Source organism: Pan troglodytes, chromosome 11, assembly GCF_028858775.2.
Source record: "Pan troglodytes isolate AG18354 chromosome 11, NHGRI_mPanTro3-v2.0_pri, whole genome shotgun sequence".
Classification (NCBI taxonomy): Eukaryota; Metazoa; Chordata; class Mammalia; order Primates; family Hominidae; genus Pan; species Pan troglodytes.
Genome location: NC_072409.2, coordinates 3,370,084 through 3,441,948, shown reverse-complemented (window position 1 = coordinate 3,441,948; position 71,865 = coordinate 3,370,084).

The following is a 71,865-nucleotide window of genomic DNA, read 5'->3' as shown; positions in this document are numbered from 1 at the left end:
CCCCACCAACAGCTGCCATGCACAGGTGGGTGGTGGAGGCTCCAGCCCCGCTCAAGCCTGCAGGCACACTTTCTCATCGACGGACCCCAACACATCCCTGTGTGTGGGCAGGGCTGGCAGCCCACCTGCCCCGCAGCACCCCGCCGTTCTGCCTCCACCCTGTCTGCCTCGCTCAAGTGCATGATGGCCAGGTGGATGGATGACCCTCCCAACCTCACCTCCCAGGTTTCCCTGAGGGAACGCAGCCCCTACTGGATCCTACTGGACCTGGGTTCTGAGATGACCCTTCCACATGAAGAAAGAGAGTCCAGGGCTGGTGGGGGCATCGCAGCTTCCTGGGGCCCTGCAGGAGACGGAAGAAGCCAGGGTGCTCATCACACAGGCCTCCAGCTTTCTCCAGGGGCTGAACCTGGGGACCAGCCTGGGGTATGGGTTCCTTCCTCTCCCCATCCCCCAGCCCGCCAGCCCCTCCCGGATGGAGGTGGGAGTAAGATGCCCCCCCCCCCCGCCGGAGAGCCTTTTTCTGTAGCTGTGCAGGGGTGGGAGTAGGGGAGACAGGGCTTTGTCTAATAAGAGGAATCCGTCAAGTTTGCTAAACCACTTTCCCTCTGGAGCCATGCGGCTCCTCTCCAGGGACCTTGGCCTGGCCAGGCCTGCAAGCGGTGCCTCCTCCCAGCCCCACCCTGCCTTTTGTCTTTGTCTCTGACATCTGCGTTCCTTCTGAGTGTGCTTTGCTTCTTTCTGCTGCTCGCTGGCTAATAGGATTGAGCGGGAAGGCGCCAGGAGAGCCGGCAGCCTGGCCTGGGAGGGGCTCTCACTCTTCCTCTGCCAGAAGCCTTATCGAGCGCAGGGTGTTTGACTTCAGAAACACATCCCCACGGCTTTCCTTTCCGCCTTCCTTCTGGGACTGATTTGTTTACTTCTTTCAGAGGTTCGCCGTCCCTCTTTCTGCAGGGGTTTGCTGGATCACAGATCCCCAGTGCCCCGGACATAGTGTGTGAGGAATGTGGGTATGAGAGATACTAACATAGGCAAAGTCGGCTCATCTCATCCAACCTCACCACCCTGTGCATTGCAACCCCACAGTGCAATGTAAAGATGGGGAAACTGAGGCCCAGAGACTCAAGAGAAATGAAATGAGTGGAGATTGAGACTGAATTGGACCCGGATCCGGGCCCCACAGCTGGGCTTGTCCCGAGGCTGTGTGCTGCCCAAAGAGCTCCTCGGATGGAGAAGCGCTCCCTGCCCCTCCCTGCTCCATGCCTGGCTTAGACACAGGGCGGCCCTGCTCGTGCCTGAAATTCCACCCTTAGCCACCCTCCCCTGTTTGGCATTGCCCTCACACCCCCTCTTGAGGGACACAGAAACCCCATGTGTGGGTGTCCTCACTGCAGGTCTCCCTACCTGGCAGGCGGGGAATGTTTTGGGGCAGGTGGTGGGCAATGGGGGAGAAACAGTAGGCAGGGATTTCAGGAAGAAGAAAACGCCAGCAAGGTAAGCAGGTCAACGAAACCTCACCTGTGTCAGCTTGCACACCTTCTGTCACCAGAAAGCCTGACCTTAACCTTGCACTTGTAAGATCTGATCCTGGTCCTCAAAGAGCATGGAGACCCTCTTTATACAAATGGGAATACTGAAGTATGCAGTTCGAGAGGATTGACCCAGGCCATTTGGCTGGTTGAAGGTGGGTAAAGTCCTGGGTTCCTAATTTCTGCCAGGAGACCCTTGCTCCATTCTCTTCCCAGGGCAGAACCGCACTTGGTCCTGGGGAAAGCCACCTGGAGAGCGGAGGGCAGAGGGCAGAGGGCAGAGGGCAAAGGCAGAGGGCAGAGGGCGGCGCGGAGGGTGGGGAAGCACCCCTGTCACCTCTGCCCATGCAGCCTACCCCGTCCCCAATTCACGAGACAGTTAACTTGGTTCTTGCCCTGAGCCAGGCCCTGGCCCGGAGCCTGGGGCCACAGGTGCCCTCAAATGCACATGGGACTCAGGCTCATGAGCAGTGGCCTCATGGCAGGAGGGTGGTCACTGTGGGCTGGGGGAGGCTGTGAGGCTCCTCTGGCAGCTCCACCTGCGAAAGCCAAGTCGAAGAGTGAGTTGAGTGTGTGCTGGCCCATCTGCCCCTTTCCCTCTCCGCTCAGGGCCCAGAGCCTCCCAAACAGGCAGCTGTGACTCTGATGAAGCCACCTGGTGCTGGGGGTGTGGGGTGGGGTTGGGGACAGCAGGGGAAGCCCACTGCTTGGTCGTCCCAAATGTCACAGTCTGTGACCCATGAAGGATGGCTGGGCCACTCCTTGGGACAGGGTTACACCAGACACACACACAGACATATTCACACCAGACACACACACACAGACACATTCACACCAGACACACAGACACATTAACACCAAAAACACACAGGTACATTCACATCAGACACACACACACAGACACATTCACACCAGACACACACAAAGACCATTCACAGCAGACACACACACAAAGACACATTCAGACCAGACACACACACAGACACATTCACACCAAAAACAGACACATTCACACCACACACACACAAAGACACATTTACACCAGATACACACAGACCATTCACTTCAGACACACACACACACATTCACACCAGCCACACACAGACACATTCAAACCAGACACAGATACATTCACATCAGGCACACACACACAAAGACACATTCACACCAGACACACACAGACACATTCACACCAGACACAGACACAAACCATTCACACCAGACACATACACATTCACACCAGACACACACACAGACCATTCACACCAGACACAGACACATTCACACCAGACACACACAAAGACCATTCACACCAGACACACACACATTCACACCAGACACACACAGACCATTCACACCAGACATACACACAGACCATTCACACCACACACACACACATTCACACCAGACACACAGACACATTCACACCAGACACACACAAAGACACATTTACACCAGATACACACACACAGACCATTCACTTCAGACAGACAGAGACCATTCACACCACACACACATTCACACCAGACACAGACCATTCACACCAGACACACACACATTCACACCAGTAACACACACAGACACAATCACACCAGACACACACAAAGACACATTTACACCAGATACACACACAGACCATTCACTTCAGACAGACACAGATACATTCACACCAGACACACACACAAAGACACATTCACACAGACACAGGCAAAGACACACAGACACAGGCAAAGACACATTCACACCAGACACACACACAGACACAGGCACACCCTTGCACACAGCCACTGTACTCATGCATACCCGGGTACACCTGCTTGCACACTCACACTCGCTCACCCCCACACCCCCCCCGCTTTCTCGCCCACTTTCTCTCCTGGTCCTGCAGTGCTTGTTCCCACTAGGTCCCTGGGGGGCCAGGGAGAGCCAGCCAGGCCCGCCACCATTCTCTCCCCGCAGAGCGATGCCGCATGTCCAGAGCAGCGGGTGTGGGAGGCAGAGCCTGGAGCTCCCAGAGCCGGCGGCCCACGGCCTCGCCTCCAGCCAGGAGGGTGCGGAATTCTCCCCCACCCAGCAGAGGCTCTGGCCATCTGTCTCCAAGGATGCGGGGGAGCGGACAGGCTGTGCCGCTCTAGGGCTGCTCCGCCTGACAGACAGCAGTGTTGACCACCCATGTTTGCTCCACAGACTGTAGCTTCCACACCCCTCCCCACCGCAGCAGCCTGGGGAAGGAAGGCTGGAGGTCCCTGCATGACGGGTGAGAAGAGAGGACAGGAGCCCGGTGCTCTGAACACCGCCCCAGCCCAGCTGCACGTCAGGACCCCACACTGGCCTCTTACATTGAGAAGCCAAGCCCCACCCAAAACTCAGCTATCAAAGTCTCTGGGGACAGCACCAGCAGGGCAGAGGGCGTTGGTTCCCTTAGAATGTGCTAGAAGGCTCATCCCTGCAGGAGGTGCCCCTGCAGGCATCCTTGCCCCCACACTGCCCGGCGCCGCCCACCTGCTCACTTGCAGGTGACCCTAGTTTCTCAGTGGCTCGGCAGCCTCGCGGGCTGTTGTAACACTGACACCATGTCTGTGAGATCATTGGCTTGGAAGATTCAGCTCAGAATTGGATAGAAGGGCCCTGCCCTGCCAGGCACAGCTGCCGGCCCTTGTCACCTGCAGCTGCATGAGAAACTAAGGCTCAAACCAAATCTTCCTAGACAGAAAAGCAAGTCCCCCTCCACTACCCCTTCGTCTGGGCTCTCGGTCAGCAGGGTCAGGGTGGCCGGGACAGTCACTCTCATTTCCAGAGGAGGCGAGAGGCAGATGAAGGCCATGGACAGCAAGCCACGGGGCCACAGCACAACCTCAGGTCGTTGCTGACACACCTGCGCCTCCCACAGCCCTCCCCAGGAAAGCCGCGGCAGAGCTCACCCCACTCCCAGGGTGCTCACCTGGGACCTCCTCACCTCTGCACCTGCCCTGGGTATCCTCAGCCGTGACCCTGGCCTGGCAGTGCCGGCGGACAGGTTGCAACCAGCCCAGCTCCCCAGGGGTGAGAGGGGCCCATCACCGGCCACCCACAGGCATCCCTGGGTCTGCTTTTTGGAGCAGCGTCCGGGGTTCCCTTCATATCCTTTATATCTATGTGAACCTGACCGGCACACTCACTCCAGGCCCAGGTGTTCTGTAAACACTGAACACCATGCTGTTAACCAAGGTTACGTTAAAAAGTGACTATGTGGCCAGGAAATAGATTTTGTATAGTTATGTGCTGTTAGGATAGATACGGGTTTTCGTCTGCGGCTCCTGGCTTATAACTCCCATAGCACTTGTTCCCATTTGCGTTAGAATGTTGGGGGTGTTGAGCCTCATGGGCAGCCTCTGCCTTCTCCTGCCCTCCTTTCACCTGCCCCAAGGCGGCACCCTAACTTTCTCCTGCCTTTCAGATTGTGGGTCTTAAGACCCTCCCATGAGAGGGTCCCATCCTATGCCATGGGGGAAGGAATGCTGACATCATGAAGCTTCCATAAAATCCCAAGAGGACTCGGTTCAGTGAGGTTCCTGGAGGGTGGCGCGCCCAGCAAGGATGTGGGAGCTCTGCGTCCCTTCCTCCCACCTCGGCCTACGCATCTCTTCATCTGTGTCCTTTGCAATATTCTTTTTCATTAATCTGTAAATGTGTTTGCCTGAGCTCTGCGAGCTGCTCCAGCAAATTAATAGAATTGGAAAGAGGGGGTCATGGGAATGCCAACCTGAAGGCGGCCAGTCAGAAGTTCCAGGGGCCCAGACTTGCGGCTGGTGTGTGTAGGGGCAGCCTTGAGGGGGGAGCGTCACAGAAGTCTTCTCCTGTGTTGATGATTATTGAGGTGTGAGAGTAGAGGAGAAACACAGTTCAGGTGAGAGGTTTCCCTGCACAAGTTACCAACCATATGACCTGGCACAACTTTCCCGACCTGTGCCCCTTCCTCGCCTACTGGGGGGTAATGAGATCAATGCCGTAGCCTGAGCAAGAGCCCAGAATGGGGCTGGGTGGGTGGGTAAACCTCGAGAAACCTGAGCTTGTATGTAAGGCATATGACAGGCCGAACAGTGTGCCATGTCCGTGGTGCCATGCCCCAGCGCGGCTTTGAGCGCAGTGACTCTCTTAGATTTCTGATTGTAAAGGCCCTGTGTGCTGGGTAAAGAGTTTGGAGAAATGCAGAAAATTTAAAGAACATGAAGAACTGCCCAGAAATAACAACTGTGAACGTTTCAGAGGCCTCTCGTCCTTTCCTGTGTACATTGTGGCACAGCTACACCGTGCCCTGCCTGGGGTCCCAGAACATGAGAGCATCCACTGCCACCTTGACTCATGCCTGTCCTCAGCTGGGCTCCCGCGCCAACCACAACCCCACTCCTCCCTGATGACAGCCAGTCTGTCAGGATATTCCTCCTCCGCTCAGGGCAGCGCCACTGCCAAGTCCCCAGCATGCATTCACTTGGGTACTCCCTACCTTGAGTCAACCATTAGGCCCATCATGCTGATGCAGAGCAGGGAGCCCTAAAGTGGGGCTGGGCCCACAAGGGTTCTTTGCTTCACCCAGGAGACACTTCAAGGGCAAGCGCCTGGTGGGATGGGGCTTTATTGACGAGGCAGTGTTGCAGCTCCGTGACTGCCCCTGCAGAGCAGGACTACCCCACAGGCAGTGTGCTGAGAGGAGCAGCTCAGAGCAGTTGTGCACTTACATCTATATCTACTTTTAATTACAAGCAGATTAAGGGGTGGTTTATGCAGAAATTTCTAGATCCTGGGGTTATTGCCATGGAAAGAGGAGGTAACGCCCAGGTGTTAACATGGCAGCGGTCAACTCACACTGGTGGGCGTGTCTTACGGAAAGGTGCTTCTACCCCATCCCTGTTGTAGCTGGTCCTCAATTGGGTCCAGGGTCTGAGCCCCGCCTCTGGAGTAGAGTGCCACCTCTCCACTGCAATGTGGGTGGGGACAGATTCCCTGGGGCACCTAGCTGAAAGTCACATCCTGCCGGAAGAGCTAAGACCACACCTGTCTGTCTGATTGCTGAAGCTGGGCTCTCATCCCTTGGATCTCTGGCTCCCTTCTTGTCCTAGAGGCAAAGGGGAAGAGCTAACTATTTCGTGACCTTTAGGCCATACTTGTAGAGGGATGTGCAGGCGGGAGGAACTGAGGCCAGGTTCCGACTCTGGCTGGAGGCCTACCCAGGCCCCTGAGGTTTCTCCAGGGTCAACCCCATGGCCCACTGGCAGCTGAGTCACACAGAGTGATTGCTGGTCGTGCCCTTGATTGAGAACGATGCGCTCAGAGCGTCCTCCACTCATAAATAGCAGGAAGCAAAGCACATTACGAGAGCATATGGTACCTCTAGGCCATTTCTGCCTCTGGCCCCATCACTGCCACAGTGGCTGAAACTCATCTTCTGTTCTGACAGGTTTCCCTAGAAACCCATCAATTTATAGTGTCTGTAGCTGGCCTTTTGGAGGCCCCAGACCAAACTGTGTTAGAAAACAACAGCAACAACAAAACTCCTGTTTCTCCAAATGGCCCTGGAAGATGCACCTGCTGAGCCCTCAAGATGCTGTGTGTGGGGCATCCGCCTCCCTGGGTGCATGGAGCTGGCTGATGGCCGGGGTGTAAGGGTGCATACTGGGCAAGGACGGGCTGAGGCAGGTGGCAAGGTCTGCATCACCTCCACCCATCTGTGGTCCCTGGTCATGAAGGATACACCCATCCATCCACCTTTCTGAAACTGTTGTCAACGCACTCTGAATTCAGGAATGCTCTCCTCTCTCTTCCTTCTCCCCTTGGCAGACTCAGGGCGGAAATGGTAGCTGACGTTTTCCCCAAGAGCGAGGACAAGGAATGACCAAAAGATCATCATCCCAGGGGCTTTGGGAATGTGGGCCCTGCTGCATTTCCTTCGCAGAAGGGTTTCTTTCCTTCAGTTTCCATCAGCTTTCAGGGAGGACAAAGGTCCCTTTTGCTAACTGATCTCTGTCTCACCCTCTGCAAACCCATCCTATAGGCTGCAGTCATGGCCCCACTTGGGAGTCCACCTCCTTTCTCTCACTCCTGACTTCCCAAAACTCTGGCTGGTTGTGTGCTCCAGGGAACTTTCTAGGGTGATGGCAATATGCCATAATTTGGAGGTTTTAGGGTGGTAGTTACGTGGGTGCCTACAATTGTTAAAATTTACTAAATTAAGATCTGTGCATCGTATTGTGTTAAATTGTATCTCAAACAGAAAAGGACGAGAGCGCACCTTGTGGAGGGCAAATCTGTGCCGCACCCCCCAGCCCCGCCGGTGCTCTGGGGCTGGCCTCCGTTCATGCCCTGCAAGTCCTCGCCTGCAGACACAGCTTGCTTTGCTCAGCACGCTTATGCGTGTGTGCCACGGGTCAGTTGAGATCTGGACCATGGGTAGGTACAGAATCTTTCTTGGTTATTGTGATGGTTTTAACAGCTTTGTTGAGCTATAATCTGCCTACTATCGAATTTCCCCATTTAAAATACACAACTCAATGCTTTTTAGTAACTGTCTCCACGAGCTGTGCAACCATCAGCACAGTCTAATGTGAGAACATTTTCATTGTCCCTTCCCAAAGAAGGCCTGTATTAATTAGCAGTCATTCCCCAATCCCACACCTCCCCTAGGTCTTACCTGACCCCAGGCCAGCACCAATCTCCTGTCTGTCTCTACGAATTTGCTGATTCTGGACATTTTGTATAAATGGAATCAGACAACGGATGCTCTTAGTGACTGGCTTCTCCACTTGGCAGAATGTGTTCAAGCCTCTTCCATGTTGCAGCACACAATTGTACTTCATCCTTTTTTGTTGCTGCATAATACTCCATGGTTGCTGAATACTATTCCATGGTATTACTTGTCAGTTGGTAGACATTTGGGTTGTTTCTACTTTTTGGCTGTTAAGATCTAATGCTGCTATGAAATTCATGTACAAGTTTTTATGTGAACATGTTTCCAGTTTTTGTGAGCATATACCTAGGGGTGCAATTGCTGGGTCATATGGTAACTGAATAATTAATCTTTTGATGAACTGCCAGGCTGTTTTCAAATCAACTGCATGATTTTACATCCCACCAGCAGCATATGAAAGTTCCAATTTCTCTACATCCTTGTCAACACTTGTTATTATCTGTCTTCATGACTACAGCCATGCTAATGGATGTGAAGTGGTATCTTACTGTGATTTTGATTTGCATTTCCCTGATGGCTAATGCAGCTGAGCATCTTTTCATGTGCTTATTGGCCAGTTGTGTATCTTCTTTGGAGAAATGTCTATTCGAGTCTTTTGCCCCTTTTTAAAAAATTGAGTTCTCAGTCTTTTAATTATTGCATAGTGAGTTCCTTATTATTATTATTATTATTATTATTATTATTTTATTTTTATGAGATGGAGTCTCACTCTGTCACCAGGCTGGAGTGCAACGGCTTGATCTTGGCTCACTGCAACCTCCACCTCCCAGGTTCAAGCAATTCTCCTGCCTCAGCCTCCCAAGTATCTGGGACTGCAGGTGCACACCACCATGCCCAGCTAATTTTTGTATTTTTAGTAGAGACAGGGTTTCACCATGTTGGCCAGAATGGTCTCAATCTTGTCAAGATCAGGATCAGGTGATCCTCCTGCCTCGGCCTCCCAAAGTGCTGGGATTACAGGCGTGAGCCACTGTGCCCAGCTGTGAGTTCTTTATTCTAGATACAAGTCACTTATCAGATGGATGATATATAACGATTTTCTCCCATTTTGTCAGTTGTCTTTTTAATTCATTGTGTCTTGAAGCACAAAAGCTTTTAATTTTAATGAAGTCTAATTCATCTGTCTTTTCTTTTGTTCCTTGAGCTTTTGATTTCATATCTAAGAAGCTGTTGAGTAACACAAGGTCACAAAGATTTATGCCTGTTTTTTTCTAAGAGCTTTTATAGTTTTAGCTCTTACATTTAAATCTTTGATCCATTTTTTTTTTTTTTTTTTTTTTGAGACAGAGTCTTACTCTGTCACCCAGGCTGGAGTGCAGTGGCATGATCTTGGTTCACTGCAACCTTCACCTCCCTGGTTCAAAAGATTCTCCTGCCTCAGACTCCCAAGTAGCTGGGACTACAGGCACATGCCACCATGCCCAGATAAGTTTTGAATTTTTACTAGAGACAGAGTTTTGGCATGTTGGCCAGGCTGATATTGAATTCCTGACCTTAGGTGATCTGCTCCCCTTGGCCTCCCAAAGTGCTGGGATTACAGGCATGAGCCACTGTGCCTGGCCTAATCTTTGATTCATTTGAATTACTTTTTTATATATGGATAATTTTTGAATATGCATGTGGATATTCTGTTATTCCAATGCCATTTGTTGAAAAGGCTATTTTTCCCTATTGAATAGTCTTGGCACCCTTATCAAAAATCAATAGGCCATAGATGTGAGGGTTTATTTCTGGACTCTCAGTTCTATTCCATTGATCCATATGTCTATTCTTATGCCAATAAACACTATCTTTATTGTTACCTTGTAGTGGGTTTTGAAATCAGGAAGTCTGAGTCCTTCAACTTTGTTCTATTCAAGAATATTTTGGCTGCTCTGGATCTCTTGAGTTTCTGTACGAATTTTATGATCAGCTTCTTTATTTCTACCAAAAAAGTCAGGCAGAATTTTGATAGGGATTACACCAAATCTGTAGGTAAATGTGGGGGCGTACCACCATCTTAACAACAGCAAGTCATCCCCTTCAAGAATGTGGGATATCTTTGTGTTTATCTAAGTCTTTACACATTTCTGTTAACAATCTTTTGTAGCTTTCAGTGTGCAAGCCTTGGGCTTCTTTTGTTAAATTTATCCCTAGGTATTTTATTCTTTTTAATGCAATTATAAGTGGAAATTTCTTTAAATTTCATTTTTGGCTTTTTCATCACAAGTGTGTAGAAATAAAATTGATTTTTGTATATTAATCTTGTATCCTGCCACATTGCCAAACTTGTTTATTTGTTCTAAGAGTATTTTTCATGGATTTCTTAGGAAGATCATTTCATTTGCAAATTGAGATTGTTTTTCCTTTCCTATCTGGATATCTTTTCTTTTTCCTGACTAGGTTTTGCTAGAACCCTATTGTTGAATAGAAGTAGGGAGAAGGGACATCCTCGTCATGTTTCTGATCAGAGGTAGAAAGCTTTTTCAGTCCTTCTGAATTAAGTATGAAGTTAGCTGTGGGCATCACGAGCACTCTGAGTATTTTTAGACGGTACCAAAGCAAAGCCCTCCTCCGTTCTCAGCAGACCCGTGAACAGCCATGAACCCCAGTGTCCTTTGCTTTCTCTTGTTCCTTCATGCTCGCCTTCCACCCTCCTCTGTGCTGACCCCTCCAGGCTGCAAATAAAACCCACCAGCTGCTTCCTATGCTACTGTCAATGCATCAGCTAAAGTTGGAATCTCGGCACCAAACCCGAGCCCTTTGTGCCTAAGGCCCCGTGGCACAATAACCTCCAACACAGTCGTTAGGGTGAGACCTTAGGAGTGAACAACCCCTGTGCAAATGCCCAAAAATGTATTCAGATGTCACCTATGTTTGTACTTGTAGCTGTCACAAATTGTTTAGAAGTGTGCCATTGGGTGGACGGCTGGATGGATGAAGATAGGGGATGATTTCTGATTTAACAACCGTGAAGTGTCAGGAGAGAGAAACACAGTCTGCGAGTAGCACTGACTCTGGCAGAGATTTTATAACAATTCATGCAAAGATTATTTATTCAATAAATATTTATTGAGCTCCTATTATGCACTTGGCACTGGGGAAAAACAATGAAGAAGACATAGAAGTCCTGTCCTCTGGCACCTAAGCCTGGTGGGTTCAGGGAGATGCATTTGGTGGCCCTGCCAGGGCCTGGGCTTGAGGAGGCCAAGCCATCTCTCCTAGTCATCTGAGCCAGAACTTGGCAAACTTCTCCCCAGCTGAGTGAGTGTGTCCAGAAGACTTGCATTACCAGGGACCCCACCATGCAGCCATGGCTTAGAATGCCCTGGAGTCTGAGTTCAGGTCCCGCAGTTCAGAGCAGAGGGAAGGCAGCTGGCAGAGTAAGGAAGTAAGGAGAATCCACGCTCACCCTTGTCTCCCACTATGTGACCTTGGGCCTGGGGCTGGCGTGGCAGGTGCTACAGCCAGACAATAGAGGCTCCAAACCCAAGTTTCTGTCACTGTGGGAGCCACCATGTCAGAGGAAGGTGATGATTAATGCACAAATATGTATTTTCTCCATCAGTCTGGTCTTTAACCAGTCTCTAGATTCAAAATACCCTATCCAGGACAGGGTTTTCAGATGGAGCATCAATAATGCAGGTGCACACACAAATTATGAATGAGTTTGATCCTGGAGCAGTGATAAGTGAGACTTTCTTGGAAGGCAGGGCTCAGCTGACAGCTGTGGGCCCTGCAGTGACTCCTATCTACACTCCAGAGGGCTCCAGAAACCTCTAGCTCTGCGCCCCCTCCTCTGATGCAGTCCACATTGCAGAGTGGCAGGCTCTCCTGTCCCTCTGGCTCAGCTTGTCCCAGCGTGGCCAGTTAGCCAGGGGCCACCGGGTGCTTCTGTGCCATGGTAGCATCTCTCCTCCCCTTGGCCTTTGCTGTGGAAGGAGCTACCTGGAGGAGATTGTGGCCTGGGCCAGGGACATCTGTGCCATCACCCTGGCAGGAGGTGAGGAGGCAGTAAAAGGGCAGCCCACACTGGCAAGAGAGGGGCTGCCCACTTCGGGGGCATCACACCTACAGGAGGCATGTCCTCCAGCACGCGGTCTTCATGCTGCCCCAACTCGGACCTCCTTTTAAACTGTACTGCACTGGGAAGTCCTTCACCACGGTGGGGCTCACCCTCACCACTGGTCCATGGCAAGGTGGAATAATACTTCCTGAGCTTCTTTTCCCCTCCAACAACTTCAGAGAATGAACAAGAAAGAGTCTAGAAGATGCAGCTGGAGGTGCCATTTTTCCTGGCATGGTGTTAAAAATTTTAAATGGGGCTGCAGTAACCTTTCCATCTGTGTGTGTCTCTAGCTGTGTGTTTATCTGTTCACGTGTGTTGTGTGTATGTGTGTGTCTCTGTGCACGTGTGTCTCTGGGTTTCTAGGTATGTATGTCCATGTGTATTCATGTGTGTGCATGTGTTTCTGTGTATTTGTGTGCATATGTATGTGTCGATGTGTGTGTGTATGTGTGTGTCTATGTCCCTGTGTGTGTCTGTGTCTATTTCTGTGTATGTGTCTGTGTGTGTATCTGTGTCTATATCTCTTTGCGTGTGTGTATCTCTCTGTATGTGTCTGTGTATATCTGTGTGTGTATCTCTGTGTGTATTTCGGTGTCTGTGTGCATGTGTGTCTGTGTGTGTTTCTGTGTGTGTCTGCATGTGTATCTCTGTATGTGTATTTCCGCGTGTCTATGTGTGTATCTCTGTGTGTATTTGTGTGTATTTCTGTGTGTCTGTGTGTATGTGTGTCTTTCTGGGTGTGTCTGTGTCATGTTTGTGTGCATTTGTGTCTGTGTGTATTTCTGTGTGTGTTTGTGTCTGTGTGAATGTGTGTCGGTGTGCATTTGTGTCTGTGTGCATTTGTGTCTGTGTGCATTTGTGTCTGTGTGTATTTCTGTGTGTCTGTGTGCATTTATGTCTGTGTGTATTACTGTGTGTGTTTGTGTGCATTTGTGTCTGTATTTCTGTGTGTGTTTGTGTCTGTGTCATGTGTGTCTGTGTGCATTTGTGTCTGTGTGTATTTCTGTGTGTGTCTGTGTGTGTTTGTGCATGTGCACACATGGGTGCTCCAGCCACCGAGCCCAGCCCTCGGGGCACGGAACCCTCTGGGCACAGGGGCTTGGTCTCTGCTTCCGAAACGGCACCGCCAATGTCTGTGAGTTTCGTGGGTGTCCCTGTGTGATCCCCTCACTGGAAAGTCTGGTTGGCTACATACATTGCTGCTATTCTCCTGGCAACTGCTGCAAACCACAAAGAGCTTCTTTCTTATCCTTTGGGAGCAGGGGAACAAGGCTTCACTATAAGGGGATTAGGTTTGTATTAGGCTTTGATCAGAGAGGCAGAACCACCGGGAAATGTGGCTGAGGGATTTATTGTAGGATTTGCCCATATTTGATAAGTCAAAGAAGGCTCTTGCTTCTGTGCCTGGTGTGGCAGCCTAGGGTCAGAAGAGCAGGCGGTGGGGCAGGAGAGCTGCATGTCAGGTTGGGCAGCAGGAGCGCCCTGGAAACTGCCTGGTCGGATGTCCTCGGCAAGGCAGTCTCCTTGTTGCTGTCCCCAGCTTTAATTCTGGGATCCCACAGGAAAAGATGGGGCCCTTCATCAGGTGCTAAATGTCACACCTGTCCTGGGAGTTAAAGAACTCATGGAAGACTATGGCAGGAACAGGGCTGCTGTGGGTCCCCTGCTGCACACTGGCAAGGTGCCTGCCCACAGGTGACGGCATGCAGGGCTGCAACAGCTCCAACCTTCTGGGCACAAAAAGAACATGGCCACTGCTTCCCACCTTCCCAATTCTGCACCATGCCTCTTGGGGCCAAACTGACCAGGGGCTATGTAGGAAAGGGCATTCTGGGCAGTACGGTTCTGCTTGGGTGGGCTGATGCAACAGAAACCCACCACGGTCTGCCCCTTGTCAACCTGGCACCATATATGACTCACTTAGACACACTTAATGCCTGAATAAAGACAACAGCAAAATCCTTTCTTATGCCTAGCATGAAGCATGATCCTTTGAACAACTGAAAACACACTCTGCCCAGAAGAGGATACAAAACCCCTTCCTCCACCCCTGGGTGACATCTCTTCCTCCTACAGCTAAGTCTCACACCCTTTCTGATATCCTGTGGCCTAAACGCCAAGTATATTTGTTATCTATTGCTCTATAAAAAATCACCCCAAAATCCAGAGGCCTAAAACAATAAATGTGCATGATCTCACCTCTTCTGTGGACAAGAGTCTGGGCATCACTAAACTGGCTGCCTGTGGCTCACAGTTCCTCGCTAGGCCTCAGTGAAGCTTCCAGCCAAGGCAGTGATCTCATCTGAAGGCTGGACTGGGATGGTATCATCTTCCACGCTTGCGTGCATGGCTGTTGGTTTGTGTCAGCAGCTTCCTGCCATGCAGGCCACTCTGTGGGGCTACTCATGATGTGGCAGCCTGCTTCTTTCAGAAAAAGAGCTGCAAAAGAGAGAGAAAGCAAGATACTACATGCAAGATGGAAGTCATGGTCTTTTTGTGACTTAACCTCTAATCTTGGAAGTGATAACCCTTTACTTTTGTTGTATTCTGTCCATTCTTTGGATTGAGGTACTAGGTCCAGCCCACATTCCAGGGGAGGGGATTACACAGGGCCATAGATACAGAGAGGAGTCATGGGCCCATCTTAGAGGCCGCCCAGCCTGCTGAGACAGAAGGTCACTACTATCAATGCAACGTATGTTGGATGCAGAGAAATGGAAGAGGAAGGAGAAGTGTGGTACACATCTACTGACAGATTCATAGCTAAATACGGAATAAGAACTTGTGACTCTTACACCTCATGTCTCTACCTGGTCATGCGGCCATAGCTGTCCTATAACTACCCTCCCTCATGACTGTCCATAGTCCCTGTGCCCTAGCAAGGCCCTCGGAGGGTCGTGCTTCCTTGTTTGGTGGGGTGACCCAAATCTTCATTCCCAAAGCATCTGAACGTCTGAAACCTGCTACCATTTTGGGTCATTGTTGACCATTTCAATGTGGTTCATAATCATCCTGGAGAGAAGGCAGGTGCCTCGGGGCCCAGGTAGTGGGACTTCAGGAGCCTGTGTGCTGCCCTGGGGCCTCTGGGTAGAGTGTGGCCTGGCCTCAGGTGCCCTGGGGGGTCTTGGAGTTGGGTCAGTAGAGGGTCTGAGTCACAGCCACCCTGTCCTTCTGGCCCCTCCTCCCAAGACCATCTCTGGAAGGTTTTCCCCTGGTGGGTGTCAGATGGGACATCCCTGAGGAAGACCTGGCTCCAGGTGGAGGCGCCCCACGCCACCTTGGCTGCGGCGGCTGCCAGTCCTGGCCACAGCCCCAACCCCTATGAGGCACCAGCATCCTCTTTGGTATCCACAGAGGTGGCAGGAATCTGTCCATCCACACCTTCATCCACTCATTAAGCAAATGCGCACTGGGGCTGACTTCTCAAACTGTGAGTAAGCCACGTGGGGCTCTGCCGTGGTGTGGCTGCCACCCCAGGGGACAGGACAACCCACCCTTGAACACATACTATGTGGGTCCATTTCAAATTGCAACCAAGGCCCTGGACAAAACAAAGCGAGGTGGCCCAGAGCATCACTGCCAGGAGGGGCCTCCTTCGATGGGGGCAGCAAGGTGCTCTCCAAGGACCCATGGATGGGCCTGAAGCGAGAGGACTCAGGAATAAGCAAGCCACGGACACACCCCTCAGGCAGGAGGAGGACGGCATGAAGGCTGGAGGTACAGGGCTCTGTGCTCAGCTGGATGGGGCTGAGGGAGGAGACCCATTCAGATGCTGGGGACTGCTGGGTCAAAGGCCAGTCAGCTCCTCTTGCTCTCAGCCAGGCCAACCCTTGAGGGTCTCAGACTTCACTGTTCACCACTCCGCTACACACAGGTAGCCTGTGAAAGTCACTTCTCTAGATCCCCAGGGACGTACATCCCACAACGCTAGCTTGGGCGGGGCCTGAGTGCCACCTGGGTGGCCAGAGGTGGGCGAATTTAAGGCAGATGGCAAAGCCATTCCCACCCCAGGGCCACTGGTCGGCACGGCTGGGCACAGCCCACCACCTGCCAGACCTTTCAGAGGGAATGCATCTCCCTCCAAGCCAGGTCCCAGCTGGGATCTCCCAGCTGAAGAGGTTTCCTTGGGCAGAAGCGAGAAGCGAATTGGAAGAAAGAGGCCCTGACCCTCCAGGAGGCTCCATTCTGCCTGTGGCCCTGAAAAAGAGAGCAGGAAGGAGCAACTCTCACTTCTTCACAGCGACTTTGAGAAGTGGAAGACAGGGGCCGCTCCCCGCCTGCAAACAAGAAGCCGATGGAAACCAACACCTTCCCCTCCAGCCTCATCTCCTCGCTCTTCAGAGTTTGCAGGGAGATGCATCACGAAGGCCCATGAAGCTGTAAGGATTAGTATTCCAACCCGGGCAGCAGGGTTTTAATTAGTCATTAGGCCCTTTCTGCAGAGCCGTGCTGAACAGGCAAGGGCAGGGTGACCTTTCTCCGCCCAGCACCGTGGCAGCCTGTCTGCTTTGCAGGTGCACTTGGGACTCTGTCAAAACCGCTAAGAGGAGAGGACTGAGGCTGGGCCGGGAAGGAGGCCCTAGCCTCTCTGTTCCTGGGCATGGCCCCCACCACGGGGGCACTGCAGACCTTTGCTCCCATCTGGCTCTAGCTCACAGCTTGCACCCCTCATCCACAAGGGACACAGACAGTTGCTCACGTGATGGGTCTCCTAGCGAGCCCGCGGGCAACGCCAAGAACAAGCCACCCAGGAGTTGAAGCACTTCCCTGGTGTGTGTGATGGGAGAGGGGAGGGAGCCGGCCTCCTGCAGCCAGTCCCCGCCGGATTCCAGGAAGGTGAGCGAACCCCTGCGGAAGGTCGGCCCTCAGCCAGGCATCCGGGACCCCCCTGCCGAGCTGCCCCTTCTTGGCCAAATGTCACCACATACCATAAAATCACAGAGAACCTTCCAGCTTGCCTGCCTTAGGAGCCAACCCTCCCAACCTCCTGGTTTCTCGAGGACAGTGAGGCCAAGAGCAGCTGCAACCAGGGGCGTGCAGAGGCCGGTGGCTGAGCTGGGGCCAGGACCCTGGACTATGGCTGTCTATTTACAACCCAAAATAAAACGCTAATTGCCACCAGCACCTGCTGACAAAGATTTCAAATCAGTGTCCTCACGAGGACTTCTCCTGGGGCTTCCTGCCAAGCTCATGATGTGCTTCTATCCAGTGGGTCAGCAGGCCCCGGTGTCTGAGGGCACAGCATTTCTTTCTGCCACTGCTCCCGATTATCTGCCCCAGTCTGGCCCCTCGGCTCCTGCCCCGCCCACAGTGCCCCCAGGCCTCCCTCCCGTGGGCTGTTCGGTTCCTGTCTCCCCCCTTCTCTCCACCTTGGCAGCCGTCCATGGCCACAGGCTTGCACCCGGGTCTTGCACTGAGCGTCAACTCAGGTGCGAGGCTTTCCTTCCCAGCTTCGCTGCAAACACTGCAGGCAGGCCTTGGGGTCATCTGGCTCAGCTCACCACAGGGACCCCACTAGCTCTTATCCGCTGTATGGGGGTCCCGTAGCCATGGGCTGGGCACTTCATAGGAAATGGACGTCTGTGACCTCCAAGGGGTTACAGACACACCCTCCGAGGGGAGGTGACAGAATGGCTGGAAGTTGCCACCACGATCACAGCCCGGAGCCACTGTGGGGACCTTGGTACGTGTGCCCCGTTCGTGTTGTCACCAGTGCAGGTGCCCTGCACCTCCGCCTCTCAGGAGCAGCCACCCAGCTACAGTCTGAGCAATTGCACATCTGGCTCACTGCAGCTCCTTGTATGACAGCAAGGACAATGTAACACGTTTCATGCCTTCTTGTCTGTGCTGTTAGTTCCTGATGCCAAGCCCTTCCCGGGAGGCTGAGGATCAGGCGGGCTCTCAGGCCAGCAGCAGCAAGGTAGGAAGTCCTCCTGCCCCAGATGCCTCCAGCCTGCAGACTTCATAATAAATGGGAGGTTGGCTTTCCCAGCCAAAGCCATAAACTTTAATTGGGCTTTTTAAAGACCACAAAAGCAAATATATGCCCTTAAAGAAACTCTTTGGTAACTTGCTCAGAACATAAAGGTGACTATTAGCATGTGCTGATTTGAAATACCAAGAAGAAAATATCTCCCACATCAACATATGCTTGTGTAAGGCATGTCCTGTTTTGCATAGCTCTCACGGTTCCCCACCCTAACACTAGGGCCCGCCTGTCCTAGAGGGCAGCATGCTTGAAATCAGAAGACTGCGTTTGGCCTGGCTCCACATGCCCCTTAACATCGTTCTTTTTTGTTTTCTTTGAGACACGGCCTGTCGCCCAGGCTGGAGGGCAGTGGTGTAATCTTGGCTCACCACAACCTCCACCTCTCAGCAACCTCCGCCCCCCAGCAACCTCCACCTCCCGGCAAACTCCACCTCCTGGGTTCAAGCCATTCTTGTGTCTCAGCCTCCCAAGTAGCTGGGATTATAGGCATGCGCCACCACACCCGGCTAGTTTTTGCATTTTTAGTAGAGAGAGGGTTTTGCCATGTTGGCCAGGCTGTTCTCGGACCCCTGACCTCAAGTGAGCCACCCACCTCGGCCTCCCAAAGTGCTGGGATTACAGCCATGAGTCACCGCGCCCGGCCGCTCCTTAACATTGTTGAGGCCCCCTTTCCTCCTCTGCGTAATTAGTAAGATCTCTTCCACCTGCGTCATGGGCTGACTGAGGGAACAACCCAGACAGGGATGATCATGACGGTGCTGTTGGCTAACTGTGGGGCTCGGCACTGTGCTCATCACTTTATGCATCTGAGATGGAAATGGTCTCAGCCACAGGCACAGATGGGGAACCCAAGGCGAAGAGAGGTTAAGTAACTTACCCTTGGTCATGCAGACAGTGGCTGAGCCCGAATTCAGCTCCAGTGTCTTTAACTCCAGGTGTGACGGCAGCGGCTCCAGCACGCGGGGCCCCGGGAGCCAGGCACTGCTCACAGCGCGGGTCGCTCACGTGTTCTTTGGAGGCAAATACATGCGGCGTTCACACACACGGACCTTGCAGTTGCTTGCGCCTTTTTTTCTCTCTAACTCATCACAGGGCATGACTTCTCTCCAAGCTGCCTGAAATAAAATGAATAACTTTTTATGTGAAGTTCTTCATGCTGAAGAGAACTTGTTCCAAATGGGGAATAATTGGCCTTCCAGGGCTCCATACCGGCAATGAAGTGAAAGATGCTGACGTTTCAGAGGTGTGGAAATAAAAGGACTAAAAATGGGATTCGGAGCAGCTAATGAGGGCAGATCCGCAGAGTTTGAGAGACAAAATGGGGATCGCAGGTGGAAGCTGGCACCGCGGCCAGGGGCAGCCCACGCAGCAGCGAGTGGGGCCGAGGTCGTGGGCGGGTGTCCGGGCCCTCATCACAGGAACTTGCTGGAACCCCCAGAGGCCCCAGCCTCTGCTGGCTTTGAGGCCTCAGACCTCCCTAGTCCAGCCACAAGCTACCAAGCCCCCTATACGAGTCTGCTCAGCGGCTGTATGAAGCATGTTATGTTTGACGAAGGATTAAACACCAGAAATGTATTGTCCCCGGTTCTGGAGGCTGGAAGTCTGAGATCAAGGGGCTGGCAGGGCTGGTTCCTTCTGAGACCCCTCTCCCTGGCCTGTGGGTGCCATCTGCTCTCTCTGTGGGTGTCCATGTCTTTACCACCCCTTCTCCTAAGGACACCAGTCCTATTGGATTAAGGTCCACCCTAATGGCCCCATTTTAACTTAGTTACCTCTGTGAAAATCCTACCTCCAAATACGATCACAGACTCCAAGCTGCTGGGGTGAGGACTTCAACATGTGAATGTGGGGCGAGGGGCAGCTTGGTTCAGCTCCTAACATGCATGTCAGCCACGCTCTCACTCACTCATCCTTGTTTTGATTCGTTCACACGGTGCATGTCTCCGGTGCCTACTGTGTGCTAAGCTGGGCCAAGACAGAAGCTGCCTGCCAGGAGCCCAGTGCCCAGTGGAGGAGGAGGGATGGAGCAACAGGGCAGTAGGACGGGGTGTGGCTGTGCCCCAGATGGGGAGGAGTTAGCCCTGGCCCCACGTGCAGTGCAGCCTCAGGGTGCCCGCCGCTCCGGGACTACAGAGTAGCTCCGTGGATATTCATGTCTTCAGAACTGAGAGCTGAGATGACCCAGTTGGCCCATATCAGGCAGTTTCCGGTCCAGGAAAGAAGGGGGTGGCATCAAGACCTGAGCTCTGGGGAGCACATTTTGGGGTCCACATTCTTGCTTTGCTTGTGGAATGCCTGCAGGAGCTGGAGGCCAGGCCACAGAGCCCTTGGGAGGAGAAACGGCCACGTGTGGAGGGCAGTCTGATGGCAGGTATCCACGCTGAAGATACATGTGTCCTTTGAACCAGCTCCCAGTTCCCTGGGAGAATGTCTCAGATCCCTAGGCAAGGACACAAAGATCTGGTGTGTTTACTGCTGTAAGAGACAGCCCCAAACCTCGGCAGTTTCTCCCAACATAGAAACCCACAGAGCGATGCTGTGATCCAGGTCCTGCCTGCTCCATGGTACCACCCTTCTCTGGTTCAGCAGACAGAGAGGGAGAGAGCGTGAGGACCACACATGAGGGGTTTTATGGCTGACCAGAAGCAGAACACAGCACTTCCTCTCACGTCCCATTGATCAGACTCCAGGACACACAGGACCGCCTGGGAAACGTGTGCACTGGGGGAAGAGAGCGTGGTTGGAACACCAGCCATCTCTCATGCAATATTTATCTAAATTCTAAAATAATTGAGCACTGAATCCAACTGGAATGCCCTGTAGGTGAGGGGTTAAAGACATTTAATGGTGGCACCAGGCATTTGTCCATTATTCACTTACTCAAGAAACATTTATTAGGGCATCATGTTATTTGAAATATAATGCCTAAAATATCAAAACTAATGACACATATCCACATTTCCAGATGCAAGACCGTCTCCTTGACATGTTTAAATGAAAAGATCAGGATTCAACATGGATTATATACTATCATCCAATTTATAAAAATTAAATATTTATATCTGCAGGCATAAGCCAGCATAGAGAAATATGGAAAGATTTTCACAGAAATTCTAAGATATGGCTACCATTTCTTTGGTAATCCTCACTTCAAGAGGTGGAGTTCAACTCATTTCCCCTTGAACGTGGGCTGGACCTGGTGTCCGGATGGGTTACAGTGTGGCCTCAGAGTTGGTCAAGCCTGGCATTGCAGCCCCTTCCTGCTTTCTCTCATTGGTCACTGGATCTTGGGGAAGCCAGTTGTTACATTGTAGAGACCCAGGAACAGCCCTATTGGAGCCTCTTCCTGCTTTCTCTCATGTGTCACTGGCTCTTGGGGAAGCCAGTTGTTACATTGCAGAGACCCAGGAACAGCCCTACCAGAGGCCCACATGGTGTGGGCTGAAGCCCTCTGCCCATGGCCAAATGCACCACCTTGGAAGCAGCTCCTCCCACCCCAGTTGAGCCTTCTGATGAACACAGCCCTGGCCAACAACTTGATTGTAACTTCATGAGAGACCCTGGGGCAGAAGCACCCCAATTCCTGACTCACAGACCCTGAGATAAGAGATGTTTCTTGTTGAAACCTCTATGTTTTGAGTTAATTTGCTGCATGGTAGCAGATGACAAACACACCATCTTTGTGAGGTGATGGGCGGTGACGCTGGCCAGCCGCAGCCATCTCCTATCCTTGCCCTCTGTGTCCACTCAGAGCAGAATCTGAGAAACCCCTGGATCTGGTGCTACCAGGCCTGCCTCCCCGTCGTGCCCAGCCCTTCAGCCATCCCTTTGCAAGGACACGTGCCTTGGTGAGTCATTGTAACTATTGCCTCTCCAAGGCCCAAACCCACAGGGACAGGCATCTCCAGCATAGGGCACGGCAGATCCCTCAGCAAATTCTTGGCAAATGCACCAAGAAGGAAGGCCTGCAGGCTTCTCTTTACTGTGCAGCCTTCCAGGATGAACACACATGGCTTTTAAAACTGGGGAAATAAAGTTTCTAAAGTAATCGAGCTGATCCAAGGACTCTCACTGATAACTCGAAAGCCTCCACAATGAGCAGGAAGATGCATGGTGACCAGTTCCTGACGCTGCCTCTAGGGAGGTAGCTGAGATGCCAGGGTGGAGCCACCCTTGCCTTTCTCGCCTCCTAACTGTCTGGACGCAGGGTTGTTTGCCTGGAATCAAAGAGGGTAGAAATGGGTTTGTTGCTTGGTAAGAAGACCAAGTGCCAATGCACCAAGGGTGAGATGGCAAGCTTAACAGAGCCAGGTGGGTGTGTCCTCCCCTTCGCTGGACCTCCTGCCTGCTGATATCAAGGTCTTCCTGAAAAGGCCACTAGGGAGTTGGTCCTGATGCGCCTGTGGGCCAAGCAGGCACCTAATAGCCTGAGGCCGCTACCTATTTAAGAACCAGTTTTCCAAGCCCCCATTTCTCCCATGACAAAGAGAACTCACGGGTGATTCCTGCAGGCCCTGTGTGCCAGGGTGGCCGGCACGGTCCAGTCTGTGACCTTGTTCTGGGGGATGGAGAGAGGAGGAGGAGGGGGATCCCAGCTACCTGGAGCCTGCAGCTCACCCATGCCTGCCCTGCATTTAGCAGCCACAGCCCTGGCAGGGGACAATGGCCTTGCCGGGCTTGGTGGGCAGTGGGACCAGAGGTCTGGGCTGGTTGCTACCCTCTGGTGGCCCTGGGCCCTCCATTCTTGAATGTTCGGGCCAGTTCCCTCCTCTGTGCTTCAAGGCTGCTGGTGGACTCTGGGCTCTGCAGATGCCACATGCAGTTCTGGTCTCGGGAACAGCTTTGCAGCTGGGCTTACCTGATGTGGAAGCAATAAATGGGTCCCCCAGTGCCTCCCAGCCCAGACTGGGGCAAGAGGGGTTGCCCAAGGGGTTTGCAACTCACGCTGAGAGCAGCCATCCTGAGAAAAGCCTCTAGCTATGCTGCCCAATTACGCAGCCTCCTTGGGGGCACTGGGCCATCCACATCCCTCAAGTCCCTCAACGGTGACCCAGGGACAAGCCCCATGCCCCCTCAGAGACGCTGCATGGATGAAAGGAGGGAGAATGTCCCACAGCAGCGCCCCGCACGGGATCGCCGGGCAGGGGTGCCTTCGCAGGCCGCTGTAGACATGCAGTTTCACATTCATGCTTCACAATTGATCTGTGGGCTTCGTGTGTCCTCAGCTTTAGGAGACACGTCCGGGTGCCCCTCAGCAGTGCCTGTGCCACTTGCCCCCCAAGGGGCGGTCGACCTTCCTGTGCGCCCTCAGCTCGTCCTGGTGGAGAGAATAAGGCTCCCCGAGGTGACCCCCTATCTGCGCTATTACTGCTCCCTTCTCAGACCATGAGAAGGAACCCTGAGAAAGAACTTCTTCAGTTTAGAGGGAGTGTGTCTGCGTCTGCGGTAGGCAGTAGCAGCAGGCAGTGGCCTGGGCGTGGGCAGCTGCTGTCAGCTCAGAGCAGGAAACGGGCAGCCGAGGAGACCGGGCCCCTCGGGCATCTGTGGCTCCGTCCGGCCGCGTGGACGTGGGGCTCGCTCACTGCAGCCCCAGAGCGCAGCCTCAGCAGAACCAGCCTGCTCACAGCAGTCTCCTGTCTGATTAATCAGGGGGAGGAAGGGCTGCCCATAAGCAGACTCATTTTATTCTAATGCTGCTTTCTCAAGATTTTAATTTTCCATAGTGCTACATTCTAGTCCCCTTTCCTTAAAAAAAAAAAAAAAAGAAGAAGAAGAAGAGATATAATTGGGACAATCCTCTATCATATACATGCTATCTTATTCCACCTCAAGGTCTGCTTCCAAAAAGCAATTGTGTGCTACTTAATGGACAAGCACTCAGTGACTATGGGGGTAGAACAGAGTTCAGATTTCAAGATTTCAGCAGGATGTGGGCGGCCTGACTGTTCCCGTGGCAGGAGGGACCATCCTCCATCCCAGCTCCGGAGCAGCTGCCTGGCCTTGCGCAGAGCCCCGGGGGCCCTGTCCTGAAGCTGCTTCCCTGGAATTAATTGCTGCAAATTCCGCCCACCCAATGGCGCGAAAGTGGGCTGAGCACCTATTCTCTTTCACTTGTCAATTGCAGCAAATCCAACACAGGCTTCATGTAATGAAAGGAAATGAAGACGAGTCCAGGTGGGCTGCGGCCAGTGATGCCTCCAGGGAACCAGAGGGAACTCTGGTCCCTTGGGTGCAGTTTAAATGCTGCCACCCTAGGGACAACCAGGGCCTGGAATGTGTCTGGCCAGGACAGTGCAGCATTTCCTGACCCTGTCTAGGAAGGTGGAGGGACCGGAGCATTTCAGCAGCCCCTCTCTACGCCAGGCAGGGGACTGGGTGTCCAACGTCCAGGTCTCAGTGTCTCACTGACATCTCCCAGCATGGCTCAGAGAGGTGCAGTGAGCTGCTCAAGGTCACACAGCTGAGGAGCAGCAGAGGGGAAGTCCACCCTCTGTGTGAGTCTCCCGACCCGAGCTCACCCCACCACATCGCAAGGTTGCCAAGGCAGCTCCAGCACCAGAAGGCAAGTTGCTCGGTTCCAAAAACAGTCCCTGGGGCCGGCAGCATAGACTTTAGGTATATCCGGAGCCAGGACAAAGACATTTCCTGAGGGCAGCCCTAGGGCCTCATCTCTGCAAGATCCAATCATCTGCAGGGGCCAGAAAGTTCTATCGAGGGAAAAGGCTCAGGTCCCATCTCCTTTGCTGACAGTCTGTGACCTCAGCTTGCCTGGCCAGACCCTGTTTCTGCACATGGAAGAGGAGATGGGGGACTGCAGCTGGGGTGCGAAATGTGGACCTGGAAATGCTTGGTAAGCCACAGCGGCTGACAAATACTACCCGGACGGAGCACAGAGAAGCCCCAGCATCACTCTTCTGGGCGTATACATGGCCGTGTCGCTGCCACAGCTCAGCTCTCGACAAGGATGGAGAGGAACAAGCCATTCATCACCTCCTGGGGTGGAATCTTATTAACTTAGGGCCGATGTCACCCCAGGGAGACAAAGCTGCACCAGGGCAGGGGAGGCTGGAAGGGCCAGGCCAGGGGCTTGGGTCTCATCCCCGGGTTTCACAGCTGGAAAAGCCAGATGGAGACTGAGAGGCAGCCTCTGAGGCTAAAACCTGGGCTGGGAACAGAAAGGGGTACATGAAAGACACCATGTGGCCTAGGACTCAACTTCAGCGGTGATTCCGAGGGAAGCATATCAGCAGTGAGTGTGGGAGTGGATAAGGCACAGGTGGCGCTTGCTCGTCACAACGACTGCTTGGCCCACCTGAAGGCCGCCTCCTCCAGGAAGCCTGCCCGGAGTCCTGCTTCCCAGCTCCTGACCCCAGCTGCCTGCAGATAAACACCTCAACAGGACCCCAGTTGCGGATTACTTCCCGCAGGCATTTCAGTGGCCCAGGTCCACGGTCCCTGACAGCCCTGATAGGAAAACTCTGTTCTCTCTGCTGTGTCAGCACTGTGCACTGGGGAGCCTCCAGCCTCCTCCTCTGCCCCTGCATCCCGGGCCCCCCATTGCCAGCCTTCTTGAACCCTGCTCCCCTCTCCCATAGGACCCAAACCCCGCCTGTGATCTCTACTTTCCAGGACCCCAAGGTCTCCTGCCTGCTTTTCACGACTCCAACTGAAGGACCTTGCCCTGGAGTGAGGGCAGCCAGGCTGGTGCCATGTGGCCTGAGGTGGGGGCTGGTGCTGACTGCCCTCCTCATAGGATGTTTTCCTGTGATCACCCTCAGAGTCCAGAGAGGGGCTTGTGCCCTCCTTGCTCACAGGCACCTGTGGCTTCTCCTGGGAGGCCAGGTCTCCTTGCCTGGCTGTTCCCTGTTCGCTTTCCTCCTCTCCTTTTCTTTCCTCACTTGACTGGGAGCTTGGTGAGGAGGTGAGCTGTGTCTTCTCTCTTTCCCCAGGTTTACTCATTCATAGCATGTGGCTTAGGGCACATGAACTATGAATGCATGCATGAATGAATGAATGCGCGAATGAATGTATGAATGAATGAATCATAAGTGAATGAAGGCACAAATGAGTGCATGAATAAATGAATGAATGCATGAATAAATGAGTGCACGAATGAATGAATACATGAATGAATGCATGAATGAATGCATAAGTGAATGAATGCACAAATGAGTGCATGAATAAATGAATACATGAATGAATGCATGAATACATGAATGCACAAGTGAATGCATGAATGAATGAATACACGAATGAATGCATGAATGAATAGAATACACGAATGAATGCATGAATAAATGAATGAATGCATGAATAAATAAATGAATGAATGAATGCATGCACACCTGGATGCCTCCCTCAGACTCCGAAGGTCTGTGGTGCCCATTCAATTCTAGTAGGACCAGACGGGTATCACAGTTCCTGGTAAGGCTGTCTAATATCTTAAGCCTCCATCAATCTGCTTTTAATAATGAAATGACATTAAACCACACACAGTATCTATCTTATTAAATTGAAATTAAGTTTCTCATGGAGACATTAACGTTGACTGAGTTCTTGGCAGCTGTGTATGGGCCCAAGAGCAGGTGGTTAGGCTGATGCCTGGCAACTCTGCCCCCCAAGCTGACCTTATTTGTAGCCTGGGAACTGCCTGCCCTTTCCCAGTCTCTCGTCACCTCCAGGTGGGAGAGAAGGGCTGGCTGGCTGCCTTTCTCGTGCAGCATTCATATTGATTCAGAGGAGCAAGGGTGGAATCATTTATCATTCAATTAACAGTGTCAGCAGAGCCATTATTTAAATGGCCAGCCACATGTGTAATCAATCTTTAATGAAACAATAATTGTACTTCCTAGTCAATGAGTGCCCTGCCTCCCCCAAAACGTTCTCAGTATGAGTAATAAATAGCAATGGGTCCATGGCAAGGGCCAAGAGTTGGTGGGTTGATCCTTTCCAAGACAGCTGGGACGGTAATACCAATGGCACTGAGGAAAGAGGGGCCAGTAACCCACAATGGGGGTGAGAGTCCAAGCAGAAGTCCCTCAGCCCCACCCACCCCAGCGTCATCAGACGGGCCCTGGTTCGGGGGGCCTGGCTACAGTGGCAAGGGCAGGGGACACTTAGGACTGAACATCAGGGGACGTGGGGTTCTAATTCCAGCTGGGTCTCCATCTCCTGTAGGACCTCCGCTGATTCCCCTCGATCTCTGTGCCTCCTTTTCTGCATCTGAAGGGCAGGGTGGGCAAGAATAGAAGAGGCCCCCAAGGGCTGCTTGGGGGCAGATATTTGGAGTATGTGGGCCACGCAGGAAAGAGGAAAGAATACAGGAACTTGCCCAGTTGCAGGTGTAGGTGAGACATCTTCACTCCCTGGCAGCTTCCCTGCAGCCCAGCAGCCCATACTCAAAAGTCATCTCCTGCAGTTTGCCGCAGTAGAATGTTCTTTCCCCATGCAAAGGTTCCAGGCCCTCATGAGCAATAAAGCTCAGGTCCGGAGGGACTGGGAATGGGCAGAGCTTGGGGGCAGAGCCTGGACTCTCCAGAGCCTGTCTTACGCTGCCTGGTAGAGAGTGCTGTCCTGGGACAACTTCCTCCCTTGGTCTGTGTGCCAAGTCCTCCTCCTGGTCACATCAGGGGCCTGAACGAGAAACAGGCGCTGCCGATTGATTGTCACATTGGTCTTCGGGGTCTCTGAAAAGCTCAGTTTGCTCATTTCTTCCTGCTGAGATGTAGTGTGGGGAGGTATGGAAGACAGGACTCAGCAGCAGCACTTTCCACAGAACAGGTAGAGTCCCTGTGCCTGCATCTTGTCCTCTTCAGAGTGGAGAAACCGAGTCACTCCACTCAACCCTGCCACTCCTCAGTGTCCTCCCTAGAATCTCCCACAGCCCCTAAGAAGGCATCGTGCTGACCCGTTCACTCACCTAAGAAGGCACAGGGTGCTGACCTCTCCATCTGCCCAAGCAGGCACGTCGCTGACCCCTCCACTCACCTAAGAAGGTGCAGGGTGCTGACCTCTCCACCTGCCTAAAAAGGCACAGGGCGCTGACCTCTCCACCTGCCTAGGCAGGTGCATCACTTACCCCTCCACTCACCCAAGAAGGCGCAGAGCGCTGACCTCTCCATCTGCCTAAGCAGGTGCATCGCTGGCCCCTCCACCTGCTTAAGAAGGCGTGGGGCACTGACCTCTCTATTCAGCTATGAGCTCTGGGAGTCATCATTGGATTCACAGTGCCCAGGACATGAACAACTGAAATTAAATAGCTAATTGTGAGATTCACTTCATGCCTCTCTCACCTCTTAGGGCAGAGATCCTGTCTGTCTTTATTCACAGCTCTAGGCATATTAACCTTTGCAGAAAATAACACATAAATATTTGTTGAATAAATGTTTCTGGTAAAACTTTCTCTTGACTGAAGTAAATTTTTAAAAAGTAATGTAACTTTCAGCTAAGATAGAGTAATGGGAACCAGAATATTCTCTCTCGTGAGACAAGAAAGAAGAAAAGAAGAAAGGAAAGAAGGAAGTGAAGGGAAAGGAAGGGAGGGAAAAAGCTGGACAAAATATATCAACCAATGGTTTGGACAAAATATATCAGACAACAAAAGCCACCCACCCTGAAGGATGTGAAACGAGAGGAAGCCCTGCGTGGGTGCTGTGACTGCTCGACCTTACTGCCTGGAGAAAGTTTTCAGGTAGCAGCGCAGGAACGGGGAACCCATAGGTCTCCCAAAGTGGAGAAAACACTTAGGAGCTCAGGAAGACCACAGAGGGTGGAGCCCACAGGGGAGGGCACTGGAGGGGAGACGGCTGCACAGAGAACTCTAGAAATCAGCATGTGTGTGTGAAAAAAAACCACCTGAGGCCAGGGAAGAATCACCAAAGGAATTACAGGGAAGGATCCCGGGGGCTTATGCAGGATTAGGAACAGTGCCAGCTTCCACCAGCCAGAGTGCAAAGCACCCGACATCACCGGGCATCAAGTGCACACGCAGGGGACTGTGGTGGTGTAAGGAGAGTTAGCCCTAGACTCAATTCTGCTGTTTTCACTTGAGGAAGCCTAAAAGCAAGATCCAAGAGGACAAATTGTTTCCATGTAACTTAACTGTGTTTCAGAATAAACTCAAGGGTATTACGTGTGTGTATGCATGTGCGTGTGTGTGTGTGCATGTGTGTGTATCCAGCATCCAATAAGGTAAAACTCAGAATGCCCAGCATCTAGCCAAAACTTATCAGGGGTGCAAAAAGCAAGAAAATACAATCCATACTAAGGAGAAAAATCAGTCACTTGAAAGCGACCCAGAAATGACACGCATAATGAAATTAGTAGGTAAGGACATTAAGTGGTTAGTATAATTTAATTTCATACATTCAAGACTCACAGGAAATAATAAACATATCAGGTAGAGACATAGAAGAACCAAAATTTAAAAGAGAACCAAATCAAAATTCTACACATGGAAACTATAATATGTAAGATATATACTGTATAGGATTAATGGCAGAATTCACATTGAAGAATAAAGATGAGTGCAATTTAAAACATAGCAATAAAAACTGTACAACATAAAATCCAGAGAAAGAAAAACTTAAAAAAATAGCAGCCTCAGTGGGTCCTGGGACAAGGTCAAACAGCCTAATATACATGTAATTGGAGCCTACAAAGGAGAGAAAAGGAAGGTCAGAAGAAACATTTGACGAAATAAAATACAAACATTTTCTAAATGTGATAAAAACCATGAATCTGCAGATCCAAGAATCTCAATGAACCCTAAGCGTGAAAAACCATAAAACAACAATACCAAGGCACAAACAAATGCTTTAAACTGATAATAAAGACAAAACCTTAACAGTAGCCAGAGAAAAAAGATGTATTACATACAGAAGAACAAAGAGTGGTGGTGAACCTTTCGTCTGAATCGAGGCCAGTGAAAAGAAAGTAGAGGAACAGCCTCAGAGTCTGAAAGAAAAGCAAGGTTGTCAAACTGGAATTCTTTACCAGCAAAAATATCTTCAGAAAATGAACACAGAGCATCTCCCAAGAGCAACCATACTGTAGACCATGAAACCAGTATCAATAAGCTTAAAAGGATTCAAGGAATATAAACTATGTTCTCTGACCGTGATGGATTTAAATTAGAAATTGACCACAGAAAGCTATCTGGAAATCTCCAAATATTTGGAAATGAAATAGAACACTTCCTAATACACCAAAGATCAAAGAAGAAACCAAAAAGCAAATTAGAGAGTATTTTGAACTGAATAAAAATGAAAATACAACAAATCAAAATTAAGGAAATAGAGAACTGAAGAATAATAAATAAAATCATTAAAAGCCAAAGTTTCTTTTTAAAGATCAATAAAATCTCTAGGCAGATTGACCAGGAAAAAGATAGAAAAGAAATGAGTTAACCAAATTAGGACTGACAGAGGTGACATTTATAAAAATTTCCCAGATAGTAAAAGGATAACAGTAAGATACTGTAAATAACTTGTTGTCAATAAATTCAACAACTTAAATGCAATGGACATATGGTTTGAAAAACATGAACTACCAAACACCAAAGCCCACTTAAGAATAAATAGATATCATGAATTTTTCAAATTTGTTAAAGAAATTTAATTTGTAGTTAAAGCCCACCCACAAGGAAATGTACAATCTCATATAGCTTCACCACTGACTTCCACCAAATGAGAAAGAAAAATATCAATTTAAAATAATCTCTTCTAAAATCTTGAAAAGAAGGGACTGCTCAAGTCATTCCATGAGGTCAGAATTGATCTGAAAGCAAAATTAGACAAAGAGATTATGAGACAATAAACCTAAAGACCAATATTCCTTATGAGCATAAATGCAAACATTCTTAACAAAATTTTGGCAAATAAAAGCTAGTAATTCCTAAAAAGAGATAATACCTCATGACTACGTGTTTATCTCAGAAACGTAACATTGACCTGACATTCAAAAAGTAATGTAACTTATATTAAGAAACCCAAACCAAAAAACATATGATTCTCTCAAGATTTGCTGAAAAGGTGTTTCACAAAATCTAATTGCATTCCTGATAAAAACTCTCAGAAAACTAGGAGTAGAAGGGAGCTTGCTTGCATAATAAAAGGTAACTGTAAAGAATCCACAGGCGGTACCATATTTAGGTAACTAGGAGTAGAAGGGAACTTGCTTGCATAATAAGAGGTGTCTATAAAAAACCCACAGGTGGTACCATATTTACTGGACAACCAAATGCTCTCCCCTAAGGTAAAAAACAAATAAGGACACTGGCCCACCCAACTCCTACTCAGCATTATATTGGGGATTAGCCTTTCAATAAGTCGAGAAAAGTAAATAAAAGGCATCCTGCATGTAAAGAAGGAAGGAAGTTGTCTGAAATCACAGAAGACATGATCATCTACATAGAAAATAGCCTGAACTCTAAAACAACAACAGCGACAACCCCTAGAACTGATAGTGGGTTTAACAAGGATGCAGGGTACAAGATTAATATACAAAAGTCAACTTTTATATATTAGTAACAAACATTTGGAAATTGAAATTGAAAATGCAAAACTACACTTTAAGAGGCCGAGGCGGGTGGATCACTTGAGACCAGGAGTTGGAGACCAGCCTGGCCAACATGGTGAAACCCTGTCTCTACTATAAGACACAAATTAGCCGGGCGTGGTGGCACACACCTGTAATCCCAGCTACTCAGGGGGCTGAGGCATGAGAATCGCTTGAACCTGGGAGGTGGAGGTTGCAGTGAGCCAAGATTGCACTACTGCACTCCAGTCTGGGTGACACAGCGAAACTCTGTCTCAAAAAAAAAGAAAATGCAAAACTATTTACAATAACATCAAAAGACATAAGATACTTAGAGGTAAGTTGGACAAAAGTTTTCCAAGACCTGTACGTTGAAACTACAAAATACCGCAGAGAAAAATTTAAAAGAACAAAGTATAGTGACAGCCGCATTCAGAGATTGGAAGCCTCAATATTGTTAAGATGTGAGTTCTTCCCAACTTGAGCTATAGATTCTATACACTGCCAATCAAAACCCCGGCAAGTTTTTTCAGATAATAACAAACTGATTCTAAAATTTATGTGGCTTTTGGGGCATTTCAGGGTTTCAGAAAATGAATAAAAAGAAAAGTAAAATGTACATGGAAATTCAAAGTATCTGGAACAGCTAAAGCAACTTTGAAAATGAAGAACAAATAGAGGACTTGTTCAAGTCTGATGATAAAGCTGCAGTAATCAGAAGGCACCATGTCGTGGAAAAGGTGGAAGAGACACGTGTTGATGGAACAGACTGTAAAGGCCAGAGGTAGACCCACATGTATGTGGTTAGCTGATTTTCCCTTCCCTCCCTCCCTTCCTTCCTTCCTCCCTTCTTTCCTTCCTCTTTCTTTCTCTCTTTCTCTGTCTCTCTCCCACTCCCTCCCCCTCCCCTTCCCCTCCCCATCCCTTCCCCCCTCTCCCTTCCCCCTCCCCCATTTTCACAAATGGTGCTAGAACCATTGCATGTGGATATCCACAGGCAATAAATGAACTTCTGCATAGACTGCACCATATGCAAAAACTAACTTAGAATGAATCATAGGCTTAAGTGTAAAACCTAAAACCAAAAACCATAAAACATCTAATAACAACAACGAAAAATAACAGGAGAAAAATATTTGTGATCTTGGGTTAGGCAACAATTTCTTAGTTACAATACTAAAAGCATGAAAGAGAAACATAGGGTAAATTAGACTTCATTAGGAACTTATGTTCTTCAAAAGACATCACTAAGAGAACAAAATTACCACAGACTACAAGAAAATATTTGCAATCCTGTATTTGAAAAAGAACTTATATCCAGATAGTAAGTCAATGAACAACCCAATTAAGTAAGTGGGGAAAAGACTTGAATGGATATCTCACCAAAGAAGACATATATATATATATGACTCTCTCTCTATATATATACATATGGCACATAAACACATAAAAATGCTCAATATCCGGCCAGGCACAGTGGCTCACACCTGTCATCCCAGCACTTTGGGATGCTGAGGCAGGAGGATCACTTGAGCCCAGGAGTTTGAGACCAGCCTGGGCAACATGGTGAAACCCCGTCTCTATCAAAAATACAAAAATTAACCAGGCATGGTGGCTCATGCCTGTAATCCCAGCACTTTGGCAGGCTGAGGCCAGGCAACATGGTGAAACTTGAGCCCAGACGACATGGTGAAACTTAGGCCTGGTGGTGAGCACCTACAGTCCCAGCTACCTGGGTGGCTGAGATGGGAGGATCACTTGAGCCCGAGGCTGCAGTAAGCCATAATTGTGCCACTGCACTCCAGCCTAGGTGACAGAGTGAGACTGACTCCAAAAGAAAAATGCTCAATATCATTAGTCATTAGGGAAATATAAATTAAAACCACAATGAGACATTGTGTGGGGACGAAGTGCCAAGGACTCAAGGAAACTGTCAGGAATGGGGGCCGTGTGCATCACCATGATCGTGGTGATGGTCATGAGTACACACACATGTCAAAGCTGATCAAGTTCTACACTTTAGGTGTGTGCTGTTTACTCTATGTCAGTTTTACCTCAATAAGGCTGATAAAAAATAATAAACGCCTATTAAATAGCTGAATTTCATAGGCCTATTTAAATGGCTTATTACAAGGCCTGGGCACACCCAGTGTGATGCGGAAGACCCAGGGATGTAAAATGGGACAAGACTTTGAAAACCATTTGGAAGGTTCCAGATAAACACTCACCCACCATATGACAAGGCTACTTCCCTCGTATGTATTTATGCAAGATATGAAAGTGTGCATCTGTCCAAAGGCTTACACATGAATGCTCACAGCAGCTTCATCTGTAATAGTCAGAACCTGGGAAAAACCCAGCTGGCATCAATGAGTGAATAAACAAGCATGCCATGGATACTCGCACCGTGGGGCCCTGCCCGTCAACATGAAGGATGAGCTGTGGATGTCCCAGACAACCATAATGATTGCGCTATTGAAAATGCAAACGGGGCCACATGCACGGTGGCTCACACCTGTGATCCTAGCACTTGTAGTCCCAGTTACTTGGGAGGCTGAGCAGAGAGGATCACTTGAGCCTAGGAGTTCGAGGCTGCAATGAGCTATGATTGTGCCACTGCACTCCAGCCTGGGTAACAGAGTGAGGGAAGGAAGAAAGAAAGGAAGACAGGGAGGGACGGAAGAAAGAAATGAAGAAAGGGAGGGAAGGAAGGAAGGAGAGAAGGAGGGAGGAAGGGAGGAAAGGAGGGAGGGAGGGGAGGAAGGAGAGAAGAAGACAGGGAGGGAGGAAAGGAGGGAGGGAGGGGAGGAAGGAGAGGAGAAGACAGGGAGGGAGGATAGAGGGAGGGAGGCAGGGAGGGGAAGGAAGGAGGGAAGAAAGAAGGGAGGGAGGAGAGGAAAGAGAGAAGGAGGAAGGAAAGAAAGAGGGAGGGGAGGAAGGAGAGAGGGAGGGAGGAGGGGGGAGGGAAGGAAGGAAGGGAAGGAGGGAGGCAGGAAAGTAGGGAGGGAGGGAAGGGAGGAAGCCGACTAATCCATAGTGACCTAAAGTAGGGTCGTTAGTTGCCTGAATGGGAGGGAGGAGGGAAAGGGGAGGGAAGAAGTTCCAAGGTCACAAGGAAACTCTCAGGAGTGGGGTCTGCGTGTCTCACCATGATCGTGGTGATAGTATCACAAGTACACAGAAGTGTCAAAGCTGATCAAATTGTACACTTTACATATGCACTGTTTACTCTATATCAGTTATACCTCCATAAGGCTGATAAAAAAAAATACACAAAGTTTCCACAGCAGAGATGTGTGGCGGGCAATTGCTAATGTGGTTTTCTCTGTGGAAACAGGAAGGGCCTGGCATGACCAGCCCCCAATCTTCCATTCGAAAAGAATCTGTCCGGCCTCCTCCAGGCCCCGATCTGTTTGCCGGGTCCCTGGGAATGGCCTCAATTTTTAGAGGACTTCAGGTTGTCCTTGTGCTTTGGAAGGGGACTCTCCAAGCCTGTGGGGCAGGAGTTCTTCAGGGCTTCTGAGCCAGGGGGCCCCTTGGCATCTGCTGTTGCCTATGGAACCCTTTTCAGGATGTTTGCAAATGACATATCATAGGGTTTTAAAATTCTTAACAAAATAGTCAGGATTTCAAAATAAACGACTTGCTTTAAAATACTGTTATCAGATATTTTCTTCAGGTGTGACACAATGGCCTGATCCTGGGCCAGTCCCTTTACCTGGCCCTGTGGCAGGAAGGAGGCTGCATCACGTGTGGCCGGTGGGCTTAATAACTCCGTAATTCCCAAGCCGTGGTGAATATAAAGGATATTTGAAGTTAGCAGCAATGGCTACCTCGAGAGATCAAAGATCTGTGGTTTTCCCTGTGCACAAAGTCACAGGTACTGTGGTCGTCTATAAGCATTATCGAGAGAAATGACGGATGATCAGAAATTTATTTTTAAAAACTGCAACATGTTTTCCATCTAAATTCACAGACCCAAGGGTAAAACCCCTGTTAGAGGCGCCAGGCTGTAGACTCCATGCCCAGGCCAGTCCGCCTGGAGATGTGGGGCGGTGTCTGGAAAGCTGCAGGTATCGGCATCTGGAAATGACCCTGTATCTGAGGGGTGAAGTCAGCCCAGCGCAAGGCCTTGCACCTGGGGAGAGAGCCAGACAAAACCTTCCACCTTCCAGTGAAGAATAAAAACAGCCCAGCTGTGTGATCCAGGGCATTTGCCGACTCCATAATTAACGAGGTGGGGGAGGCACCTTCTCAGCCTCTGCCGGAGGTGACATGGTGGGAGCTGGGTGGCCGGGGGGCAGGTGGGGGTGCCGGCGCAGAGGAGCTGAGGTTGAGCCTAGAATCTCAGCGACTTAGGAGATCCCAGGAGCCAGCCCTGGGAGAAAGGGGCCTTCCCAGGCCAGGGCCTCTCCTGGCACTTGCTGCCAGCAGGAGTGCCAGCTGACACTCTCCTGTGTGCACAGCAACTCAGCAAGGTGTACCCAGCCCTTAAAAACGCTCATCCTCTCAGCCAGCGAGTCCTCCTTCACAGCGACTATCCAAAGCAAGTAACCATGTGTAGGAGAACCTGTCTGCATTGCTCACTTGGGAAAAACAGCAAGACAGATTGTATTCAAGCCACTGGAGTCAGTGAAGGACTTTAGAACCAAGCTCAGTTCAGACGCAGTGAAGACAGCTGTGGATGCCCAGCCCACGAGCAGAGTGAGGGTCTGGGCTGGAAACCACTCACCTGGTTAGACACCAAGGGCAGGAGTTCCTGTTAAAGGCAGGCCAAGGATTTAGACATTGATGGTCAGGGGCGAGGAATCTGATCCGATGCAAAGGATGGGAGGGTTCTCAGTATAACAAGACTCAGCCAGCCATGGACACGAAGGCCAAGGTCAAGGCCTAGTTGAGAAGGGGCTCAGCCCCGGCTCGCAGTGGGTCACGGAGGGAATCTGTGCCAGTCAGTTGCCTGCCCACAAAGGCTCACCACACACCATGCTGGTCCCTCCGTGGGAGGATGGTTATACAGGGAGAATGATGATTATACAGGGAGGAGGGCCAGTGAGAGAATAATGGTTATGCAGGGAGGTGGGATGGCGAGAGGATGATGGTTATACAGGGAGGAGGGACAGTGAGAGGGTTATGATGGCTACACTGGGAGGAGGGATGGCTACACTGGGATGATGGTTATACAGGGAGGAGGGATGGCGAGATAATGATCATTCCACGGGGAGGACGGACAGTGAGAGGATGGTGGTTATACAAGGAGGGCAGTAGGAGCTGCGTTTTCTTTTAAATTATCTAAATGTTTAAATTTATCTTTTTTAAAAAAATTAAGAGAAATTATTTAAATGACAGGCAGCTGCTCAAAGATTCCACCGAAGTGGAAGGGTGCCCCCATCTTTACGGCAGAAGAAGGAATCCTGCACATCAGGGCTGGGTGGGCTGTGGCTGGAGAGTCAGGCTGGCTAGGCCAGGAGAGGCTCAGGATAGCCGTCCGCAGCCAGCACCCTCGTGCTGGTGCCTGGGACTGTGCGTCCTCACAAACAGCTGAATCCTGCCTTGTTCCTTTCCCAGGGCTGTTGTAGCAAAAGACCATGAATGAGGGGGCTTCAACCCCCAGGAATTCCTTCCCTTGCTGCCCAGAGGCCGGGAGCTCAACATCCAGGTCAGTGGGGCGTCACCCCAGTCTCTGCTGCCATCTTCCGCGTGTGTCTCCGGAACCCCCTTCCCCTCCTAAGGCCACCCCCCCTCAGTACAACCTCATCTCAACCTGACTACACCTGAAAGACCCTGCTTGCAAATGAGGTCTCATTTGCAGGTATTGGGAACTAGGACTTCCCTATATCTTTCTGGGGGACAGAGTTCAACCCCACGACACCCACTAAATGCCTGTATTGCTCCTGTAGCCCCTGGAAAAGAGCCATGAACAAAACACACCCTGTTTGTCCTTGGGCAGCTTATGTTCTACGGAGGACACACAGTAAACACAGAGATGATCATTTGCTGAGAGGGACAGGCCAGGGTGAAGGGGCGAAGAGAGGGCCGCACTTTGGACGTGCGGTGGAGAGATCCTGACGCTGGAACAGAGCCCTGCTGGAGTGGGGAAGGACAGCCACGCGAAGGCCCGAGGGGCAGTTTTCTCTGCGTGCACAGGAATAGCAGGCGCAAAGGACCGTGAGCACAGGGGGCGGGGGTGGGGACTGCACTTCACCCGGAGGAACTTGACCCATAGCTTTATGCAAGTCCAAGTGTGGCCTGAGGTCAGTTACCGCCACCTGCCGGCGGCTACCCACAGAGCCCGCAGGATCTGACCCGATTATCTGCCACTCGGCCCTTCCTGTCCCTCCCTAAATAAGGCACTCAGGTGGGCTGAATAACGGCTCCAAGTATGTCCACACCCTAAACCCAGAGCCTGTGAGTATGTTCCCTGGCATGGCAAAAGGGACCCTGCAGGTGGGATTAGGTGAAGAGCCCTGGGATGCGGGCTTATGCTGGATTATCTGGGTGGCCCCATGAGCCACAAGGGTCCTTATGAGAGGGAGGCAGGAGGGTCCAAGTCAGAAAGGATATGACCACAGAAGCAGAGGTCAACGCGAGAGTCGAAGATGCCACTGTCAACCTAAGCAACAGAGACAGCTCCTCCAGTGATGCTGAGTGTATCCAGGAGTGCATGGGGGGGGTTCCTGTCCTGGCTACGAGGGCTGTGGGGACCACAGGCATGTGCAAGGAGGTTGAGGCAAGGGGAAGCTTTTAAAGGCAAAGGGAGGCATGCACATAAGTTGTTTTGAAGCAAAGAGAACCCTGGTCACAGAGTCTTGTTGTGAGAGTTGACGTCAGTTCATGCCTGGAGATGGAGACAGCGTGTCAGGTTAGGGTTCTTGTGCATCCGACCAGCTGTCCCTGTGACTCATATAGCAAGTGGCAGTTTGGAAAGTCCTTCGGAAAAGTTCTTGCTACAGGCATATGTAGATAAGAGCCCTTCAGAGAGCCTTTATGATAGTTCTTACCGCCGGCAGGTGTGCGGGGCAGGGAGGGCCCTTCTTAGCCTCTTGACTTTTTTTTTTTGTTAGGGTTTGACACAAGTGACTCTATTTTGATTCTGACAACTTTCACATGATGTTCCCAGCTTTGAAGGTAGAGGAAGGGGCTACGAGCCAAGGAAAGCAGGAGGCCTCTAGAAGCAGGAGAGGCAGGAAGGGGTTCTCCCCTGAAGCTTCCAGGAGGAGCCAGCCCCATTGGCACCTTGGTTTAGACCTCTGACTTCCAGAACTGTAAAAAAATAAATGTGTGTAGTTTGAAGCCCCTAAGGGTGTGGCACTCTGTTCCAGCAGCTACAGGAAAGTCATGCAAGCAGCACTTGGATGCCAGTTCTGAGGCTGAGGCAGGGGAGCGGATGGAGAGGCCGCCTCCATCACAGTATCACCACGGGGTGGGTCCCACAGGGCAGGTCCCACAGGGCTCCTGCTGCTGCTGATACTCGAACTGCAGCACGGGTGTCCTTCCTTCCCAGACTCGGCCACGGAACAGCCTTGGGAATGGGGAACCAGGACCAGCCACGGAGCCACAGAGAAGCAGAGGTCAGGGTGAAAAAATTCAGGATGCTTCACGAATGCAAGCCAGGGGCCGACTGGAGCCCCAAGTAGAAGTGGGGTCTGTCTAGGTTGGGCTCTCCAGAAGCAGAGGCCACCGTGGAGTCTGGGAGCAGGACTTGCAGGAGGTCCAACGCCTGGAAGTAAGGGAGGCAAGACCAGGCAGAACGATGCTGTGTGCAACCTGAAAAGCCTCTGGCCCACCTGGTAGGGAGCTCTGGGGTACACGGTCCTCATTGGAATATCCCATGGAATGGCTCCCCAGGAAGGGTGTGGGCTCAGTGGGGCAGCTCTTGGCAGCCCAGGCTGGCTCAGAAGATGCCGATGGCTGAGACTGTGTGCTGACTGTTCCCTGCAGCTGGGCAGTGAGGCCATGTGTGCAGAGGGTGTCTGGGGCCCATCTCCGTGTCTACCACAGTGCCCTGGGGGTCATTTGAGTCCATCTGTGGCCAACAACAGACAGACCTCTGGCCATCTGCCATCAGATGGGGCAAGGACATTAAGGTTGGGCTCGGCTGCCACATCTTGCAGCTTGTGTCTAGCTTCCAGTGCCCTGGTTTTGAAGGATGTGCCAAATCCTATATAGACCTGCTGAGCCCCCGCCTTCCTCTGCTGCCTCCCTGGGGGTGAGTCCCCATCACTGAGTGCACGAGAAGAGACTGCCCGCTGGGATGTTACAGGTGGAGGAGAAGTCCTGAACCGAGACGGTAGTAAGAACGACATATACAGGTGTCATGCTGGCTCGGTGAAGTTGAATATTTAACACACTCAATCCAGCAGCAGACACACTAGCACAAGTGCAAACAAGACCTTGATTCATTTCTTTCTTTTGTTCATTTACTCCACAAACATCTTCCTGGGGACTAATAGGTATGACAACCCTTCTATCCAGAGTCACACTGTGGACAGACCCTAACATTAACTCTGGGGAATCTCTTATGCCCTTTGGCATCTGCCAATCACACTTCTTGGTGTCTGATCCCCACGGCCACCTTCTCATTCACTTGGCTGGCAGCAAGCAGCAGCCTCCATCATGAACAGCAAACTCAGCTTTCTACCAGGTCATTGACCGCAAAGCCCTGGCTTGGAACCACCGGGATTCCAGTTCTCGCTTAGCCACCACCTTTCTTTGTGACCTTGAGAAAGTCCTCTACTGCCTGGACTTAGTTTCCATGTTGATATAAAATGTGGAAGCTGCCACCAAAGCCCTCTCCTGAATGCCACTCTATGCCTATGAGATCCAGGTCTCCTGCCTTCCAAGTCCCCTGGCCTGTGGCTCATTATCCCATTTCCTATGGCCGCGGGTGCCCTGAGCCTTCCCTTTGATATTTGTTGCATTTCTGAGAATGTGGTCAGGTCAGAGTCTCAGGAATGTCCCTCTTTGAGGCTGATGACTGGGCCACTGAGGTCTTCCTATGGTGTGGAATTGTTTGCATGGATGGCACCACCATGTCTCCCATCCCACGTGTAGGGCCCTTTTCAATGTGACCCTGCAGCTCCACTGAAAGTGGAGGCTGTTTCCTGCCCCTTGCATCTGGGCCAGCCTTGAGACTGGCTTTGAGCTGTAGAAAGTGGTGAGGAAGGTGGTGAAAATTGGGATCTCACAGCTTCCCCTCTGGCATCCCACTGCCCTGAGACACCATAAAAAGAACGCAGGCCAATCAGAGAAATGCAAATCAAAACCACAATGAGATACCATCTCACACCAGTTAGAATGGCGATCATTAAAAAGTCAGGAAACAACAGGTGCTGGAGAAGATGTGGAGAAATACGAACACTTTTACACTGTTGATGGGACTCTAAACTAGTTCAAACATTGTGGAAGACAGTGTGGCGATTCCTCAAGGATCTAGAACTAGAAATACCATTTGACCCAGCCATCCCATTACTGGGTATATACCCAAAGGACTATAAATCATGCTGCTATAAAGACACATGCACACGTATGTTTATTGCAGCACTATTCACAATAGCAAAGACTTGGAACCAGCCCAAATGTCCATCAATGATAGACTGGATTAAGAAAATGTGGCACATGTACACCATGGAATACTATGCAGCCATAAAAAAGGATGAGTTCATGTCCTTTATAGGGACATGGATGAAGCTCGAAACCATCATTCAGAGCAAACTATCGCAAGGGCAGAAAACCAAACACCGCGTGTTCTCACTCATAGGTGGGAATTGAACAATGAGAACACTTGGACACAGGGTGGGGAACATCATACACCACGGCCTGTCATGGAGTGGGGGCAGGGGAGAGGGATAGCATTAGGAGATACACCTAATGTAAATGATGAGTTAATGGGTGCAGCACACCAACATGGCACAGGTATACATATGTAACAAACCTGCATGTTGTGCACATGTACCCTAGAACTTAAAGTATTTTTTAAAAAAGGAAAAAAAAAAAAAAAGAACCCAGACCACGTGGAGGACACAAGCCCAGCTAAGAGCTGGTGCTAACCACCACTCAGGTGAGTGAGGTCATCTGGACCATCTGGCACCAGCAAACTGCCAGATGTCTGCAACTGTAGGAGTAGCCCCAGCCAAGGCCAGCAGAAGAGCCATTTGCTGAGCCCAGCCCAAATGCCAACCCACAGTCACAAGAGCATGAAATGGTGGTTGTTTCAAAGCCTGGTGTGAAAGCCACCTCTTCCCTGAAGCTTCCCTTGACTTCCCCTCCACACACACTTTCCTCCTTTCCTCAACTCCTGTACTTTTGAATAAGCACCCCATTATTTACTAGTTGATTCTTTCTCATCTTTGTTGTCTTCTTTGTAGTTGTTGTTGTTTAGTGGGCAAACATTCTACTTTCACAACTAGATTGTGAATGATCCAGGATTGGGAATTTAGACAGAGTGAAAATTCAGTAAGTAGTTGTTTGCTCTAAATATGGAGACCCCTTTAGTGAAGGGAAAGGGTTGGACAATTTGCGTTACTGGAATTCCAAGGCCGCCGTCCCAGCAGTGAGAAGTAACTCACTCGGGTGCCTTGGCACATAGCTTAGTGTGCAGGGACTCCAACTGAGCGGTGAGATGTGGGTGGCATCCTGGGTTTTCATCCAGCTTCCTGCTATGGAGGGGCCCCAATTGGTATTTCTCCCAGCTATCAATACGGATTATTCCAGGACTTTGCTTCTAAAATGGCATTTCAACCTCTTAATCAAATAATGCCTGAGGAGCATCGACAAATAATGCCCTTGCTGGCAGAGCAATTGCAAAATGACAGAAGAAGTTAGGGAAGAAGTGATAGGACAAGGCTCCCCAGAAAAGACCAAGGTGACTTGTGTGAAGGGTCACCTGGCTCAGAAATACAGGGAGACTCTTGGGGGTCCCTGCTTTCTCTGCAGTGGGCAGGGAGCAGGGGTCATCTCCTCCTTGAGCAGTGACGGAGGAGCAGCCTGAACCCTTGGCCTTCCCCACCCTGGGAATGGCAGGTGAGAAGCCATCTGGCCCTGGCACGTGTGCAGGTCACGTGAGAGCAGAGGCATGTGCAGATGCCCAGGACGCATCTGGCCTCTTCTCTGCCACTGCCTGGAGAGGATGTGGGCCGTGAGAGCAGCACTGACCTTGCTTCTGCCCCCACCCTCCCTGCTTTCTCCATTCTCTTCCCACCAAAGCCCGGGATATTCTCTGTCAATCTCCACCAGCAGTGGTATCGCTCTGGTCTGTCAGGATCTGGGCTAGCTGCACTCAGCGTGAAGCCACAACTTTTCCACGTGGATATTGGGATTTTCTGTGATGTGGCCCCATTCTCTGGTTTTGGCCTTCCTAGTGACAAGCTGGCTGAAATGGCACCTGGTCCTTTACCCCACGGGGAAGGGCAGACCCAAAGCCAACTTCCCTCCATCTGTCCCCAGTAGGAGGGGGTCCCCCGAGCTAGGGCTCAGTAGCCGCCTTCCCCAGCCTCTGCTGCGGCCTCCAGACACCCAAGCAGGCCCCTCACCCACCTGATTCAGAGGGATGGGAGCAACGGGGCCGCCTCCCTCCCGGGAGCTTGTGTTGGGATATGTTTGGGCCCAGGGATCAGAGACCTGGGTACTATGTTAGTCCGTTCTTGCCTTGATGTTATGAAATGCCTGGGGCTGGGTGATTGATAGAGAGGTGTAATTGGCTCACACTTCTGCAGGCTATACAAGCGTGGCACTGGCACCTGCTCAGCTTCTGGGGAGGCCTCAGGGAGCTGTTATTCAAGGTGGAAGGCAAGGCAGGGGCAGGCACGTCACACGGCCAGAGCAGGAGCAAGAGGCAGAGGCAGGGGCCAGAGGCAGACGGCACGCACTTTCAGCAGCCAGACCTCACGAGAACTCATTCACTATGGCCAGCACAGTGCCTAGCCATGAGGGATCTGCTCCCGTGACCTAGACACCTCCCACCAGGCGCCCTTCCAACACTGGGGTCCCGTTTGAACATGAGGTTCGGAGGGGTGTCCAGACTGTGTGAGGTGCCTTCTGCTCTTCAGCAGTGTGTGTGTCAGGGGCAGTGAATGAACGGGGGTCTCCCAAACCCACAGCACCGACCACTGCATCTGCTGTCTTTTCAGACACTAACAGGTGGGTGCTTTTAAAATCAGGAGGGGGTGGGGGCTGGACACTTAGCAGGATTGGGGAAAACAAACATTACTCTGCAGGCTGAGGCAGCTTGTGGCCACACAGGAAGGAGTGTCCCGGTCAGGGGTGTGAGGGGAGACTGAGGAAGTGGGGCTGCTGCCTGACGGTAGGAGACTGAAATCTCATGCAGAGATCACTGCCACCGATTCAAGATGGTGCCGAGGGCGATGCCAGCCCCAGCACGAGGTGCCCACTGTCCATCCCGCGAGTGGGGAGGTGAACAGTGCTGTGCTTGGCAGGTGGTGCTGGGGAAGCCGGAACTGGGCTGGGAGGGTGGGATGAGCCTGGGCACATCTTGGGGAGCTCCTGTGGATGCTGGATGGAAGGACGGCTGCCTTCCTCCTCTCCCCAGGAAGCTGTGCTGACCTCTCCCTACTCTCCACTATACCCCTGGGTCTGCAGAGGGCCCAGCTCACCACGGGGCATGCGGTCCACGTGTGACCTGTGTGCACATGCCTGGCTTCCCACTCATCCCTGAGGGCACCGGTGCAGGGATGCCACATTTATTTCCACGTCCCAGTGCCTGGTGTAGAGGCATGCTGCAAAAAGAAAACTCAAAAGGCGTCTTTTGAAGGTCCCCTGACTAGGCCACGACCCACCACAGGTGGCCAGCCTCCTGGCCCGGAGTCCTCGGCCAGGTTTTGGGGCAGAATCACCCATCAGAGATCCAGCAAGCTGGGCAGGTTTCTGCTTCTGCCTGGCTGGGCATCCTGCTGATGAGGACCTCTCGCCTTGCACCACAACATCCCTGGGGGAGAGGTGGCTGAAAGGCAGGGACACCCTGGCCAGCCTGGGCCCAGCCCGACTTGTCTTCACCTCTCTTTTTCCATTTCTTTTTAGGGTTTATTTGGAGCTCGTTTTTCTCCAACGTGAGAGGCACTTTGAAGAGCGAAGTCCCCTGTTTCCTGCTCTCGGGCAGGTATTTCGAGCTTGATGAAGTCCAGGCTTCTCTGTGAAGCTGTGTCTGGAATTGGTGGGTTCTTGGTCTCACTGACTTCAAGGATGAAGCCGCGGACCCTCGCGGTGAGTGTTACAGCTCTTAAGGTGGCGCGTCTGGAGTTTGCTCCTTCTGATGTTCGGATGTGTTTGGAGTTTCTTCCTTCTGGAGGGTTCGTGGTCTCGCTGGCTCAGGAGTGAAGCTGCAGACCTTCGCGGTGAGTGTTACAGCTCTTAAGGCAGAGCATCTGGAGTTGTTCGTTTCTCCCGGTGGGCTCGTGGTCTCGCTGGCTTCAGGAGAGAAGCTGCAGATCTTCGCGGTGAGTGTTACAGCTCATAAAAGCAGTGTGGACCCAAACAGTGAGCAGTAGCAAGATTTATTGCAAAGAGTGAAAGAACAAAGCTTCCACACTGTGGAAGGGGACCCGAGAGGGTTGCCACTGCTGGCTCAGGCAGCCTGCTTTTATTGTCTTATCTGGTCCCACCCACATCCTGCTGATTGGTAGAGCCAAGTGGTCTGTTTTGATTGGTGCATTTACAATCCCTGAGCTAGACACAAAGGTTCTCCACGTCCCCATCAGATTAGTTAGATACAGAGTATCCACACAAAGGTTCTCCAAGGCCCCACCAGAGTAGCCAGATACAGAGTGTGGATTGGTGCATTCACAAACCCTGAGCTAGACACAGGGTGCTGATTGGTGTGTTTACAAACCTGGAGCTAGACACAGGGTGCAGATTGGTGTATTTATAATCCCTGAGCTAGACATAAAGGTCCTCCAAAGCCCCACCAGACTCAGGAGCCCAGCTGGCTTCACCCAGTGGATCCCGCAGGGGGGCTGCAGGTGGAGCTGCCTGCCAGTCCCGGTGCCGTGTGCCCGCATGCCTCAGCCCTTGGGTGGTTGATGGGACCGGGCACCGTGGAGCAGGGGGCGGCGCTCGTCGGGGAGGCTTGGGCCTCACAGGAACCCACGGAGTGGGTGGGAGGCTCAGGCATGGAGGGCTGCAGGTCCCCAGCCCTGCCCCGCGGGAAGGCAGCTAAGGCTCGGTGAGAAATCGAGCACAGTGCTGGTGGGCTGGCACTGCTGGGGGACCCAGTATACCCTCCACAGCTGCTGGCCCGGGTGCTAAGTCCCTCACTGCCCGGGGCCAGCAGGGCTGGCCGACTGCTCCGAGTGCGGGGCCCGCCAAGCCCACCCCCACCCGGAAGTCCAGCTGGCCCGCAAGCACCGTTCGCAGCCCCGGTTCCCGCTCGCGCCTTTCCCTCCACACCTCCCTGCAAGCTGACGGAGTGGGCTCCAGCCTTGGTCAGCCCAGAAAGGGGCTCCCACAGTGCAGTGGTGGGCTGAAGGGCTCCTCAAGTGCCGCCAAAGTGGGAGCCCAGGCAGAGGAGGTGCCGAGAGCAAGCGAGGGCTCTGAGGACTGCCAGCACGCTGTCACCTCTCAAAGCAAAGGGTCCTGTGGCGCTGGGCTGGCCATGGATCTGCTGCTGCTTGTCTCGGCCTCCGGTCCTGCCTGGAACTAAATCCTCAGAGCTGCCAGTGAGGCCTTGGGCCAGGTTCCGGCCGCAGGTGTCAGAGAAGAGAGACGGGGGGCCCCTTCCGGAACTCCACAGTGAAAATCTCTTGTGATACTCAAGGTGGGTTCCCACGCCAAACTAAGATACACAGAGGCTCAAGAAGTCGATTTCATTAAGCGCTAAGTCTTCAAATTAATTTACCACGAAAAACATAAACCCCTTTTGTACAAATTTCAAGGATGGCTGCTGAGTCCCTGGGAGGTTTCAGGCACCCCCATCCCCCCACCGCCCCTTCTTTTCCTGACCGTTCATGAGGTCGGAATGGTCAGGTCAGCCCAGGACCCAGGCACAAAATCAGAAAAGCCCAGCTGCCGGCAAAGGAAGCAGCTTAAGAAGCAATAAGACCAGTGAGACTGAACGCAGGTGGAGGATCCAAGGCACCCTCTGCAACTGGGCAGGCTGGGGAAGGGCTGGGAGGGAGGCCCCCTGACGGAGGGTCTCCCGGAAGGAGGAAAAAGTCCCTGCAGAGGGTCTCCCGGAAGGAGGAAGGCCCCCCCCACGGAGCGTCTCCCAGAAGGAGGAGGGAGCCCCCCGCCCCGGCAGAGGGTCTCCCGGAAGGAGGAAGGGCCCCCCCGCGGAGGGTCTCCCGGAAGGAGGAAGAGGCCCCCCCACGGAGGGTCTCCCGGAAGGAGGAGGGAGCCCCCCCGCCCCGGTAGAGGGTCTCCCGGAAGGAGGAAGGGCCCCCCCACGGAGGGTCTCCCGGAGGGAGGAAGGGCCCCCCCCGCCGCGGACGGTCTCTGGGAAGGTGGGGCTCCAGTTCTAAGTACCGTTGTCACCAAGTGAGCATCCTTACAGATTTCTAGCAAAATGCTACGCAGACCCCTTTCCGAGGCCGCATGGCCTAATCGTCCTCGGAGAGACTGACTTTATCGGGTGCTTGAGGAGTGCCAGACACGGCTTTCATTACATTCGGTCCTTGTGGGGGCCTGTCAGGTGGGCAGCACAGATGCTGCAGTTTCATGGGTACGATATTGAAGCACAGAGGAGTCAGGTCACCCGTTCAAGGTCACACCTGGAGTAGGAGGCAGGGCCCTCACCACCACCTCGCCAGGGGCCTCATTGTGAACTCGGAAAGGGCCCCACCCCTCCAGCGACTCCGAAACCCGTGGAGCTTCCCTCTGTGAAATCCTGATCGAGGGCTTTGCTCCCAGTGCGCGCCAGGCCCTCTGCCAGGCGGAAAAACATTTCCTGCTCTGAGCTCATCTTAGTCTCCTGGGCGGGCGAGGCTTTGGTGCCCTCCGGGAGTGCCGACCCACCCACGTTCCGGATCAGCGAAACAAACTCGGCGTCTGCACTGGCTTCCCGTCATCCGAGCAGTACAGCCAAGAAGTGCTCTCAAAAGGTACAAATTAAATTCCTCTGTCGCAAAGAAGTGCAAGCGAAGCTTTGCTTTAGCTGTCATTTTGTCATTTCATCTGGAGCTTTCAAACCCCAAATCCGTAGCTCTGGACATGTCCCAGGCATCTCTCTAGAGTTTATTTACAGCCCCAAACTTTTAATTATGAGCATCTTCAAAAATACTGAGACATGGGCAGGATCAAAAATACTGGGACATGGGCAGGAGAGTATAAAGATTTCCTTATGTCCCTGTCGCCCAGCGGCAACACAGCCTCGTCAGTATCTTTTCCTTGCACAGCTCTCGTGTCTTGCGGAAAGGTTCAGGTGTTGGTCATCTGTCAGGTCAGTGTGACCTGCCTGCAGGGGGGATCCATGCAGACTGGGGATGGGGGTGGCTTTGGGAGCACAGGAACTCTGGCCAGTGTCTCTGCCTCTTCACTGTGTGACCCCGGGCAGATACCTCCACCTCTCTGGACTTCAGTCCCCTGAAGCAAAATCACAATAATGAGAATCCGCTCCCAGGCCTGCCATGAACGCGAAGTGGCCCATAAACAGCAGCTCTGTGCGTGTGCGGACGAGAGAGTGAACGCAAGAGCTCTGCAGACCTCAATCTCACGCCCGCAAGGATTTGCCGATGGCTGCTTAGAAAGCTGTGCTTACCCTGGGCCTCAATGCAGCTGATCACCTGGGGCAGTGGCACAGCAGGAACAGGGAGGGAAGCCCTTATCCCCAGCAGCCACAAGAGTGGAGGCAAAGCTTCATACCCACCTTAGCTTCCCAATTCCCCTGGCTGTCCTCCCAGCCTAGTTTTTAAATATCTGAATCTTAAGCATGCACCTAGGAGTAATCTTAATAAATCGCATCCCTCCCTGAAGTCCGTCTGCTCTGCTCCTTCATTGAGGTCTCCCCTGGCAAGCCACCACAGTTACTCGGATTCACATTACTAAGACGCAGCAAGCCTCATGGCGGCTGAACCCCTAAATCTGGAGGCGGGGACTGAGGACACAGCCCAGCTGCAGGTGTGGGTGTAAGGGTGGCGTGAGTCCATCCTGGGAAGGATGTGTCTGCCCCAGGCTCAGAGTGCTGAGACTCTAGGGAGTTATGTACCTTCTTGCAGGGAGTCTGTAGGCATCTCCTTCTGCAAGGGTGATATTTCTGGCCCTTTACAATGAGCGGTGCCTGGGGGCTGGAAGAGAGAACTTAGAGAGGGCAGGAGACAGATGCTCCTGTCATGTTTGCCACCCTCCCCCACTTGCCACCATCCCCCATCACCCTGCGAGATGAACTCTGGGCTAAAGCAGGAGGGACGACCCCCCTCACCCTCACAGTCATCCTGGAAGGGTCACAGTCCTCATCTGACAGCCAAGGAAAGTGGCTCCCAGGGGCACGGGGCTTACCAGGGCCACCTGCATAGGGGACAGCAGAGGTGGGGCCAGAGGCGAGGCCGGCTGACCCCAGAGCTCAGCTCCTAGACACCACCTCTCAAAGGTCTTGGAACACAGCTTAGAAAAAAGGCATCCTGGCATCTCGCGGGGTCTAAGCCACCCCTCAGGAACCAGGTGTGGCCCAAAGCTTCATAGCACAGGTGTCCTCACATGAGACTAAGTGGACTTTGCAGGATGCAACCCTGGTGAGTGTGGCGCAGCGTCTCCAAAGAACCTTCCCTCCTTTCCTCTTCCATCTCTCTGTCACCTCCCTCCCACCTCTCCTTCCCCCCACAGATTCTTACTGAGCACCTGCTGGGCATGCTGTGTTAGGCTCCAAGGGAATACAAAATTGCCAAAAAATAGTCTCAATCTTTGGGAAGCTCCACAAATTCATTTGCCTATTCATTGGCACCACAGATGCTCTCCAGGCCCCCATGGGCCAGGGACAGTGCCAAGTGAATGGGATCCTTGCTCTTGCAGGGCTGGCATTCCCAAGCAAGAGGCCGACACTAAGGACTCGGGCATAAACACACACACGTGCGGTGGGGGCCATGCTTGCATGCCTGAACAAGAACTGGGCTGGAATTAGCAGAAAGTTAGGCTTGAACAAAACAAAAGGACTTGGTTAGACCAGGTCTGATCCTCATCTAACAAAGGGGATGAGGTTAATAAACTGAAGACAAGCCTTGCGACTAAGGAAGGACAAGGCCTGCCTGGGAAGGGCCGTGATGGGACCTGGTTCCCCGACCCCGACTCACACGTGCAATACCATGCACCAGGGTCCCAGAGTTGCTGCAAGCAGTGAATAAAATTCCCTGCTGATGAAGAGCTACGGCCAGCGTCTGGCCCATAGGAATTGCCCAGCAGACGTTGGGTGAGTCTGCACCGGCAAAGCCAGCTCTCCAGAGTCACCATTAACGTGGTCACTTTCTCATGGCCTGGGAGGGTGTGACTCTGACGTGGTGACATGGGCCACATTCGCGGGGATCAGCCTTGGGTCAGAGTGAGGTCTACTCCTTTCTTCAGGGCAGCAGCCCCCCTTTCTTCTGCCAGCACCACCAGAATCTGAGCAGCCTGGCAAAGGCATACACAGGCTGCGGGCACTCCCTAGGGTGGACGCCAGGGCTTCTTACTGGGCCTCCTCTTGTAACTTTATTGCAGTAACTTTGGAGAGAGAAAAAATGGAGCTGCTAACGTTTGCAAAATTCATCGCAAACAGTATTAGATGGCACTGATTAAAATGACTCACTCTGCAAGGAACTAAGCCAAATCAATCGTTTTTTTAGCAAATTAAAGCCATTCCTTCACTCAGCAGCCTGCGCTTTGGGTAGCAGATGGAGCGGATGAGCCTGCCCAGGTGTCTGTCCCCACAGGGGCTTGGCACACTTGGGCGGGCTAGGCCACCTTCTGAGCTGATCAATAAGCAGGTCTTAGACCCAGTTCAGAGGGTCTCCTCGAGGCCTTGCCCCAGGAGAGGACAGCCCTGATCATTCAACACTTCACGCGCTCATTGTTTAATCACCCTGTTCCTAATTGACCCCAAAGACTTGCGACCTTTGCATAAGAATGGTTTACTGAATCCCTACTATGAGCCAGGCACATGGTGAAGGAGCCACACTGGGGAGATGGGATGGGAGGGGCAGGGGACGGAAGGAATGGAAATGGGGTGGGGGAAGAAACAATAGCAAGTAAACAAATGTGGAAGAAGGTGACTTCCCAAGGTTGGGATGCCCAGAAGACTGTGTGTCAGGTTGCCATGAAAGGACTTCAGGGGCTTTAGATGGCAGGGTCGCTGAACAGGTGACTGCAATGGAGATCTTCTTACTCGTCAGTGGAATAGTGGAGGCAGGGCCAGGCAGGGGACTAGAAGAAGAGCCGGGCATCTTTGGGGAAGGGAGTGCTCAGGAGGGGCCCAGGCAGTCAGTGGGGCCAGGACAGCTGGTGTAGCCCCCTCTTCTGGGCAGTATAAGGAGCTTGGATCTCCCTGAGTGCAGCTGGAGCCTTCAGCAGGTGCTGGGGATGGGCAGACTGGACCTGAGCGCTGCTTCAGGTGCTCCGTCGGCCTGCACTGTGTGGACTGGATGGGGCAAGGACACCAGAGCTCAACCCTGTCCTGGCTGTTCAGCAACAGGACAGTGGCTGGGAGAGAGTGTTGGCTGGAGGGAGGGAGGACTCATGCCAGAGACATCCTGGAGGGGGCAGGAGACACGCTGGCTGTAGGCGGAGGAAGAGTGAAGGACTCAGGTCCCTGTCTCAGCAGCTGCGAGGTGGAGGATGCTAGGCGAGGGGCTGCCCTTGTGCCCACCAAGAGGCGTGGCAGCAGGCACAGCTGCAGCGTCCAATGGGCAGGTGAACACCTGTGCCGATGCTCTGTGGTTGCTCAGGGCTGGAGACAGACACTGGGAGCCACTGGCCCAGAGACGACGTTCTGAAGCCTCTTATTGCCAGAGGTAGGGAGAGAAAAGGAGGGGAGTGCTGGGCTGGGCACCTTCACAGCAGGTGAGTGGGAGAGTGTGGAGGGAGCACCTAGAGGGGAGAGGAGAGTCCAGAGCACGTGGGTGTGAAGTCTGGAGAGCATGACACATCCTGTGAAGATGGTGGGGAGCAGGGGCTGAGCTCAGGCCTGTGAAGATGGCGGGGAGCAGGGGCTGAGCTCAGGCCTGGCCAGAGGGCGGTCACTGCACGGCTTGCCAGGGCAGTGTGGAGGCTGAGGGAATGGAAGGCCAGCCACGGCCCTTGGTGAGTCTGATCTGCCACCTGACGAAGGTGGGCACAAGACCCTCAGCCAGCAGCACCCTCCTGGAGGTGGAGCCTCACCTGGCTTTGCTGTACTCACGACACTCACGGCCCAGCCGTGTCCCAGAGCAGAGGGGACAGCAAAGCAGGGAGGTTGAGGGGAGCAGGGCGTGCACCAGGCATCAAGGCTTTCTGGGAGTCTGTGGCCTGAGAAGGAGAGGACAGCCTCTGGAGAGGAAGCATAAGCATCCACAGCATCAGATGACTCAGGACTTCATGGGCCTTACTGAAGAGCTTTGAGTTTAAATAAAGTAAGTGAGCCCCACATTTCCAGTGGGTCTGTCTGCTTGGCAGTATAAAATATATTATATATGTTTTGTCCACTATAAAGTAACATGTCTCTTCATCATGGAAAAGATTGGAAAATACCATGGTGGGCTGAATACCGTTCCCCAAGATGTCCAGGTCCTGATGCCCAGAACTAGTGCATCCCAGAACCTGTGACACCTCCCCTCTACATGGTAGAGGGGCTTTTCAAATGTGCCGAAGTTGGGGATCTGGAGGCAGGAGATGATTCTCCATAATTGCGGTGAGCACAAGCCATCAGAAGTGTCCTCAGGAAAGGGAGGCAGGGAGTCCAAGTTCATAGCAGGTGTGTGGGAGAAGCAGAGATTGCAGTGATGTGCTTCAAAAGTGGAGGAAGAATCCAAAGACCAAGGAATGAAGGGAGTTCCAGAAGCTAAAAAGGAAGGAGACAAACCCTCCCCAGAACGTGCAGAAGGAAGCAGCCCCACCAGCGCCCTGACCCTAGACTCTGAGCTCAAGAACTGTAAGAGAGGGCATTCCTGCTGTGTGAAGCTGCTAACAGTGGCAGAAAACTAAGACAGATACCAAAATGTACAAGGAGTGGGGTATAATCACTAGTTGCCTTCCACCCAGCCTTTCATCCCCACAGAGTTCTTTTTTAAGTACTTAAGACGGGGCAATTGTATAGCCTGCATTCTTCACCAGACTTTTACAGTGAGTATCCCCATGGTGTTAGCATCACTTTGTGGAGTCCTAATAAGATAAGCAACAATGAGGAAGGGGTCCAGGTCTGGGAGAACAATGGTCCTGAGAAGCAGCTACTGCAAACCACCCACTGGCAAAACAACCTGTTCACAAAAGCCTTGCTCCACCTAGCTTCAGCAGCATGGCCCTATCAAACCTCCCTCTAGCTTCTGCCTCTTTGCAGACAGCCCCTTCTCGCTGTGCTGCCCATTGCACTCTTGCAATGTGTTTTCCTACGTTCTCTAATAATCTGCCTTTTTCTACCTACAACTGTCTTGGTAAATTCCTTCACAGCCCACAACAATGGCCTGATCTACTCACACCTATGACATTTTGGTGACCCAGGGAGTGCTTGGGGACAGCTCAGGAAGTGCCTGGAGACTGCTCCCCTACTCTCTCCCTTTCCTCTCCTCCACCTCCAGACTCTTAATGGACAGCCCCCAAACCTAGAGACAATTGGAGGTGCCAGTCAGGGCCACTCCTTGGCAGACCAGGAGGTCCCGGTGGAAAGATGTGTGACCATTGTTACCCAATCTGGTGAGAGTCTAGAGTTTTGCTTTCCTTTTCCATCTCCAAGAAGACAAAGTCTAGTATTCTTCTGGCAATTGATGGCAACTGGCCAGGGCCACTCCCTGTTGTAGCCTAAAGGCCAGGAGGTGAACAGGTCTGGCTGCCTTGCCCAGAAGGGACGAAGGCCGTCTCCTGTCCTTTCTGGTCAAAAGTTCCCCACTCCCTACAGGTAGCATGATGGGCAGTGGAAGCTCAATGAAAGTGAACCTACACACATTTTGGGGAACTCAGACCCCTTCTTTCTCCCTGTCAATTCTCCAGTGAAGGCAGCTAGCCATCCTACTCAGGCATTTTAAGCCAGATGATCCCAAACAGCACCAGAATGGTGAGTCTTCCCTCAACCCCTTCCCCTCGTACCTGGGTGAAGCACCCAGCATAACTCATACCTGGGCTGGCACCTAGTGTAATTCATACCTGAAGTGACCTGGGGCCATTCACCCAGTGTTCATCCAATGTCAGGCACTAGTGCTGGGAGATCTTTTCCAATAGGAGGGATGCCCCTTTGGAAAGTGCATCTCAGAGGCCCTCTGTGGACACGAGGGGAGCCCTTTTCCCTTGGCGGGATGCCCCAGGAGAAACTGTGGTTTGTGTCCCCACTGGATGTTCTTCCCAGTCCCATGAGCCCCTCCATTCCCTCAGACTCACCCCAGGGCTGCATTTTAGAGCATTGGGGTAAATTAGACCCTTAGACTCTCAAAAACAAATATCTAATTTTTATGGTCCCTATACAGGAAATCCTCAAATTCACCCCCTCAGTCTTTTATAACTAGCAGCACATTAAAGAAAACAGGGTTAAGAGAAAAAAAAAAAGAACTCAAGAACAAGAGGCAGGCTCAGCTGCTGGCTGCTTTCTAGTCCCCAGCCCACGCCAGGTTGACCTAAGAACACTCCTCCAGATAACGGCCATTGGTGTGGGAAACCAGACCACTAGAAGGCAAACTGCCCCAATGGGATAAATGGGGAAAAGCCCCACAGAGCTTGTCCCCTCTGACCCAAGCTCGGCCACTGGAAATGGGACTGCCCTGAGGGCCGGAGGGCTCCTGGGATGGAATCCCCACCCCTGGTGGCCTTGAGCTGAAGGGGTTTCTGCCCTGGCTGGCTTCCAAATCAGACATCTCACCAACAAGACAAAGCCCAGGGCAACTCTGGAGGCAGCAAGTAAAATGATAAATTTCCCTTTTGGGTTCAAAAACTGCCTACTCTGTGCTAACCTCCTTCTCTAAGCTACTCTCCTCCAAATCCAGTCAGATAACGGGAGCAAATGACAACCCCTCCCTCCAAAGGAAAAATTCACACCCATTTATATTATTAATACTTAAAAGACCAGTGCCCATTCTCCCACCAGTCCCTGGTAATGTCAACATACCTTACACCTCTCTGGGGCAAAAATATACTTTCAAAGATGAGGACATGCTTAATATTTACCCAACCTCTAAATTCATCTTTCTCTCTAATAGCCCTGTTTGTCCCTGGAAAGCTACCTAAACCTTTAACCAATAACTTCAACCTAGAGAGTCCCACCTCAGGGGTTTAAGAATATTCCACACTTACTCAGACAAGCCCTAGCAAGAAGTCTAATGGAGCAGTCTCTTGAGGGGAATAACTTCTACGGTGTGGGGACATCCTCTCCATCTGCTTCCCCTTCGCAGATACACACAGTAACAGGCAGCACAAACCCCAAATTCCTAACAGAAGAAAAACGACTTTGTCTCATTCAAAGGCTACAAAGGTAAAGAGGTATTTGTGGTAAGGAAGGTTATGAGAAAGAGATTTTATATGAAGAAGAATCTTGTATGGTAAATTCTTGTCCTAAATAAAATGACTGGTTGTTTAAGAAAGAGGGATGTTTAGGACAACTCAGAAAGTTCAAGCATGCTGTAGATGGTCTGTGTAAGTTTAAAATTTGTGAAAGGAAATATATAAAAGAAATATTGTATGTAATTACGGTCTAATAGTCTCTGTAAAATTGGTTCCCTATGCTGTGTCTAATTAAATTCAAACATTTTTTATGGGGCTTAACTTCCAGGTTACCTAAATGAACTTCCAATAAGAAAAAACAGTCACACAGCAAAAGGTTTTTCTTTACCTTTTGGTAAACAAAAGCAACAAAATTTAAGAAAATTTCTTGGCTTAAGAAACAAAAAAATTTGTCATCAAAAATTCAGCAGTTTCACCTTCAAATGGTGCTGCTAACGTGATGTCAGTCTTTTCCCAATGATGCCTGCTACCTTTATGAGTCTCCCCTGGATTCAGCTGGACACCAGCTCTGGTGGGATCAGCATCTGCAGCACCACTTGTGAGAACAACAGATGTGGTGGCTGAGTCGTGCCCCAGACATGGTCACCTGGAGCCTGTGACTGTGACCTTATTTGGGAAACAAACAAACAAAAAAGTCTTTGCAGACGTAATTAAGTAAAGGGTCTCAAGATAAGATCATCCTGGATTAGCCAGCTGGGCCCCCAATTCAATGACAATCGTCCTTATGAGACACAGGGAGTGGCAGAGAGGCCACCTGGAGACACCAGTGGAGGGGTCGAGAGGCCACTTGAAGATGAAGACAGAGATGGAAGTGACACAGCCACAAGCCAAAACTGTCTGGGGCCACCAAAGACTGGAAGAGGCAGAAAGAATCCTCCCCAGATCCCCAGGCAGGTGGCCCTGCCAACACCTTAGTGTTCAGCTTCTGGATTGTGAGAGGGTGCACTTCTGCTGATGGACATCCCTCAGCATTGAGCTGCTAGCCTCAGGGCTGGGGAAGGGCACTTCTGTGGTTGGACATCCCTCAGAGTTGAGCTGCTGGTCTCAGGGCCAGGAGAGGACACTCCTGCTGTTGGACGTCCTTCAGCATTGAGCTGCTGGCCTCAGAGCTAAGAGAGGGCACTTCTGCTGTTGGACATCCATCAGCATTGAGCTTCTGGCCTCAGGGCTGGGAGAAGACACTTCTGCCATTGGATGTCACCAGTTTGTGGTCTTTTGTTGTGGCAGCCCCAGGGAAATCATGGGAGGAGGGAGCAAGACCCGGAGGATGGGCGCTCCAGGCAATAAAAGTACTGTGTATCAGTCCCTTCTCACATTGCTATAAAGAATACCAGAGACTGGGTGTTTTACAAAGAAAACTGTTTAATCGGCTCATGGTTCTGCAGGCTGTACAGGAAACATGGTAGCTTCTGGGGAGGCCTCAGGAAATTTCTAATCATGGCGGAAGGCCAAGGAGAAGCAGGTGCATCCCATGTTCTGAGCAGGAGCAAGACAGAGAGGGGGAAGTGCCACACACTTTTAAATGACCAGATCTCACGAGAACTCACTCACTATCACAAGGACAGCACCAAGAGGAGGGTGCTAAACCATTCTTGACAAATACACCCCCATGATCCAGTCACCTCCCACCAGGCCCCATCTTCAACACTGGGGATTGCAGTTTGAAGGGAGATTTGGGTGGGACACAGGTCCAAAGTGGATCAGACCTTCACAACTTTTCTAGAATCTGGGCTCTCCAAAAGCTCCCAGAAAGAGGACGAGCTTGGACTTTTCTCTGTGTCCACCTCCCTGTCTGCCCCTTGGCTTGGTCCCCTCCCATGTGGCTATCGACACAGTCTCTGGACAGGATTGGGGTACACCAGCCCGGGGAGGAGGTCCCACCCGCGCAGCAAGTGGGGCCTGAGCTTGGATGGAAACAGCTGCCTCCCCTCTTCCCTGGAGACTGAGGCCCAGGCAGAGGGAGCTTGAGAACAGACCACCCTGTGGTCAGCTGACAGTCAACGCAGAGTTGCTGCTGTCAAACGTTGAGAATGTTACAACTAAGGAAGTAATTTCCCCAGAGATGCTTCCTGTCGAGCAGTGTATTTAATAATTTGTTATTCTGAAGCTTCTACAAGATTTACTCGATGAAATCACCATTAACAATAGTTTTAAATCCACACATTCACAGGAAAATTTTGAAGCTTCCAAAGTATTAAAATGAAGAAGTGAAGTTTCACAGTTCGCCTCAGATGACACCCGTCCCCTCCCATATTCAATTAACCACATGTCCCCAACAACTCAGAGTGTGCAGCGAGGACACAGCTGAGATTAATTTTGCATGAGGCATTGGACTGTAAAGGATTTTTCTATTTACTTATGTAACTTGTACATAAAAGATGATCATATTTAATCAAATACAGACCAACTACAAATTATGCTGGATAAACAGTGTGAAAAAATTCAATATGCTAGTGACTGTTTATATACACATACATATATATGATTGATATATATTTAAGAGTAGCAATCCAGCCCATTATGAACCCTGGTGGAATAGTTACACAGTGGTGCCCCTGTATCTGCAGTTTCCTTTTCCAAAGTTTCTATTACCCCAGGTAAACTGAGATCTGAAAATAGGTGGGCACAGTACGAGAGGGACAGACCACATTCACATAACTTTTACCATGGTATATTGTTATAATTGTTCTGTTTTATTATTAGTTATTGCTGTTAATCTCTTACTGTGCCTAATGTATAAATCAAACTTTATCATAAGCATGTATGTATAGCAAATAACATCGTATATATGAGCACTGGTACCATCTGCAATTTCGGGTGGTCTCAGGGAGTCTCGGAATGTATTTCCCATGGATAGGAAGGAACTACTGTACATTTTCACATTTTCAAGGTGTTTACCTGGGGTTTAGAAAAATACTTAAAAGCTATTACTATCCAGGATATGTTGCAGCAGGCTTTTTTATTTTTATTTTTATTTTTTGAGATGGCATTTCACTCTTGTTGCCCAGGCTGGAGTGCAATGGTGCGATCTCGGCTCACTATAACCTCTGCCTCCTGGGTTCAAGCGATTCTCTTGCCTCAGCCTCCTGAGTAGCTGGGATTACAGGCTCACAGGTGCCTGCCACCATGCTGGGCTATATTTTGTACTTTTAGTAGAGACGGGGTTTCACCATGTTGGCCAGGCTGGTCTCGAACTCCTGACCTCAGGTGATCCACCCTCCTCGGCCTCCCAGAGTGCTGGGATTACAGGCGTGAGCCACCATGCCCAGCCCAGGCTTTCTTTTTAATTACATCCCTACTAACTTCAGCTACGCAGAGTTTCTGGGAAGAAACTCTCACAACCTCCCTGAAAGGGAGGACTGCACTTTGTTTTCATCTTTGCCTCTCTAGCCTCTAACACAATGGTTTCTCAAACAGCTGAGACTTCCCTCTGCCCCAGGAGACATTTGGCAATATCTGGAGATGTTTTTGGTTGTCATAATTTCTGCTGGCATCTGGTAGGTGGAAGCCAGAGATGCTGCTAAACAACAAATTATCTGGTCCCAAAATGTCAGTAGGGCCACAGTAGAGAAGCCTGTCCTAACACAGTGTCCGATGCTGGTGCCCACTCAGGGCACGTTTGAGGAAGGAACACAAGCCTTGAGCCACAGCTCTATGTACCTGCTATTCCCATTGCCTGGAAGATCTTTCCCTCTTCCCTTCTATTTTAGCAAATTCCCTTTTCTCTTTTAAGACACAGACTCAGTATCACCTTCAGGGACAGCCCCTCTCTACACCAGAGCTGGGATCCTCTCCAGGAAGCCCCAGGGCTCCTAGGGCTCCATACCCACGGTGATGCCAGCACTTACCCCATGACACTTGCTGGCTGGGCTAGTACTGGGCTATAGTCTGCTCCCCAGTGGCTCATGAAGCCCACAGGAGACACAAATGCCATCTTGTTTATTTCTGTTTTCCAGAAGCTGGTACAAGGCCTAGAGCCTAGTTGGTTCTGGATAAATGTTTGCTTTAGATAGCTGACTGGATGGGTGGATGAGTGAATGGATGGATGGGTGGGTGGGTGGGTGGGTGGATGGATGGATGGATGGATGGATGAATGGATGAGTGGATGGATGGATTAGTGGATGGATGGATGAGTGGATGGATGGACAAGTGGATGGATGGATGGATGGATGGATATTTTGGTAAATGAATGGATAAATGAATGAATAATGGATGGAGGGATGGATGGATGGATGAATTAATAGACATTTTGTAAATAAATGAATGGATGAATGAAGGGGTGAATGGAGGGATGGATGGGTGGGTGGATGGATGAATGGATGGGTGGAGAAGTGGGTGGATGGATGGGTGGATATATAAGTAGATGGTAGATAGATAGATAGATAGATAGATAGATAGAGAGTAAGTCACGAGACCTGACTACAGTCTTTCATTTGCCCCATCATATCCGCTATATGACTCTTGAAAGGTCAAGTAGACTCTCTGGGATTGCTTCCCCAGAGAGAATGCAATGATTTGAGAGAGCAATGGTTTCTTTTCAAACTGTGTTGTGAGGCTCTTAAGAATTCCTGTTTTTTTTTTTTTTTTTTTTTTTTAGATATTTTTATTTCTCCAAATTTGTTATTTATCAGGAGTGATTTGAAATAAAAATATATAATTAAGTCTCATCATGATCATCATGGAAATAGCTTTAAGAGAAAACTGGGCCAGGCGTGGTGGCTCACGCCTGTAATCCCAGCACTTTGGAGGCTGAGGTGGGTGGATCACTAGAGGTCAGGAGTTTGAGACCAGCCTGGCCAACGTGGTGAAACCCCATCTCTACTAAAAATACAAAAATTAGCTGGGCATGGTTGTGGGCACCTGTAATCCCAACTACTTGGGAGGCCGAGGCAGGAGAATCACTTGAACCCAGGAGGTAGATTTTGCAGTGAGCAAAGATCATGCCATTGCACTCCAGCCTGGGTGACAGAGGGAGACTTCATCTCAAAAAAAAAAAAAAAGAGAGAGAGAGAAACTGGTCAGATGAATATTATTGCTTCCCATTTTCAACCAGTAAACTGTTGCCACTGATAAATTGACAGCCAGGAGTCTGTCAGGAATGCTCAAGCAATGTTATGTGATACAACACACCGGTCCACAGGCAGAATAAATCCTAGGAAATATGGCCCTGGGGCTGCCATAGGGAATGTCTTGGATACCTAAGAGAATGGTTGCCAGATAAAAGATAGTTACATTTAAATTTCAGAAAAACAACACTAATTTTTTAGTCTATGTTCTAAATATTGTGTGGGGCATGCTTATACTGAAAAAAAATTATTTGTTGTTTATCTGAAATTGAAATTTAACTGGGCGTCCTGCAATTTTACTTCCTACATCTGGTGATGCTACCTGAGATGGGGGGGAGGAGAAAGTGAATGTCTCCATGTTTCTCTCATTTATATGGAGTTGGCCCTTTGTATCCGTGGGTTTTGTATCCATGGATTCAACCAACCATGGACTAAAAATATTTCAAAAATAAAATAGATGGCTGCATCTGTTCTGAGCATGTACATACTTCTTTTCTTGTCATTATTCCCTAAACAGTATACCAATCATCTACATAGCATTTACATTGCATTCGGTATTAGACATGATCTGGAGAGGTGGTTTAAAGGGTACAGGAAGATGGGCATAGGTGCTATGCAAACACTACACCAGTTTCTGTCGAGGACTTGAGCATCCCTGGAGTTTGGTATCTTTGGGGTTCCTGGAGCCAATCCCTCAGCAGCACTGAGGGACAGCTATACTGTGTAAGGTTCTGATGCAAAATTGGAAAACTGCTGGCAGAAGGGAGCTCCAGGTCCTTCGTAGCAGCCCCCAGGACCTGTGAAGCTGGTGGAAGGAGCCCTTGCCCCATGTAGCGTGGCAAGCCACAGAGGCATTCTCGGACACTGGAGCCCACCCTACCCAGCCCTGTTCTATGCTGAGGCCTCTTCTTCCAGTCCCGCCAGATCTCCAGCTGGTTTCAAGGGCAGAGGAGGAACCTGGGTCTGGAGCTCCCGAGGACAGTTCCAGGCCCCTTTGCCTGCAGCCGGGCTCCACTTTGAGAGGATAGGTAGAGTAATTGACTAAAAAGCCAACGGCAAGAAGCCATCACAAAGCCCTGTGTGTCTGTGAATTTTTACTCACCCCCAGGAAACCAACAATTAAAGGTTAGCAAAAATCACTGGCCTCTGAAGAGAGTTCCAGCTGGAAGGCCAAGCAGTGTCAGAAAGCCTAAGCTTAGCAAGGTGGCTGCCTGTGGGCACAGACAGGCCAGCAGGAGGCCCGTCGGCCTCCTCAGTTACGGGAACAGAGGCCAGAATGAGCTGGCAGCCCGGCTGCCCCCGCCCGGCCCTCCACAGCCAGGTCCTCCCCAGCCCAGCTCTCCCAATCCTGGCTCCCCCAAGCCCGGCTCCCCACAGCCAGGCCCTTCCCAGTTGGTCATCCCCACCTGAGGGCTCGGGCCTGACACCTGTGACCACGTGTCCCCTCTAGCAGCCCCTGGATTTCTGAAACCAAAGCTCTGACAGATGCTCCCTTTGGCAGCTGTAAATACCTGCAGAGGCCCTGCTCTGTGCCAGGGGCTGTGCTGCGAGGCACCCGCACCTGGCCCCTGACCCCAGGAGAGTCTCAGCAGCGCTTCAGGGTGAGCCGGAGCGGGACTCAGCTTGAGAAAGCTTGGGAGGCTTTCCTGAGGAGGCGGCTTCTAAGCCAGGTCCTGAAAAAGAATTCTGGCCAAGTGTTGGGAGAGATGGGGGCTACAGCAGGCGGCCTGACACTGGAGGAGGCCGGGAGCTCAGGAATGGAGAAGGATGCTCTAATCTGCAGATGGCCCTGGTGTGGGGGTGAGGGAGGAGGAGGCGATGACCCCCTTTTCCTGACTTACGGGGCTGGGTGGGTGGGAGCTGTGGCCTGGATTGCAGGAGTCTAGGGAAGAGGGCGCTTGGAGAAATATTCCGAATGCACTGAGTTCAGTGCTCTCACAGCCTCCTGAGGGGCCTGCCCAGAGAGCGGAGGATGCTCCCCACCCCTCCAGGTGCACAGCCTGACCACCCCCACCGCCGATAGAATCGCATGGGGAGCTTTGGGGAAGCCCAGCCCCAGGCCTCACCATCAGGGTCTGGGGCAGGGGCCAAGCATGGGTGGTTTTCACAGCTCTCCCCAGATTCCAGCGTGCAGCCTGAGGTAGGTGGATGCTGTGGCCCCGTGGGAACTGACCCATGGCTGGACAGATGCTGGTCAAACAGCCCAGCCCTTCTTCCTCAGGCCCACGGACAAATGATGAATGCTGTGTGTCTGTCTTCCTGGTTACACCCCCAGGCAAGCCAGGAGCAGCCAACGTGACCCTCCCTCTGGGCAGCCCAAACCCAGATCCTCCCTGCCAGGGTCTGGGTCCCCGAGGGCCTCCCTCCCAGCCCCCCAGTCCTGTTTCCCTCAGCTGCCACCAGCACTTAGGTTGAAGGCAGCTGTCACTCTCAGCGTGGGTTTCCCTCCACTGTCCCTATTCTGGGACTGAATGGTCTTTCTCTGCTGAGTTGGAGGTAATGAGAAGCAAGCCTGACATTGAAGGTCTGCTTGCCCTGAATAGACAAATCAAACCCGGATCCAGCCAGGGCTTTCGCTTTGCAGGTGTAGATAAGCACCCACAGTTAAAGTGGGATTCACAGCACCAGAAAGGTTCTCCAAAAATAGACTTAATAACAGATGTGGTATGCAATTATTATTTTTCTTTGGGATCTTTAAAATTCCTTCTCACAGAGATATTTTTGCTTGGTCAAAAATATCCTTCAGGAGCACAGAAACTCATTTACATTATAGTGGAGACGTGGGCCTCACAGCCTTGGCTGGCAGTGTGACCAGGGTGGGCTTCTGTGGGGTGGAGCTGCGGTGTGTGCTGGGGGTGCTGAGGGGCCGGGATGTAGGATCCAGGATCCAGGGAGCAGGGCACCCCTCCGCCTCTCTCCCCTCCCCCAGCCCAAAGGTGAGCAAGAACCCAGAACCCACAGGAAAACAAAGGAGCTAAAATCAGCCCTGGAGGTGCTGCCAAGAGCAGAGGAAAAGAACAAGAGGAATTATCTTTGAGAAAGAGCTGGGCGACCTTTCAGCAGGTGTGAAGCTCAGCCCAGGCTTCCGGTGTTTTGGGTTGAATGAAGGGATGAGGCAGTCCTAACCTCCGATACTCCAGAATATGGCCTTATTTGGAAATAGGGTCTTTGCAGATGTAGTTAGTCCAGATGAGGTCATCCCGGAGTGGGTGGGCCCTAATCCCATGTCACTGGTGTTCCTATGAGGGGAGAGAGGCACAGAGATACATGGCTCCATGACATTGGAGGCAGAGGTTGGCCCCAAATTGCCAGCAGCCACCAGGAACTGGGAGAGGCAGAGGAGTGATTCCGCTTCAGAGCCTCTAGAAAAAGCCCACTCTGCTGCCATTTGCTCTAGGCCTTCTGGCCCCCAAGACTGTGAGAGAATGAGTACCTGCGGGTCAAGCCGCAGCCTGTGGGACTTGGCTCAGCAGGCCCAGGACACTGGTGCACCTGGTCTCTCCACCCCGCAGCAAGGTTGGGCCTGTCCATCTCTGGCTGCACCCTGGGGGTGATTCACTGGCACCCCCGTATTACCCATGCTGCTCTCCTCCTGACCAGAACGGTGGTCCCTGCCCTTCTGTCTCCTCTCAAGGGGACTCCAGGGCTTCCAGGAAGGAACGCCGCCATCTCCAGCAGCCAAGAGAGCCAAGCTCTGAGCCGGATTCCCCGCTTCCCAGTGCAGCAGGCCATCTGTGGCAAGTCCCCTAGACTCTCAGCCACAGTCCCTTCATCTGCAGAGAGGGGCCATGAGCACACCGGAGTGTTGCAAGCTTGCCAACCCACAGGCCGCAGGTGACATGGCCCAGGACGGCTTTGAATGCCACCCAACAAAAATTCGTTAAACTTTCTTAAAACAGTATGAGATTTATGTATAGGCCCTTTTTTTTTTTTTAACTCATCAGCTACCACTCGTGTTAGTGTATTTTATGTGTGGCTCAAGACAATTCCTCTTCTTCCACCGTGGCCCAGGGAGGCCACAGATTGGATACCCCGGTTTACAGGATGGAAGGGAACAGTGGGAGGGGCCTCTCCCACCTCCATGGCGAGGCACCCACCGACTTCCCCTGGAGACGGAACCCTGTTTCCTGTTCCCCACGTCTGGGAGGAGCAAACACAGCACAGGAGCGGGCCCCAATGGCCCCGGCCCCTAAGGCCTCACTCCAGAGCCTCCTGCCCTGAAGGTGTGGGGCCGGAAGTTGGCAGCAGGGGCCCTGAGTGGTGGGGTCAGTGTTGGGAGGGACCGAGGGAGACTCTCTCACGCTCACCTGCCCCTAAGTTCCGTTGCTGCAGATTTTCTACTCCAGAAACGAAGCTGTTTACTCCACATCCTTGTGACACAGGGCAGGTGAGCCCTAGCTGGGAATGAGCCTGGGAGGGATTTTTACTTTGCCCGGGAAAGAATTCACGGGTGAGCCAGTGGTGGAAGAAACCCACTTTATGGATGTGGCAGTGTCACAGGTGTCAGCTCTGAGCGTGTCACAACTCCATGACTGCTCCTGCAGAGCTGGGCTCCCCACTGGTGGAGTGCTAAGAGCGGCAGCTCCAGGCAGCCCTGTAGCCATACGGATGCTTACTTTTAATTGCATGCAGATTAAGGGGCGGCATATGCAGAAATGTCTAGGAAAAGGGTAGTCACTTCTGGGTCATTGTCATTGCCATGAAAAGGGACTGCCAGGTGTTGCCATGGCAACAGTACACACTGGTGGGTGTGTCTGATGGAAAGCTGCTTCTACCCCGGCCCTGTTTTAGCTAGTTCCCAATTGGGTCTGGTGGCCAAGCCCCGCCTCCGGAGTCCAGTCCCACCTCCTACCTCACTTGGAGAGAACGTGGAAGGGGCACACTCCTTGAGAAGTGACAGGGCGACTTAGGACCACTTCACCCTCGGGCACAACTTGTACCAAAGCAGGGTGTAGCGGGGTGAGGGTGGGTCCAGAAGGCTAGGGGCCTGAGGGTCTGGCTCACTCAGGAGCACCCACCTGTCTCTGGCACTGCCCCCACCTCTGACAAGCTTCCCTCCATGGGCCAGTGTCATCTCGAAGAGAAACTGTGATCACTTAATTTTGTTTAAATGAATTCCCTCCACCTGCCCTGTCCACGAATGCTAGCTGAGTGAGAAGAGACATGGGTTAGTAACAGACAAGCCAGCCACCTCCTCCATGCTCCTGGTTCTGTAGCAGGGGACTGGGTAGGTCCTGGCTGCACTGAGGTACTTACTGGTAAAGAGGGCAGTGAAGCCTCTCAAGTGAAACCACTCAAGCGAAACCACTCAAGCCTCAGGCTCAGGGTGGTTCTCGAGGGGAGGCCCAAGCCCAGTGGTAGCCCTGGCTTGTTAGAGGTGCAAACCCTTGGCCCCCGACCCATGGAGGCAGAATCTGAGGGTGGGGCTGGCATCTGCTCAGGATCCCCCGGGTGCTTCTGACACTTGCTCCCAGGGATCCCCTGCCTGCCTTGTTTCACACCTTGTTTTGTGCACAAGGGGACTTCATGACGCCATCCCTCCAGCTCTCAAAGGACGGTCCCCAATGCAGCCCTGGGAGGTGGCTCAACAAAAAAGACCCCCATGAGGCCAGGCCTGGAGCTCCAGTGGCCCAGAGCACTGTAGGCTAAATGCAGATGTGACCACTGGAGTGAAAGCTGGAAGAGCAAATCCAGAAAGCCAAGCCTTCCTGTAAGCCTCAACAGCCAACCGGATCGGCTGAAGAGCAATTAGGAACTCAACCGACAGCTCACATCTGAGCCCAATCAGAACAATGCAGCTAAGCAATAGTGGCCCAGTGAGCCCCTCTCCACCTACCCAAAGAGCCCAGAGATCAGGGGGTCCTAGCAGTCCCCAAGACCAAACTGTCTGCACAAGCCACAGATGGATAAGTGGTGCTATTTGCCCCACCCATAACTAGTTGACAAGGTAGGAAGTCAGTTTAGGAGATCTGGTGGTAATGGTGAAGTTTATGCCCTTGGAGCCATGGGGACCTGGGTTCAAATCCTGACCCTGCTGTTCCTAGCTCTGTGAACTTGAGAAAGACAGTAGCTTCCGTTTCTTTGTCTGAAATGGGAATCTGGGGATGAGGGGAAGGCAATGCCCCTCCACCCATGCACATCATCAGGACCATCTGAGATAGGAAACAATACCTATCTCATCTGATCCTTGTCAGTAATTAAATAGTGCATGTGAAACGTTTGGTGACAGCTCTGTCATGGCTTGCCAAGCATCTTGGATTTTGAGTCAATGATCTCACTTCTTCCACCCAAGGAAGGTTCAGGACACTTTCCACCCAAGCCTCTGCCAGAACCTAAGCTTCATCTGCATCTCAAGATCAGCACTGGCCAGCAATGGGCTTCTGACTCATTGGAGTAAATGGTCTACATGTCAATAAATTAAGTTTCAGATTCAAAGATAATCTAAGAATCAGAATTTCATGCTGCTAGAGCAATGCCCTTTGACTCCCAGACCCAAAGGCTGACAGCTGAGTAGGAACCCAGCTCCTGAAGTGGTGGGAGGGCCAGAGGGTCTGGGGAGCGGGGAGCAGAGAGATAGGAGAGGCACACAGAGAGAGGTGGGCTGGGAGCAGCCGGAGGGCCCAGGCCCATGCAGGGCGTCTCCAGTAGCCTTGCTCTTCTCAGATCCTGTGTGTGGGGCCCAGGGAGGGGCCTGGTGTCTGCAAAGTCCCTGTAGACCTGTCACCAGCATCTCCTATCGTCAGCATCTTGTATGACCAGGTACGTTGGTCACAACCAGAAAAGCAACATTGCTGCAATGCTATCATTAATTAAACTTCAGACCTGATTCGAATTGCACTAATCTTTCTTCTGAGGTCCCTTTTCTGTCCAGGACACCACAGGACATTGTGTCATCTCGGTTTCCTCCTGGCTGTGGTGGTTTCTCAGCCTTTCCCCATCTGTGATGACCTTGACAGTTTTGAGGGATGCTGTTCAGGTGTTTTTTTTATTTATTTATTTATTATTTTTTTTTTTTTGACACAGAGTCTTACTCTGTTGCCCAGGCTGGAGTGCAGTGGTGCAATCTCTGCTCACTACAACCTCCACCTCCTGGGTTCGAGCGATTCTCCTGCCTCAGCCTCCCGAGTAGCTGGGATTACAGGCACCTGCCACCATGCCCGGCTAATTTTGTATTTTTAGTAGAGACAGGGTGGGTTTTACCATATTGGGCAGGCTAGTCTCAAACTCCTGACCTCAGGTCACCTGCCCCTTGGTGGGGCTCTGTCTGCTGTGTTTCTTACAGGTAGACTGGGTGATGGGCTTGGGAGGAGGAGCAGGAAGGCAATGCCCCTCCACCCACGCACATCAGCAGGATCACGTGCCGTCCACTTGACTCTCACTGCTGACACTGGCCTTGGTCACTGGCAGAGGATGTGCATGTCACGTGTCTCCACCGTGGAGTTACTTATCTTTTTCCAAAAGGGAATGTTAGTGTTTCCTATGGACTCGGACTCACTGGGGAAGGAGCCTGTCACTGGGCCCAGAGATGTCACTGAGATGTGCTGATTGCCTGTTCTTACCTGTTCAGGAGCGTGCTGGTATCTGCAGAGGCCACCACCCCAGAGGCTCCTAGGAAGCTCCTCCAACCCCTGCCCTATCTCCGTCTCCTCTCTGTGGGACACAGACTCTCCCCAGGCCTGAGAGGAAGGGGCAGCAGAACTGGCCATCTGCCCTGGGGTCCTCAGCCTCCCTCTCGTGAGGCCTCAGCCAGGGGCCCCAGCCTCACAGGTGGACTCCGTGCAGGGGCCATTTGTCAGAGACGAGGGGAGAGAAATGGAGCTGAAACCAGTCGGCAGGAAGCCAAGGGAGGCAGGTCTGTGGCTTTGCTGCCCTTTTCAAATATTTATTTCTCAGCCCTGCCATTCTTCACTTTCAAGGGGCCTGTATCTTAAAACGGGTGCTTGATTTAGTGCTAATCAGGGCAACTGTCCAAACCACCACGAGCCCTGATTTAATTGAAATGACAAAGACGGGTGGGCAAGGAGCTGAATGTCCTGTTTCCCTCTGGCCCTTAGAGAGAAAGGAACAGGACATCTGGATTTAGGAATCCAGTCCTCACCGGGGGCCCAAAGTCAGGCTTCCTCTTGGGGAGCAGGGGACGTCCCCACTTCTTTCCCTCCAGGAGCCCTGAGGCCAGGCTGTGAGGGACCCTGCACCACGCTCCTGGCCCCTTTCCCATCTCCCCCGCTCTGTCTCCCTCCTTCCCTTCCCCTTTCTGGGCCTGGGTGGATCTTTTCCAGAATCCTCTTCCTTCTCCAAAATGATGGCGGTCCCCGGAGAAAAGCCCCAGTGCCACTTTGGGGTTTGGTTCATGTTATGGGCTGGGTGTCTGTGTTCCCCCAAATTTGTATGTTGAAGTCCTAGGCCCCCAGGACCTCACAATGTGAGAGTATCAGAGATAGTGTCTTTCCAGAGGTCACTACGGTAAAATGAGGTCTTCAGGATGAGCTCTAATCCATTGTGACTGGTGTCCTTAAAAGAAGAGGAGATTAGGACACAGAAGCCCACAGAGGGATGACCACATGAGGACGCAGGGAGAAGACGCCATCTGCCAGCCCAGGAGAAAGGCCTCAGGAGGAACCAGCCCTGCCTCCACCTGCGCCTCAAACATCCAGCCTCTGGGACTGTGAGGAAATCAATCGAGTGTGTGGTTAAAGCTGCACAGCCCGTGGATTTCATTCCGGCGCCCGAGCTGCGTCACGGGGGTCCGGAGAGTGTGGTTAAAGCTGCACAGCCCGTGGATTTCATTCCGGCGCCCGAGCTGCGTCACGGGGGTCCGGAGAGTGTGGTTAAAGCTGCACAGCCCGTGGATTTCATTCCGGGGCCCGAGCTGCGTCACGGGGGTCCGGAGCCTGCACTGTTGATGCCTGACGTGTTCTACATCCTCCAGCCTGGACATGTAGACCCTTGGTCTGCCTTTACCAAGGATCCTATTAAGCCAGCTCAGCACGAATCCCCTGTCCTTGCTGTCTACGGGAGCTCCTCTTAATCATTTTCCGCCCACCGTCCCTCACTCTGCTGACCTGCTGAACATCCCCAGCTGTCTGTCTATTCAGAGTTGAGCTCAGTTCCACACTAAAATCTTTTCCTCCTATTCCGGGGGCTCAAATAAAATCAACCTGAAACACAGTGAACAGCAGAGCTAAGGGTGGCCCCTGTTGAAGGGCTGGGGCGCTGCCTCTGGGGGCATCTTCATTAGACCCCCGGGAAGCAGGTATCTTCTACTTTTACAGAGTAACACGAGATTTCTGTTTTCCGCTCACCTTCCTGAGAAGTGTTGTGTGTGTGAAGGCCCAAGGTGGCCTTATTCCTCTCTTCTTGGTAAGGTTTTATTGAAGTCCACTGGGGAATTTGGGGCAGCAGGACTCAGGCGGGGGTCTCATCCCAGAGCCGAGGAAGACAGACACAGCGGTCACACGAAAGTGCACATGGTTGCAAGCAAGCAACAGGAGCAACGCTCACCTTTCCTGGCATCTGCTTCTTTCTGAGGAGGTGCCAGTCCCAAGGGAGAAACCCAATGGGGCACGCCATAGGTTGTCCTCCCCCAGCCTGTCGCAGGACACATGCGTGGGCTGGACCAGGCATTGCCAGATAAAAATGCAGGACACCCTGTTGAACGTGCATTTCAGCCGCTGACCCAGCAGTTCCACTCCTGCATCCACACCCAAGAGAAACAAAGACAGAGGCCACACAAAAACGCGCACTTGGGAGATTCACAGCAGCTCCATTCGTAACAGCCCAAAGGCAGGAACAGCCAGAGGCCCGCTGTCAGTTACAAAATGTGCACCAGACGCTTGTTAAAAACAGCAAGACAGATTTTATTCCAGCTACCCCAATAGGAGGAAAGGGCTTTAGTGTGGAACTGAGCTCAACTCTGAGTAGACAGAGGCAGCTGGGGATGTTCAGCAGGTCAGCAGAGTGAGGGGCAGTGGGTGGAAACTGATGAAGAGGAGCTCCCTTAGACGGCGAGGGCAGGGGATTCGTGCTGAGGGGGCCTAACAGAATCCTTGCTAAAGGCAGACCAAGGGTCCAGATGTCCAGGCTGGAGGATGTGGAACATGTCAGGCATGAAGAGTGCGGGATTCTCAGCAAATAGGTTTAGCATGACTTTTGCTGAAGCTGGGACTGGCAGGTGAAGGGTGGGGTGGCAGGCCGACGTCAGAGGACCCCGATAGGGAGGAAGTCTTTGTCACCATCCACTGATGAGTGGATGACAAAAATACTGTCTAACACAATGGAACGCTGCTCAGCCATAGGAAGGAATGGAGTTCTGACGCTTGGTGTAACACGGGTGGACCTGGCACATGTGGTGGGTGAAAGAAGCCAGTCACAAAGACCCCATGTTACGGGATTCCATTCGAGTGAAATGTCCGGATGTGGAAACCCACAGGGACGTGCAGCCAGGCAGGGGTCACTTAGGGCTGAGCGGAGTGGGGATGGGCAGTGACAGGCAACGGGGGTGGGGCTTCTTTCTGAGGGAATGAAAATGTTCTCAAATTGACTGTAGTGATGGCTGCACTTATCCATAAATATGCTACAAAACCATTGAACTGTGCACTCTAATGGGTAATTGTACAGTATGTGAATATATCTCAACAGAGCTGTTTATAAAAAGGTTAGCTGGGGAGACACCCACACCACACATTCACCCACATGCCAGGGCAGGCAGTGACAGCTGCTTCCTCTTCTTGGCGTCATCATCCTCCTGAAAATAAGACTTGAATTCCAGATAAATGAAAATTTTGTTATTTACTATAAACATCTCCCGTAAAATACTTGGGACATGCTAATTAGCCACTGAGGGACACCCTTCTACTCCCTAGGCATCAGAAACTGGCCCCTCTTCCCACAGGCAATAAAAACAACAGCATATCAATAACAACTCATAACAGCCTGAAACACAGGAATAGCAGAGCTAAGCGTGGCCGCTATTGAAGAGCTGGGGCACTGCCTCTCGTGGCAGCTTCATTAGACTCCTGTGAAACAGGTGTCGTCTTCTTTTATAGAAGAGTAGGAAGAGGGAGCTTAGAGAGGTTGCACTTTGCCAGCATGTATGCACTCTTAAGCGATGGGCTGAGATTAAACAGGCTCATTAGAGCCTCTCGCACAATTAGGAAAACGGGCTCACACCCAGCTGGGGGCCCAGATTGTGCAGGGACAGGGTAGAGGCCATGGGCTGCAGGCCCACAAGTCTACTGTGCACCTGCTCTTGGATGGAGCCCAAGCATGGACAGCTCAGATCTCCTCCTCATGGACGTCACAGAGCAGGAGGTGCCAGGACAGGAGCCAAGATGCCGAGCTTGCCCACAGGTCCCTGTGAGGACGCAGCTACCCACCCAGCAGTCCCTGAGTCC